The sequence below is a fragment of the Protomyctophum parallelum genome (genome assembly GCF_964188405.1).
Source record: "Protomyctophum parallelum genome assembly, chromosome: 20".
NCBI lineage: Eukaryota > Metazoa > Chordata > Actinopteri > Myctophiformes > Myctophidae > Protomyctophum > Protomyctophum parallelum.
In genome coordinates, this window is record NC_139718.1 from 11,966,656 (window position 1) to 12,038,744 (window position 72,089).

The following is a 72,089-nucleotide window of genomic DNA, read 5'->3' on the forward strand; positions in this document are numbered from 1 at the left end:
GAGTAAAAAATAATCAATTTTGAACAAATAATTAGTCAATTTAAATCAATTTCAAATAAATGATGAGTAAAAAATAATCAATTTCTAACAAATAATTAATAAATGTTAATTAATTTCAATCAAATAATGAGTAAAACTTAATCAATTTCTATCAGAATCCAGTCAAATTATGAGTAGAAAATAATCAATTTCAAAGAAATAGTTAGTAAATATAAATCAATATCTACAAATATCTAGTAAATATAACTCATTTTTCAGAGCTTAAATTCTATTCAATGTTATTAGATGTCACACTGTGACAGCATTTTTATTGAGTAAAACCTAGTCATAGTTTTTACAGTGTACTATGGAGTATATTTGTAGTAATTTATTCATATAGACTATAGATTTAGTTTGTTTGTTTTTGTTTTAATGATGTAGCCCAATAGCGCACGGTTGTAAACTCGAAAGCATGCAACACTCATGACAGAGATGACGACAGGGTTGGAAGATCTGTTCTTTTCGGTAAAAGACACCGCTGTATGTTGGCTCAAATCAAGGCAGAGGCGAGGGTGGGTGTCTAACTGTCTATCCTGTTAAACCTCGTTTCTCTTCACTCATTTGGACTGCAACGACAAGACAAATCGACTACTAGACTCTGATTCCACTATGCGCGTGTAGCCTAGTAACATGTATTTAAAAAATGCTTATTGCATTAAGGATTGAAAAGATTGGCACATGCCTCCCAGACATCCACTATTACACTCTTTTGAACAAATATTATAATGGTTCAGATTCACGCATGATATATGCCCTATAATGTCCTATAGGCTATAGCCATAATTAGCCAATAATAGGCGGCAGGCCGCATACTCAGATTTGATATAGACTGCACATGTATTGCAGTAGGCCTAATAGCCGCCTATATAAAATAGCATATAGTTTGGGATAATAATAATAATAATAGGCTAAATCGAAAGATTATGCATCTGGCCCATACTTCTGAAATATCGCTTTGATTTAATCTGATCTGTCGAGGGATTAGCGGTCTGCAGTGCCAGGGTGTCCCAATATCGTCCAGCTGTCGTTTCCGAGGGCCTTTGATATATGTTATTTCCCCCCCCCCCTCCCATAACATCTGGAGATCAATTATCCATCCGTGGATGGGCAGAGATCATCTGCGACTGCCAGTGATATGCTATATTTATTTGTTCAGTGCAATGGGATACTTTGTGTTTGTGAGCAGTAAGGCTATAGGCTTTCAAAAATATTGAAGTATACAGCCACTTCCCTTCGGGAGTATAGGTATAGGCCTATATATTAAAAATTAAAAAGTATATTAAATGCACTATTGTATTCGGTCTGCAATTTTCAATGCATTTTTTTATTATTCTTTTTATTTTTATTATTATTATTTAGTCATTATGTTATAACTTATCTTCATTTATATCTATAAATACGTTCCCTTTTATCCAAAGCATGTTCGAGAGAGAGAGATGGGAGGGCGTCTGATCTGATGCATCCTGCATCCATGGTGCACAGGAATTCTGCCCAGTAAAATCCAGTGTTCATTTATCTCCGAGTCTGAGAGTGCACAAATTGAACCAAATGGACCCGTTTGGTTCCATTATTATGCACTCTCTGGGTTAAATGAACACTGAGGATTTTACAGTCGGGATCGCTCTCTTGCAGCTGATTGGCTACCGAGTCCCGACTATTGCTGGGATGGACCTGTTGGATAAAAAGGACCATTTGACGAGGGGATCTTGTGTGGAACATGCACTGTCTGGGGACCAGCCTGTGAGAGGAAGGTGAAATAGGGAATAGGCCTATAATAATAGCATCAAAATAGCTACAATATGACAGGGAAACAGGGCGCTGTGTTGTCGGAAAGTTTGAATATATCGAAAACCTCCGTGGGTCCAAATGGAGGAAGCAACATCTACCTCCAGTCGAAGAGCAGCTCAACCCATCCGCCTAGCAGGTGCACGGGCTTCGGCATCCACGAGATTCTGGGGCTGAATAAAGAGCCGTCATCCGCGGCCCCGAAGACTCATCTGGAGTCTCTGCCGGCCGGGGCGCACCTGCTCGCCGCCAGGTCCATGCTCGGCCCCGCCGGCATCGGAGTCGGGATGGGATTTATCGGCCCCGGTGGGATTCCTTCGTTCTACGGTCAACCAGCTTTTTTGGAAGTGTTGTCAGACGCTCAAAATCTTCACCTCCAACCCCATAACAGAACTGTAGGACCGCTGGAGGCCAGCCAGTCTGCCAGCTCTGGTGATCTTTATAGTGAATTTCACTTAACACTGTCTGTCTGGAATATAGCATTATGTGATATTGTATAGGCTAATGGAATTGTCGCGTGTAATATTAGCCTACATATTTTTAGACTGCTGATGTATCTTGGAATAATATGATTACCGGTAATAAAAGTTTGTATAATGTCATTATTATTGTACAATTATAATTATTATTAGCCTATATTCTATTTTCTACAGTGGAATCTTTAACCATTTGTTGACATTGGCCTATAAGAATATCATAATGGACGGGATGATGTTAGCCTCATTTTAAGACCTTTTAATTTTGCTATAGAATAACTGGATAATGAATCAGGGATGCTTTATATTAGTGGGTGACTTCTTAATGTCTTAATGTCTTTTTTTAACAGATTCCGATGATTTGTCTGCAAATGAAAGAAAGCTCTCAAAGTCGTCTTTATGTCAGAGCAAGAAACGCAAGAAAAGACGTCACCGGTTAGCATTTATTTTATATTATTATTATTATTATTATTATTATTATTGAAGGAGTGATTTGTTTTTTATTTTATTTTTTTAATGTAATGTTTGGGGGGGGGGGGGATCTAGCTTCGTTATAAATGTAGGTCTTATTATGCAACATTGTCTTTAATGTAGCAGGCTAATTATTTCTCTCAATTATCACCTATAACAATGTTGAAAGAAAATCCTTGCAAAAATAGCTTGATATTTTGATTTCTCATTCAAATGTGCCCTTGTTGTCTGCATGGGGGAATCAGATAGCAAATAGAATATTTGTAATACGTCTTTTTAACGCAAATATAGCCAACAAGTATAGTTTGTACTTTGTTTTGCAATTTTAGGGTAATCGAAAATTGTTGTTTAGGCCTGAACAACAATTATCTTCTGAGTAGGCTACGTTACATTCTGGTCCACTTTCATACACTCACGGGTTTAAATTAACACGGGTGATTTTTACATTTAGCTAATTATGACCCTTTTTCCAGAACGATATTCACATCTTATCAGTTGGAAGAGTTGGAAAAGGCCTTTAATGAAGCACACTATCCTGATGTATACGCACGAGAGATGTTGGCTATGAAAACAGAACTTCCCGAGGACAGAATACAGGTAGGCCTTATACGACATGCATAATTGTGTATCTCTAATATCTCCATTTATCATTTCATATAGGGGCCTATACATTTGATTGTATAGCCTAATCATTTGGGCCGTGATTAGTTTGTTGAAATTGGAAAGTAAGCTAATATATAGAGCCTGGAATTGTTGGTTTTCTAATTAATGGAATGATAATTGTATAGCAATATAGGCCCAATGAGGGAAAAAACATGCCATGATATATAAATGTTGTATTATTAAAAGATGGCGCTTCTGAATTAGTTGTATATGCATGGGCTTTGCTCATAATACTGGCAGGCCTATACTTGACAAAATAGTTAGCCCTCTAATGTTTGGGGGGGGGGGGGGGGGGGGGGCAAGATAAGTAGGCTAAGCCCACGTCAATCGATCAATGACACTCCATTCCTGTCTGAACAAAGATCCTCGCCAGAACAGATCATCTCTCATCAGGCGCAGTTGGATGTGAAACAATTTGTTCTCGGGGAAGAGCACTAACGACCTAATCAAGCTATCAAGGCGGAGGAAGATTGCAGTGTGACCTGCACCATCCATCTGCCCGAGCGCCTTTTAATTTCGTTCTCATTACGGCGGCTAGCCGCGAATAAATAATAAAGGAAATAAATAAATAAGCCCAGCCAGCCGTGCATGCCGAGCCAGGCCTATTCCAATCCTAAATAAAAATTAACACCCAATTTTCTCATTGAGTGTAATTAGTTAAATCAGACGAGCTTGCCACGTACCGGGGGAGGCAGGCTCGAGACGCGGGGAGTTCAAATGAAATAACTACATTGAATTTATTAGCACGGGTCAATAGCGCCGCTCCCCCGAGTCCTGCTCGTTTAATTTCCCGTGATATTTGCCCGCCTGCCCGCCATCGATTGGGCCTGAAATTAACTTATTTTTCAATCAGCCTCAGAGTGCCCTGGGGTCGCTTCTCCTCACAGCTTCCACACCGGCTTCCCTTTGAGGGCCAGAGAAGCAATTTCTCATAAAAAGTATCTTGTATATATGAAATAAGCGTTATCACGGAATTACCAGAAAATGGGTTTTGATCATTTTCAATTTAATAACCCCCTCACCGAATCTTGTTGATAGCCCCTCCCTTTCCTCTCTCTCTCTCTCTCTCTCTCTCTCTCTCTCTCTCTCACACACACACACACACACACACACACACACACACACACGCGCACGCACAGCCATCAGAGGTGGCCAAGTAGAGTGTTCAACAGCTCTGTGTGTGGTATAAAATCAATTTGGCCTCTCACTGAGCTGACATATAGCCAGGGGCCCCAACCAGTTGTTGGCTGTAGCCGAGTGAAGTGTCTTAATGTGTCAAAGCATCTCTCCGCCACCACAGGTTGCTAGAGATAGGCTCTGACAGGAGGCAGGGATCCCTCACACCTGTAGCCAGTACAGGTATGGGAAATCAATGGACTCGAGTGAATGCACAGTTGCTTTTTACCTCAAGTAACTCCAATCACCCGAGATATCCACAAATAACTCGGAACATCTGAGATAAATATCCACTGAAATACTAATAGAGTTTTCATATGCGAATAAGAAAAGGAACCGTTGAATTGAATCAGCTCCGTCCTCTGTTTTGCTTGTACAGTACGATTCTCAGTGTTAAACTGAAACTCAGTGGTTATTTGTACACTCTCAGAGTCTCAGACCTAAATTAAAGCTGCATTCCGGAAAGTTTTTAGTGTATAAGCCTTATTTTATTATAGTTTCGATGTATAGTAGCTAAAAGTCTTATATCATGCACCAGTATGTTGTGCGAGAGACCTGGGTTTGAATCCCATGTATAATTATTATGTAATTGCAGCTACGGTACCCCTTTTGGGGTTCTTGTTGCCATCTACAATATATAGCAAACATCAGCCTCAGTCCTAAATGGGTTACGGGATTTTACTGTGCTTGAGTTAGTGTAGATGGTGTTTCCTGAACATTGCTATATCATAGGGTTGGACAACATATATATTTATATAATTTATATAATTATTTCGGTATGATGATATGAGGGTGTTGTCCTTTCCTGGTTTGAATCACTTAAGCTTTATTGTATACTTTAACAAATTGTAACAAGTAGCAAAAATAACTGGTCTAGAAGCTCAACAACATGCGCTGTGAGCTTGTAGATCTGCTATTTTTGTTATTTTTAAAGATTAAAAATGTAATTGATATTATCATCACAATATTGCTGTTGAAGTACTTTTTAAATATATCATCCTATTAGATTACTGCATGGACATGTGATTATTAAAAACCCATTTTGGGCGGGAACCCTTTTTGGTGTTAGCATTATGTTATGATCTAGCTATTGAAAAATAGCAGATCTACAAGCTCATATAGCGCGCCACCGAGTGGCACGCTACGAGCTTGTAGGTCTGCTATTTTTGAAAAATCGTAAAAATGCGGCACAACATTTTGAATATATATTATTATATATATATTTTTATTTTTGACGTCAGGCCTAAATGGGTTTGGCAGTATAGCTGATGAATGTGTCCCACTGTGCCAGGTGTGGTTCCAGAACCGCAGAGCCAAGTGGAGGAAGAGGGAGAAGTGTTGGGGCCGCAGCAGTGTGATGGCTGAGTATGGCCTGTATGGGGCCATGGTACGCCACTCCATCCCTCTGCCCGAGTCCATCCTCAAGTCTGCCAAGGACGGCATCATGGACTCCTGTGCTCCTTGGCTGCTTGGTGAGGCTTCTAGCCCATTCTGACCTGAGATCAGATTCTAAAAATGTCTTTTACATCCTGACAGTTTTCTGAAAAAGCTATATGTTTCTATGTCAGTCGTTCTTCGATTTTTCAAAAATAGCAGACCTACAAGCTCGTAGCGCGCCACTCGGTTGCGCGCTATGACCTTGTAGATCTGCTATTTTTCAATAGCTAAAGCATAACATAATGCTAACACCAAAAGGGGTTCCCGCCCCAAAAGATGATTCACAATGTAAAATCCTTAACCCATCAAGACCTGAGGCAGATTCTATACAAATGCCTTCTATACATCGGTAGTTCTCACACTTTCAAGATTATTTAATAAATAATAATAATAAAAAGGTAGTGCAGCTTTTGTATTTTCAAATAACCAACGCTAAAATCTAAAATGACACAAATTATTGGCCGGTTAAAGGGGTTGTAAGTGATTTGTTTTTGTTAAAATAAGTGATAAATAGCTCTAAATTCTCACATAGTAATTATAACTATAGTGTTCCACAGGCGTCTCCCCATCTCTCCAGCTCTTTAGTAAACATGCAGGAGAGGAAGTGATGAAACAAATAAAAATAAAAATTAGTAAAGACAACATTGGAACTGGAACAAATGATCTTTGTGGAGTTCTCACTCCTGATTAAGATTGGTATCCCTATGAACATGCTTCGTTTGCTAAAGAGCTGGAGATCCTTATCACTGAACAAACACTGTACACTAGTAATGCTATTGGAATATAGAACTTTAACTTTTATTACATTTTTATACATTTTTTTTAATTATTATTATAGTTATTATATAGTTTATTTTTTATTTTTTGCAAAAACATCACTTACACATGCAAGCTTTTAACAACTGTAACGTAATGGATCCATAAGTGTGAGTATTGGCCTATTGGGAGTATTTTATGATATGAAGATGTGACAATTGATAATATCAGGAATTCTTTTCAGTTTGAACATTCTGGAAGTATAGGATTATGCCACATTCGCTCTATCTTTGAACAGCTGTTCATAGCATTTGTATAAAAGGCCTATGGATTTCCTCCTGTATTAGCAAAATATACAGGCCTCACTCCTCAATGCCTATTCATATTCCAGGTTTGGTGACCAGTGACCACCGAAAACTACATGATGTCACGCCGCAGTGATAAGAGACTCACCGCTCACCCTAACACATCTCTCTGTTTTTACTAAACACTGTTTCGGTGGTCACCTTATCACTTAAACCTGGAATAGGCCTTTAGTCAGTCCTCACACTAGACAATGCTCCCATGCAAATGTATTATTATTACCGCGTGACGCTTTGAGCATAACCACTTTAACCCTATATACTAGTTAACTGGGGTCCCCCAGGGCTCTATATAGGTCTTCTAGTATTTCCTTCTACACCAAATTGAGAAAATAGCAGATGGATGTACAAGCTCACAAGGTGAGCACAGTGCACACATTGCAATGTGTTGTGAGCTTGTAGATCTGCTATTGCTCCAGAATCTGGTTAAGCTCTTCATATTTCAACAGGCTTTTTTTTGGCTGATGCTATTTTTTCTGTCTAGCACCTAGCATTGGATCTATTATACATGATTATGTAGCCTTATTTAGAACAACATTTCAACAGAAACATTGGGCTTATGGTGAATTCCTTAAAGTAGATAAAATATCTTCACCAACAGATACAGCATGCCGTAATCATGAATTGACACCCCTCAATTTAACATCGGATTCTAAACTAGAACTTTTTTGCTTATTGTTTTCAGTTCAAGATGGCCTGCTGTTTCCAAACAGCAGACGCAATTCTAAATCTGAATACCCGCAATTCTTTGCAGGGATGTGTTGTATCTCAGATTAAACTAGGGGACCAGTGCTTTGGGGATGGCAGCCAGAACGTTTTATTTTTTATTCATAGTATGTAGAATGGGTACATTTCAAACGAAAGCACAAGTCAATACAAAAACTTCTGATGAAACCAGGAAAAGCACCTAGCATTGGATCTAGTATACATGATGCCTTATTTAGAACAACATTTCCAAAGAAAAAAAACAATATTTTATTGGTCTTATGGTGAATTCCTTAAAGTAGATAAAATATCTTCACCAACAAATACAGCATGCCGTAATCATGAATTGACACCCCTCAATTTAACATCGGATTCTAAACTAGAACTTTTTTGCTTACTGTTTTCAGTTCAAGATGGCCTGCTGTTTCCAAACAGCAGACGCAATTCTAAATCTGAATACCCGCAATTCTTTGCAGGGATGCACAAAAAGACCTTGGAGGCAGTGGTCACCCCTCCATCCTCAAAGGCTGACACGCCCCAGCAGCCAGCGTCTCAGAGGGAAGAAGAGGGCGAGGCAGAAGAGAAGAGGGCAGAAGGCAAGTCCTCAATTTCTAAAGAGGAACTGAGAGAAAACAGCATTGCTGCGCTCAGGGCCAAGGCACAGGAGCACAGTGCCAAGGTGTTGGGGACAGTTTCTCATGACAGACTCCTGGAGGGCAACCAGGAGAGACAGGCAGCAGAGGAGAGAGCAAGTGATCCTGTGAGTCCCACAGAGGACACAGAAGGTCCCTAGAGACTCTAATATCTAAGTTACTAAGGACTATTGTTCTCTTGAGGCAATGTAGTGGCCTAACACTGTTTTCAGCCTTTGAGGTCTTGCCTGGGTTTATTCAAATTCATTGTACTCCACAAGGTTTTACACGTTAAACTCATATTAGATCACTACTGTAATTAAAAAGACAACTTAATTGGCCACCTCTTGCTCGCTGCTCTCAACGATTACACCTTTGCACTTTTTCTGTTTAACTTTCAAACTTTCTTAATTATTATTGCTTATGCATTGTAGGCTTTGGTTTGAGAGATCATTTCAGTGTATATAGCATCTACAGCTGTGTATACAACCAGATGAGTGAGGTTTTATCCTACTGTTTAATGTTCATTATAAAGGACTAATATTTACAGGTAGGATTACTGATGACCAATGAGCGGCTAATTTCTCAAAGTTCCATTTTAGTGTCTTTATTGATTGAATAACTTGTATAGTTACTCAACGGTGACATATGAACCATCCCAAGACAAGAAAGTAATTGTTGTCCTGTATTGTTCTGTATATAATGGAAATGATAATGACACAAGACTTCTTGTAGTCTTAAAAATGTTTGTGTTTTCATTTCATAATCCGTATAATACAAAATACAAAAACATGAAATAGAAACCAGATTTTTTTTATGGAATATTGTTTCATTCTTCAAGAGGTCTAAATCAACAAATGAATTAGGATTTAATAATCACACACAGTAGCTCCTGAAAGCAAAAGGCGAACTCCTTCCAAAACATAATACGCTAACCGGATAGTGATACAAAGATATGTTTCTAATCCCATGAGTAGTTTACTTGCCACTTGATGCTCTGCTAGCTAAACTCTACTCATTGAGAACTTGAGAAGTCTGTCCTTGGGTGCACACTTGGACTGTCCCCAATAATGTGTTGTATCTCAGATTAAACTAGGGGACCAGTGCTTTGGGGATGGCAGCCAGAACGTTTTATTTTTTATTCATAGTATGTAGAATGGGTACATTTCAAACGAAAGCACAAGTCAATACAAAAACTTCTGATGAAACCAGGAAAAGCACTAAGACATCAGGATCCTCCATTTTCAATTCATCAGAACATTTAAAGACATACAAATATACACTTCTATAAAAACAGGAAATCATTCAGTTAAAGAAAGTAAACTAGAAAAAGTGCCCTTCCGGGCACAGGTCTCCACCAGGTTATCCACAGATCCGTGCAGTTAGAGGTAAAAACACTTTTCGGCCAGTTATAGCGCCACCTTGAGGCTGAGTTGAAATTGTTCATGTGGCATTTCGTCCTCGGCCTAGTGGGAATGTGGGTGCACAATTTCACGGAAATCACGCGATGTGTTCATGATTTGCAGCATTTTGTTTGAAACTGAGCACTCCTGTGAACTTTGGAAGCCAATCTTAACCAATCAGGATGGAGTGTGATAAATCTGAAAGACCCGTTTCGTTGAATGGCTCTAGAGAGACTGTGTACCAATTTGCGTGATGTTTGGACAAAATCTGTAGGTGTACTGTGCAAAAACTTGTTTTGCACAAAGCGGCCTCTTGGTGGCGCTATAACAGGCCGTTGTGGAAAGTTTGGGGCAGAGGTTCATCGTTGGCATCCAGGGAGTGTGTGTGCAAAATTTGGCATCGACCGGGTTAACGGTGAAGTTTTTGCACAAAGCGGCCTCTTGGTGGCGCTATAACAGGCCGTTCTGGAAAGTTTGGGGCAGAGGTTCATCGTTGGCATCCAGGGAGTGTGTGTGCAAAATTTGGCATCGACCGGGTTAACGGTGGCCGAGATTAGCCTGTCACGGACACACACACGGACGGACGGACGGACGGACGGACACACAAACGGACGGACGGAGTGCAAAACATACTCTCCCCACATGCCTTCGGCCTGGTGGAGACAAAAAGGGAAAAACATGTACAGTATGGGGCGGATTTGAGTGTGGATTTGAAGGAGTCTATAGGGATTCACATTTCGAAATTAATTTAATCCCTTATTTGAGCCAAATCTGGGTTGCACGTGGTTTGTTGAACTCCTTCTGGTGTTGTGTTTGTGGACTTTGTTGACATTAAGGAAGGATGACAGGTACATGGTTCTTCTTTATGGTGTAGAGAATCTTGTAGACCAGGCCCATTGCAAATTGCTGCAAGTTGTTTTGTCAACCCAAAGCCATTCCAGCCTATTAAAATGGGCTGTATGAGGAGGGTTCCTGTTGGGTCTTCAAGGTGGTTTTGTTGACCAGTGAGGAGATCCTGTACAGGAATCTTGTTCTTTGGTTGACTTTTTTTTATTACATTGGTGGCCATTTTATCACAGGAAAGATTTGCCTTCATGGAACCTAGGTAGGTAATTTCATCTTTTCATTTGATAATATCGTCTTTATTTTGATTGTTGGGCTTAGTACAGTATCTACAGACAGTATACTCAAAACGTAATTGCAGGTGGCTTGGGGGTTTTAACACTTTAAATTAAAAAAGATCACACTTGTGTGAAGTCAGGGGCACTCTTATCATCATCATACATTCCGGCCAATCACTTTTGGCGTTTTTCTGTCCTCACTTTTTTATATTTTTTATCCCACGATTTTGTAACCCATTTTTCACCCCTGTGTCAATTATCTAATGTGATCCTGGGCTCTGCACACCCTCCGCCAACCTAGTCCCCATATATGGGGGACATGGGGAGAGCAACAGACTTGAACTCATGCTTCCTTAATGCCTGAGTGTCCAAGTTGCTCCTCCTGACAGGGGGGGGGGGGTTTCCCTGGTTGGATTTAGCGCGTGGAAGGAACACGTTATTCCAACCAGTTCCTTTCCCCTCCATCAGGCGCCCCGGCTGGCCAGGGGGAGGCAGGTCAGAGATTACTGCATGTTTTTTGTGAGGGTACACGGGGAGAACATGCAAACTCCACACAGAAAGGCCCTTTCACCAACCCCGCCTCGGGTATGGGCACTGATGACGCGGAGGAGGAAGCACGCCGCCAGCACCCACAGCATGCTGAGCGGGAATCGAACCCAGGACCTTCTAGCTGTGAGGCGACAGACACTAGACACTACTAACTGCCACCGTGCCCCTGTCCTCACTTTTTATCCTCACATTTTCGCTATGGGGTGCACACAAACACACAAAGCTGGGCATAGGAGAAAAAAACTGAATATGTCAAAACTACACATTTTAATTTATAACAATTGCAAAAATAACTTATATCTACTGTACAAGCTCACAACACATCGCAGCGCATTGTAGGCTTACACTTCAGCTATTTTCACTTCTCAGTGTTAATCTATCTCTTTGTACTCTCTCTGAGTAAAACTGACATTGAGGATTTTATGTGTACACGACACATCTGCACGAATTGGAATGCCTCACAAAATGGAATCATAATGCCATTAGTGGGGGGAAAGGTTGCCTATATCAATATTGACAGAGATAAGTATGCACTTAGTAATTAATAGGAAATTAACTTGAAAGTGTCAGAGTAAAATACATGTTTTGATTGAATACTTTATTAGACAGAAATTGCAAACAGCAAAAGTACAGTCATACACCTGGTATAAGGATAACCCAGAGGACTTGTTTTCATTGAGGAGGCACCAAAAGAACTATGTTTGAAGAGCTAAATCCACCCTGCCCCAACATTCAGGTGTTCAATATCCGAGACTCCTAGGGGGGTCCTTAGAGTTACTTGTCTCTCACCACTTTACCTATCAATAAAGGCTCAGAGAAACCAAACACAAACTAAAAAAACATAGTACAATCTGGAAATTTGGGGCTTGGTGTTCAGGGTCTTGCATTCAGAAGCTGGCTTGTATTTACAAATCTGTTTTGACACATGCACTTTATAAGTGACATTCAGTCATGCAGACACAAGCATAATATGAGGTTAACTGACTGACAATTTGAGAATAGAATGAGTCCTCTATTCCACAAACCCTATATGTCCAATGGAATTATTGAGACAAAGACATGTAGAGTGAGGATTATTCCTCCCTTAAGTGATATTTAATCCTCTGAAAGTGGAATTGATGCTCCTGATAGATCAGATTTGTTGAAGATCATGGCGTTTACATTGGATATGCAGAGGTAATTCAGAATATCCCTCATGATGGAGTCAGAGTGCAGTGCTTGATGAAGACATAAGAACACCTCAATCCATGCAAAGTGAGATCAGACAGGGTTCATTATTCTGACTAATCTAACGTTAACATTCAGTTTATTTTGAGGGGAATTACATGCATTATGCCTTCAGATAATTTTGTCAAGGCTCTGTGCTAGAACTGCTATGCATGACTTGAAACATTGACTCATGTTGAAATATGGAGCTATTCTGCCCTCTGCTGCATGTACTGTAGTAATGAATAGATATACAGTATCCTCTATTTGGCTTGTGTTACATTACAAAGTGTTATTGTCTCCGAAACTATGTTTTGCACCCTGTCGGTCCATATCTGTGTCCGTCTGTGAATAGCTATTCTCCGGCACTGTTGGCACAAAACCCGACAAATTGAGGAGGACACAGTGATAGTGCAAAAGTAACAATTTATGAACATAAGTAACTTAAATAATTCTACAAAAGGATTTGAGATGTAATTCTCAGTAATGTCAGTGGCGATGTGTGATCAATAGTGTGGGGTGTTGCAGATTGTCTAAACTCAGGAACTAAATAGAAACAAGCAAAAATAGTGTAGTCATTGTGTACTTAAGTGAACGTTTCGTGAAGATGGGCTACTCTGTGGATTTCTATGGATTCTTCCTTAGATGCCATCTCTGAATGTTCGGTTTATAAACCCCAGGTTTATCTCCTGAGCCACACTGGCATAGGTGATGAAGTTGAGAACGTCTCATAATGAACATGGACTCTGGAGCTGAGGTTCTGCTCATAGATATATGGTTCTGCTAACAGGTGGACTGATAAATACCCCCAAAAGTGATTACAAGTGATATGCTTGTCTGGTGGCAAATGCACTTCTTTCACAGTGTTAAATAAATAATCATAGAGTTCCTCTTCCATAGACAGATGAAGCAATGTGAAATAATTCTCACTCAGTAAACTGAAACAAATCAACTCCATCTTGTACAACAAAGTAGTTTATAATTACATCAGAACAATCTGGCACTCCATCCTGCAACCACATGACATCCATCAATTTGTAAACATTGACGTCAAAAGCACTTGCAGCTGAGGCAAATAGTTTGTTTTAGTTGTTATATATTTGTCTCACCTTTTTCTTCAACAGTGACCTCATTGCAGTCGATGCCATTGTGAAACTCTTGTGAATTGAATTACTATGAATTATTATTGTACAAAAAATTGACCCCCTGACCTGACGCACAGGTAGGAGGACAGTGAAGTGGCAATTTTGACAGGGGACTCACACACAATCCTTCACTACTTGGGTCCAAAACGTAAAAAATTAACCATCTTGGCTTGGGTTCACTCAAATGGGCGGGCACGAAAGAAAAACATGACCTGCTATTGGCTCTTATAAAGTACGCTTATGAGCTGAGCCATTTTATTGGTTCAGCCTGCGTTGCCCACGATTTAACATAATTAGTCCGGAACGATACAATTTTTTATCGGTGTTGACAATGTTGTCCAGCAGGGGGAGGTGTTTTACCAGGCTAGGATCCATACGCATGTGCATGTATTTAAGTCATCAAGACGCCCAGCGCCAGCTTTTGGCAACACGCCAACACCCAACATGCTGCTATGTGTTTGTTCCAACAGGCCGGGCCGTTTGTTTTCCTAAATAACTCGTAATGTTAACATTTAATTGACATGGACAAATTGGACATCAAGTAGAGTCGTCAGTGTTTTTACCAGGTTGGTGAAAAACAAAAAAAAGCTTCTACTTCTACAATAAGAAGCTGTAGAAACCGAGGTCTTCACTCTGCACTGCAGCCTAGCCCTCCAAGCAGAACCCAAATGCTACTGAAGTTTTATGTAGGGTCCCGAAAGGGGCTACACTGCAGCCTATCAAACTCAGGCGAGTGTTTGCAGGTGTTAGCTTATTTAGCTCAGTGTTTTTCAACATTTTTCATATCAAGGTTCATTTATTCGGCATTTGAACACCACCATTTGATGAGAATTATAGCCTCTCAGACCCAAAACTATTAGAATATGCCTATTTTGTTGTCGTTGAATAAGATTGATTGAAGTATTTATTAACAGTTTGCAGAATGGCTATATTTCACATGAAATCACAACTCAATACAAAGACTGTTACTATGGAAGACACACTCACTGATAAAGAATTACACTTGTTTACAACACGGTCCACCATGTTCAATTCATCACAACATTTAGAGACATACAAATATTCTTCTAAAAGATTTTGTCCACAATTCCATTCTGTATTGATGTTGGTACCATTAGGATAGATAACAGGCAAACGGTGTTCAAAATTACAATTATTTATTAAGCCTAATGCAGATATTTTACAATAATGTTACTCTTGACGGGTCTATTTGGTTTAATTCTATATCTCAAGAGTTATACCAACTCTCATGGGGACCTGTCCTGGAACTTTGGAAGGACCACTGGTGCACTGGCTTAGCTAATCAACTGCTTATCATTAAAGGAATTGATGAAAGTGCCTGCGTGTAATTTCACTTTGATGTTCCTTGATAAAGCAGCAACAGTTAGTTGGTTAGTAGAAGCATTGATAAAGCAGCAACTATATAGTTAGTTAGTTAGTTGGAAGCATTGTTGTTTTGTGTGATGTGATGAAGCTTTTATTTGCTGGAGTATTTCCAATTTGACATACATGTGGTGTGTGTGTGTGTGTGTGTGTGTGTGTGTGTGGGGGGGGGGGGGGGGCGCTATTTGGACACGTGAGCTTGTAGATGTGCTATTTGTATACATTTCATACAAATCTTCCCCCTGGGTCCACAGTTGATATTGTTTAATGTGCAACATTGTGATTTGGTGCCAAAGCACTGTAGAGGTGTTCATATTCTGTATGGCGTTTTGTCTTTTTGAGTAATGCATTGCAACCACTCCTATAGACAGCTATGTGTGTGACTGTGTGTCCCTGTGTCCGAGCACGGACAGTACAGTACAGTACACTACAGTACAGTACACTACAGTTTTATTTTTATAATTCATTTCTGAATTAATTGGGCCTTTTGAAATATAGTGGAATACATTTATGATCTGCTTGTATTAAAGGACAACTTTAGTTTTTATCAACCAAGGTTCATGTTTTAGGTTATTAGAGAAGGTAAAAGATGAATGTGTTTTTTTTCTTTCGTTTTAGCTTTTTTAGCTATTGTTTTTACAATATGTATTTTTTTTACAAAATGTTATAGCAATTTATTTATTTTATTTACTATTTTTTGTTTTATCGCGTTTGTTCACCACCAAGTGTCACTGTTGCACAGCCTAACACAGACACACACAGGCCAGGGAGGAGGGCTTGTACAGTACAGTACAGTACAGTACAGTACAGTACAGTACAGTACAGTACAGTACAGTACAGTACAGTACAGTACAGTACAGTACAGTACAGTACAATACAGTACAGTACAGTACAGTACAGTACCAGAGATTAAAATAGGGTGCACTTTGCATCCCAAAATGCATTTTATAGTTAAGGGACAATAAAACGACAACCTCTGCATCCACGGGATGCATTACTGTACTGTTTTTTTCTCTAGTTTTTTTTGTTAGCTTTAGTTATAATAATCATTTCTTCTTCTGTTTTCTACATGAGTATAACCACATTATAACCATATAAAATGAAATGGGAGTTAAATGCTGCAATTTGTAAAAATGGCAAAATATTACTCCTAACATAGTTGTCCCTGGGACTCATCTAAAAGACCATCCCGGGACTCATTACATTGAAAACCTATTTACTACAGTACAGTACAGTACAGTACAGTACAGTACAGCACTCACGTCAGAGGGGTCTGATTTCTTATTCTTTTTACCAGCTTCTATGCAGCTGAGTCTATAATCGATGTGCAAGCTAGTCCAGTAGTCCTGTAGTCAGTTATAGCGGACCCCCGCAGAAAATAATGCAGCTGGTAATTAATTGATTTAATCAATTTGGGCTTGTTTTTATATATACTTTTTTTTAAAGGAAAAATTATGCCTGCTGCCCTTGTCTGGAATCCTCGTCAGAACAGATTTGTCTCCCTGCCTCTCTCCCGGACAACGACGTGGTGTGTAGGGTGAGTACTTATTCCAACACAGCATATAAATACTTTTAAATAGTATTTATTGCTATTATTTATTGCTGTTAGAAAGATTTTCTTTTTTGTATGAGCTACAGCATAGCGGTGGCAATACCTCAGTGGCAATAGCTCACACTGTGAGGTAGTGTGAGCTTGTAGATCGGCTATTTTCAGAAATCTTTGTTTTTCTGAGGTAATTGACAATTTGGCTGATGTTTGACCATTTTTGGTAAAGTTGGTTACTTTTGACGCAGCAATGGTCTTATTGATTTATTATTAGTTGTCATTTTACAGATATTAAAGAAAGGTCTTGCAAGTCCCTAAATTAATACATTTAGTGGGGGTAAAAGCATAATATGTAGTCGTGTAGAAGTAAAATTAGTTGTAAAATACGCAAGTAAAATAAAATACCCATTTTAAGTACCAGTAAGATGATCCCTGATGTCTCATGGCTGGGGGTGACTGACTGACTGACTGGAAATGCACTTTGATTGAGGGGCGCCAGCACCTCCTATATGCCCAGCTTTGTGTGTTTGTGTGAACACAAACATTGGCTTGTGACTGATTGGCTGATGATCACCCCATAGTGATGATTTAAAAGTGAGGGCAGAAAAGATGCCAAAAGTGATTGGCCGGAATGACTTTTGTGATGATTTGATTGGCTGAGCACGGAATGTGATGTGGTGATAAGAGCGCTCCTCACTTCACACGGGTGTGATTGTTTTTTTTGTTTGTTTTTACTTTACTGGAGTATTTACAATTTGCAATACTTTCACCCTCTACTGTACTACATCTCAGAGGCAAATATTGTACATTTACTCCTCTACAATTATTAGAAATCTTTAGTTACTAGTTACTTTGTAGATTTAGATTATTATTACAAACATACAAAAACCAATTCAGTCCTGTATACATTTTAGCCATTTGAAATAGCCGATGAAAATTGCCGTTGATGAAATCTCTTGAAATATATCGAATATCGCAATAATCACAATATATTTTGAATATGGTGATATCATTACCGAGGGCCTAATATCGCCACATATGGTATCGTGAGGTACCCATATCGTCCCAGCCCTAGAAGCTATGCCTGATGTTGGTCTGAAATCATTTCTACAGTAGTACTGGACGGGAACCAGTTATGTACGTACATGTAATCATTATGTACTTTAGCTATTGAAAAATAGCAAATCTACAAACTTGTAGCACGGCACTCGGTGCTGCGCTACTAGCTTGTAGATCTGCTATTTTTGAAATATCGTGAAAATGTGGTGCAAATCTTTGAATATATATTCTTTCAGAGCGAACATATTTTGAGATGGGGGTCGTGACCAATTACATATCATTTCTGGGGGTCCTTGACATGAAATAGTTTGAGAAGAACCACTGACATAGAAACACAGGTTTTTCAGAAAACTGTCATGATTTAGAAGGCATTTGTAGAATCGTCCTCAGGTCTAAATGGGTTAATTTCCCCCATATTACAGCCTCCAACCTGTCTGTATACTGAATGGTATACCTCTGCTTTAAAGGAGCATTTTTTTCCCCCAGAGGGTGGAGCTGTAACAGTCATGTAATGCCAGAATGGTTGCTTTTAAGGTTATCCCCCCCCCCCCCCCCCCCCAGAGGCAACACTATGCCTGATTTTGCTCCCAAATCATTCTTAACACTTCAAATAACCTGTTAACTTTTTTTTTACTCTTTGTTTTTAATTTTTAAAAGGAATATGATGCCTGGTATCCTTGTCTGGAATCCTCCTTGTAGTGTTGGCGGAGAGGTACAGATTTGACTCCCTGCCTCTCTCCCTGGCCTCATCCTGTGGATCGTCCTTGGAGTGTTGGGGGAGAGGTACAGATTTGGCTCCCTGCCTCTCCCCGGCTTGTGGATCCCTGGCAGACTGGTGAGTGTTTCTGTTATTACAATGTTACAATTATGTAATTATGTTGTTACACACGCGTCCCACAGGGAGTGCAGTTCCCGGCCTTGAGTCGGTGTCCAGAAAGACCACAAAAGGTTCTGCCAGTGGACCTAATGAGCCCAAATCCCTCACCTGTGCAATTTCCAGTCTCTGCCTCATCCAATTGCTTGCCATGGCAACCCCACACCTGCCAATTGATTACTTAACCAGTCCACTTTTCACAGTCCGTTTGCACTCTTCAGGCACAGGCAGGCAGACAGACAGATACAGAGATCTCCATATACAGTATGGGCACAAAAGGGACACAGACAGATAGTTAAAACGGGTGCTATGACAAGTTGACAACGGGTATTATTAGGTTCCCAAGTTGCATCGTTATAAAGTAGGCCGGTGGCCGACGGGCACGTACAGGTGTAGTTATTTCTAACACTTAAAAAAACACATTGTTTACTTGTTTTTTACCTCTTTTTTTCCACTTTCTTTTAAAGGAAAATTATGCCTTCCACCCTTGATGTCTGGAATGCTCCTTGGGAACGCCGGGGGTAGAGTCGAGGGTCTCCCCGCCAGGACAGTGATCTCAGAACGTCGGCGGTAGGGTCGAGGGTCTCCTCGCCCGGGCAATGATAGTGGGCGCGCTATGTTGTCTGGAATCCCCAAATGTACCTCTGGAGCCTGGGTACATTGAGGTACATTAGGCCCGTCACAAGTATTAATAAATTATTTAAATTACAATAACAATACACAAATCTGTTTTGAGCTCCTAGATCTGCCACTTCCACTACTTTCCAACATGGGAATGATTATGACTATTATCCCAAAAGTTTTGCGATTATCACAAATACTTATGTAGTAATTGTGATGGGCCTAAGGGTGGGCTGTGTGTGTGTGTGTGTGTGTGTGTGTGTGTGTGTGGTATGTGGTATGTGTGTTGAATCTGTTTTTAATTGGCCCAACGTGTAATCTATGTTGAATTTGGGCTCGACGTTGAGCTGGACGACGCTGGATCTACGTCAGCTATAGTGTAGTTCTCCCCGGGGTATGGGTTGAATCTGGGATCAATAATCGGGCCAGTGTGCTCGGTTACCCGGCCTCCCATACCTCGGTTTTCAGTCTAGTTTTCTCTCTTCTCTAGTTTTCGGTTTCAGCTTCACATCTCTTCACATCACTTCAAAGTACCAACTGTTGAATATATTGTGTTTCCTACCCAAGGTAAGGTTGTGTTTCCTTCCCGCCAGGGTGGCCAAATGTTTTCCCTATCTTGTTGTTTCCTTCCCGCCATGTTGGCCACATTGATTAACCCCCTTTTGTAGTACTTTCCAGGTGGCAAACGTTGAATTTGTGTCACTCTTCTAGTGACCCAAATTAACAGATATTAATTAGTGCAGCTCCGTACCGTATTACCCTACATAGCTATTAGGACCTTGTGGTGGTGTGGATGTTAATGCACGCGTGCGTGCGTGTATGCGTGCGTGTGTGTGTGTGTTTCATTCAATGAAACAATTGACGAATTTCATTTCTTCAAGACAATCTACGAATTTCATTTCATTTCCCATCATCCATTGGAGTCCCATCATGGCAAGGTAACTATATTAATATTACCTATACTATATTGATTAAGGGCATCTGCTAAATGCCTACATTGTACATTGTTGATAAAATAATATTAAATATATACACAGAAAGGTGAGTTTGTATTTTTATTATTTTATCAACAATTTGCAATTTAGGCATTTAACAGATGCCCTTAATCCAGAACAATTTACAGTAGGCAAGAACAACAACTTGCCAATAATGAGCATTTTTCTTTTGTTTTGTTCTCTCTTTCTCTAGCCTATAGGTTGACGTTATATATTAAGTGACAGATCACATACTATTTCAACAGAAGATGATGCTACAGATCTTGACTTCTAACCACTTTTGCTAATGAAGAACCGTACAGTCCACAGTAAGAGAGGGAAAAAGTGCTGGGCTGGATGGCATTCCCCCGATGGTCTTAAAGAACTGATCTCGACCCGTTGCCTAAAGCTGGAGACCTCTCAAAAGCAGACGACTACTGAGGCACCAGACTGACACGTACCACCACAAAGGTCCGTCCATCCATCTTCAACAGCTTCTCTGTAGTCGGGTCGTGGGGCAACAGCTCCACCAGAGAGCTCCAGACCTCCCTCTCCAAAGCAACATTAGTAACTTGATTCTGGGGGATCCCGAGGCGTTCCCGGAAGATTTTGGAGATACTGTATAATTCCTCTTGCCAGTCCTTGCGGGAATGGCACCGGCCGGCCTCCAACAGGAGGCTGCCACCCTAGTCCTGGCCAGGAAAGCTCAAAAGCACGACTGGCACATCCTGCATAACACCACAACTCCATCGCCTCCAAGCAGACTCAAGTCCCGCCACCTCTACAATAAGGCAGCACAAGAGATGCTCAACTCCACCTCTGAGGACATCTCCAGAGATGCTCGGTTGGCAGCCACGTGGAAGCAGGAGTGGGAGTCAGCCAGGCCCTCCTGCATGCATCGCTACATCTGGGAACCAGGAGATGGCACCATAGGAGGAGATGACCTACCTCGCCAACAATGGACTACACTGAATCGCTTACGAACTGGGGTTGGGCGCTTCAATGCAGAAGTGGGGGATTGGCGGACATGCACTGCCAGTGCGGTGAACCTGAGCAGACCACCGACCATATCATCAACACCTGCCCCTTATAGAGACTACCATCGGAAGCCAGCCTCTTTGACCTGGGACCATATATGCTGGCATGGCTCCACGACACCGAGTTGGACCTCTGACTGAGAAGAAGTCATACCCAGCATGCACTCCAAGAGATGACCAACAATCTACAGGAGCATGAAGAAAAGGTTGCTTTACGGATAAGCTAAGAACACCAACACCTTCCACCACTCACCCTAGGCCAACACGACATAGAATTGACAACTTCACTATCTTGGAAGTAACATCTCAAGTACAGGAGACGTGGAGAAAGACGTCAAAATCGGAATCTGCAAAGCTGCAGGAGTGTTCCAACGGCTCTGCAAACATTTGCATGTCAGTGGTCATCCCAACAGCGACCTACGCCTGTGAAATGTGGATGAAGACAGCCAGCATCAACCAACAAGTTGGATGTCTTCCACTGACGATGCCTCAGATCTATCCTGAGGATCTCATGGAGAGACCATATCCTCATCGAGGAGGTGATGAGAAGTGCAGTGGTAGCATACTGTCTGACGTTGTCGCTGAAAGGAGAAGGAGAATGGCTGGGCACGACGACTGCCTCTTAAGAGAGAGACCGGCAAGTGTGGCAATGGACTGGGTGCCAGAAGGTGGAAAGAGGAAGAGAGGGAGGCCAAAGAAGACACGCAGACAGACAGCCAAGGAAGACCTAAGCCAGATGGGTGTCAGCAGGCACGTAGCAAGAAGGGTCGCCAGCGACCGGAGCTAATTGAGGGAACTCGTCGCCCAATGTTCCAATAGGAACGGGAGGAACTAAGTCTTAAGTAAGCCGTGTGCATGGTGATAATGTACTATGTGACCCTGCATTCAGGCTTACATACAGATTCATAACCCTCCAACTCGATTTTGTACAGATTTTACCCATTCATTTCTGCAGAATGTCGATGATGTGATGTCATATTGATGGTCATCTCCAAATTTGGGCACGACTTCAGTCTTAAAAAAAGTATAAACATATAAACATGTAAAAATGTAAAAATGTGTGGAGGTACCAAGTTGGCTTTCTAGTGTTCTAGAAGTGTTCACAAGGGCGCTGATCAGTCTAGTGGGTTGTGAGATTAGCATCCGGACAAACAGACATGATACACAGACAGACAGACAGACAGACAGACAATCTCTTATAAACTAAGTAGCTCTTACAGAGCCATGAGTAAAAAAAAATGAATATATATGCAAGAAAAAGTAAAGCAGTTCTACAAATATAGTTAATAACATTCATTGTTATTGCAGTGTGATTTTTATGTGTGCATGTGCAGACTGCAGACCATTTACCATTTGAAGATTTCTTTTTCAAAAAGTCTGGTGGTGCAATTCATTCTTTTGGCCATAAGGTGGTAATCTTGAGCTTTATTAAAAAGGAGAAAACATGATCAACAGTATAGGCTTAGTGCTATCCTCTTTTCAAAGTGAAATTTAATAATAAAATCACACACTTGATGTATGTATGAACCTTATGAAAGGATATCCCCTTGAGATGTATCATCTCGTATCATCGAGGGGGTCCAAAATCCCAATCCTGACAAAATAAGTGGTTCTGATAGCAATAGTTATGGTGTTTGTGTATATATATGGAGAAAATGTCTCATATCTTTCAAAGCGAGAGACAGGGTACATGACAAGTGTTTGACACACTATGATGCAATCACTTGGTCAATATTTGTAATTTCTTTGTAGTCATTCTTGGATTGCAGTAGTCAGTGATGAGGCTTTCTGTGTGGGGATTGAGAGAGGGGATTGATTGATACACCAAATGGTCTGTCGTGGCCCAGGAGCTGATTTCATCTCCAGGGTTCATTTGACCAGAGCTCCCTTGGGTTTATCACACCTGATTTAGGCCTACTGGTTACACCAATACAGTACACAACCTTACCCAACCCCACTTGAATGTTGCTTCTACAGTCAAATTCTACTCTTTACCTTCACTTTATGATGAAAGTGACACTGAAAATCATATAGTCTATACGTTTTCTCTCTACACCAATTATATTTTGCCAAGAATAGCAGATCTACAAGCTCTCTGTCTCTCTCTCTCTCTCTCTCTCTCTCTCTCTCTCTCACACACACACACACACACACACACACACACACACACACACACACACACACACACACACACACACACACACACACACACACACACACACAGTCAAAACAGGCGTTACTAAATTACTGTGCCTGTTTCCTCCAAGCTGCCAATAGGCAAAGGAAGACACTGCATTTCCTTTAAAACACACATTGGTCCTACATTTACAGATTTTGTCCACAAATCACTACATGGAGTAAAGTGATAATCAGTACAACTACATGCATCATTCAGATTTGTCATTTCGTTTTGATTGGCTATAACTGCCTAAGTAGCCTAACCACATAGGCTGAGTGCGCTTGGCAGAATTTTGCCTCTGTCGGTGACACTTTACAGTACACTACACTGTTTACCCACCACTTATTATCTATACGCTCTGTCCTATCCTGTGCAAAATCTGCAAAAATCAGCTGTTGGACCAACAGCTAGGCATTTAGCGGACACTCTTAATCCAGAGCGATTAAGCAAGAACATTAAGCAAGAACAAAAAAAAGCATGGCAATACATCACATACATAACGTATTAGTTATCATGAAACATGTGTAAGCTAAGAACGTAACAGTGGAATATCTGTATAATGAAACTGTACATATATACTATAAAGTGCTTTGTCTACATAAAATGCTATTGTAGTGCTGTCTACATAAAATGCTATAATTCTGTATAAAATGCTATCTAAGTCTACATAAAGTGCTATCTAAGTTACATAAATTGAGCCTTTGCATATGCCTGTAAGGCATATGCCAACCAGGCCATAGTTGGACTGCATCTGGATTGGTTCACCAATTATAATCCACCACAGCTCCACGTCTGCACTCAATTGTTGTCAATGACACACACACAATACATATTGCATACATATAGCCACTGAAGCATTTGGACACATCATCAGTCAGTGATGTTCCTTGAATCATAACGTTTTGTGTCTTTCAACATCATACGTCCAAATGGTTTTGGATCCTTAAACATGGTAAATGTGCATGGCCGTTATGTTGACTCATTGTCACACATGTGACAGATGTGATTGCTGTGACTGTCCCTGGGTAACCTTGGCTGCCAGCATGCCACCCAGGCCAAACTCTGCAGACAGACCTCAGCTCACTGGCACTCTGTTGCCTGGCTGCTCTGGTCTCGTTCTGGTCTCGTTCTGGATATTGGTATGTCTTGATTTGAAGTTGGACTTGACTGTCTGTCCTAGAAAGATTTGAGGTTTGGCGCGGCTCGCCAGCAGCCTTTCCTTTCACCCCGAAAAAACCTCAGAGCTAAGTATTATCAGCAGGCCATTTGTGAGCAGTTATGGATGTCAGGCAGGAAGACTTTGGACCAAAAAGTGAATTGATCCTAGTATCCATCAATATTACCTTAATGGTCTTTATTACCCAGCCTACATTAAGTTCAGTCGGATAACTCACAAATATATTTAACCAATATTTATTATAGAATGAGAATGAGAAGTGTGCATAGATAATAATATTTGATCTTGGCGTTTAGCTCTGCTACATTTTTCTCCCTGCTTGGCACAATTAAACAGCATCATTAAACATTAAGAGCAAGGAGATAGATTTACAATAACAACCCTCCATGTGGAACAGAAGTAACATAGCCCACCGGTGGCGGTGGGAGCAAACATCACATAACAACCAGGAACCATTATGCAGGAAGGCAGGAAGAAGCAAGCAGTCTAGGTGAGCTTAACATCAGCTTAACATCAGCGAATGACTGTAATGACATGTGGGTCTTGCACACACTGAATACACCCACATAGTAATGCAGCATATTAACCCCTTGAGTATATGTATGCGCCTTTGAGCACAGCAAGAAACCCCTGGAGTATATCTGACTGAACTAACTCCGCAAGCTACGTATCGTTTATAGCCTACCCAAACCAGCTTCCCCATCCACTCCCTCCCCCTCTATGAAGTGTCCTACTGTAATTCAGAAACTGATGTAGCAATTAGAGCCCATTTCACATCTCTTTATAGCCTTATCTGAGAGAGCCACATTAGACGCTACGGCTGTAACATGGCAAACGTTTTGGGGAACGCTCAGAGCACAAATGTGTCCGGTCTGTGCTTATCATGACACATGGTCAAAGCGAGGAGGACTGATGGACAACAATGCTTCCTTGTTGCTCCAGAGAGATAAAGTCAAAGCCCAAGAGATGCGTCAGGGAGGCTCTTATCAGTCCAGAGTGTGTCCGTGGCTAATGCTGTTGCCACAGTGAGAGGCATGCGTTGCTGAGCGACAAAGGTGTGGCGGGGCGATAAGCGTTACATAGGCAAAATGCTTCAAAAGATGAGTTGTACTTTTAAGTGATGTTGTGGCTTGGGAAACAGGGTTTATAAATGGATGCTGACCTGATGCTAACACCTGGAAAACTAAACAGCGCTTTGAGAAAATGTCTTCCCTCTCCATGCCTTGGTTGCTTGCCAGTGACGTGCATCCAAATAGTGATATAGGCCTAGTAGATTATCTATTTTCTGTGCGATACGTGCCAGTGTGCAACTAAGTATAAATCAGGCTTCAGAGTTCACAGACACGTTGGTGAATGCTAAGGGGAATCCTTCAGTGGAGATTATGTTTTCACCCCTGCCTTTGTGTCTATCTGTGTGCCTATGCACAGCTTATCTCAGCATTAAATGTTTCCTGCAAGCTGCCAATATGCCTGGAAGACACTGCATTTCCTTTCGATTCATAGGACTCGACAAAAGTCATGAACTCATTATCCGATCAATCACATATTGGGGGCTATGCAACGCAGAGACAAATGCTGACAAACTGTGGAGATATCAAACAAAGTGGGGTATATATAAGTGGGGGCCTACATGTTAACCATAAACGGCTGTCAGATTTGTCAGGTAGTTTTGAACTAACTATGCTAGGAAATTATTATAATTCAATTACTACATTATCAACACATTGATGGGTGCCGGGCAGATATGGAGATATGGCAGCTTTTACTCTGAACACTCAAGACATTTATATTTAAAATGACAGTAAAGTGTTCCTTTGAACAAAACAATGGCTTCACCTCTTTTATTGCCCCCCCCCCCCAAAAAAAAGACAGAATAGATGTCATGAAATATTGAAGGTTCATCTTCATACTACAGCCACTTATTTAAAAGCCCAAATAGAGAAAATTGCAGAGAAGCTCTCAATTATTGTAGATGTGCTAGTTTTTATTTATTTGTATTATTAAATACAATGTTTGTGTAATTTTCACCCATAATGACATGCCAAAAATAGGGACACCTTTATTTATTTTTGCATAAGACTTTTATGACTAATAGAAAGTGTGGGTGTTGTGTCCTCCTACTGAGGGATAGAAAACAGCTCTCACTCAGTGAGCCCTCTTCAGCACCCTTACAGTTCCCATTGATGAGAGCACACTTTGCCCCCACAACCCCAACCCCCCATCACAGCCCAACTGAGCCATTTCATGCATTAGTTTGATTGTTCTCTGCTAGAGAAACAGACAGATATACTGTAGGAAGCCAGGCCGTTCCTGCTGTCCTGTAAGAGTTGCTTACCTAACCACCTTCTCAATTAGGCTTGGTGCAGTGGCGTTTTTCCCGCATTACAGTCCTGTTACGGTCTCCAAACAAATATGTAAATGTGGCTCAAATTGGAGACCTCAACATAAGGAAGGACATCACAGAATGAACAGAATGAAGTTAACAGTTTTTATTAACCAACTGTTCCCCACAGGAGTATTGAATCATTGCAAGTTTAATTTAATTAGCAGACAAATAATATCAATAGTACTTTACCAAACCAAGAACTCAGGAAACAACCTGGAGATGCCGGACAAAACAAGAGAATGAGGGGGGGGGCAGCTCTATGCGTTGCATTTAGAGCTATGTTACTCTCAATTTCTGCCTCTCACATGAATGCAGACCAGCCTCTCCTCTTTAGCGTAAATAAAAATAACGTTTTTCCTACTCACCAAAACAAAGGCGGGTCGTGTCATTAGAAAGCCTACTTTCCTTAGTGGACGCACTCTGAGCCACACGTATAAACTGTACTTTTTGGCCAAAAGGGGATTTTGTTTCCACCGGGAAAAAAATACTTTGTTACTCCACTGCGCCTTCTACCGATATTTCCCAGAGAATTGCCTCATAGAAAATATTTTTCCTCCGGTGAAAAAAAATCCCTTTCTGGCCAAAAAGCACCGTTTATACGTGTGGTGGGGGCTCAGAGTGCGTCCACTAAGGAAAGTAGGCTTTCTAATGACACAACCCACCTTTGTTTTGGTAAGTAGCTAAAACGTTATTTTTATTTACGCTGGTGAGAGGCTGGTCTGCATTCATGCGAGCAGTGAAAGATGCGCGTAACATAGCTCTTAAATGAAACACATTAGAGCTATGGATCAGAGCTAGTGTCTGCCTTTACACTGAGCTGGCTGGCTTTTATAGCAGAGGGCTGCATCAATTGGGGAATCTGCTGCAGGTGTGCCAGCCTGGGTGTGTCAGTCTGAGTGGGGAGGAGAGACAGAGGGGATTAGGCACAGACAATGATTGAATGATTGAGTGACTGAGTGTGTGTGAGTGAGTGCAGGGTGATGTCATGGGCATGGCCACACACAACAGTCCTATCGTATTAACGTGCTTCCTGCAGTTCAATGTGGGGGTTAGTTGTTGTAATACTAGTATCCTTGTAAAAACGGTTTGCCCATTCCAGGCTTCTAATTTTGTGCAGTTAACAATACGTGCTGATGAGATGCTGGGCGCGGCAGTGAAGGAGAATGATTCCTTGAGAAGAATGAAGGGCTGCCCTCATTTTGTTTCCGATGTCCTGATTTCAGAGTAACAGGCTTTGTCTTCCTAAGGATGCCGGCAACATGGCAGCTAAAGTCACCTCAAGGCAAGACATTGAGTGATTCTGGAGAGAGAGAGGAGAAAGGACCTGTGCCGATCTCAGTAGAGGCCCCCCATCTGCAATAGCAAATAGTCAATATAACTCACAGCTACCAACAATACATTGTGACAGCAACACTATGAGCACACAATCAACCCCACCACCACACACACACACACACACACACACACACACACACACACACACACACACACACACACACACACACACACACACACACACACACACACATTGTCTCTGACAGTGAATAACAAGTAGTGAGACATGACATGAGTTAATTCATGCCAAATATATTTGACAAGATTTACAGTATAGGCCTACAATAAACATTAACTGTTATTTTGACCACTGCTCAGCAGCCTACACTCTGTGACAATTCCCTTTGTTCTGCGTAAGTGGATTCGATCCACTCATTGTCCCAATCTGTTCACCAAATATATGGTTCAATCTCCTGGACATTTTTAGGGTAAACGATCATGAATGCCAAATATGTTTTCCCCCATTGAGCTCATTTACAACTTAAACACTTATACATCTCTGTAATCGTAATGACGAAGATCACATACAGAGTACTGAAAATGGCAGAGTACACTGCAATAACAGTAAGCCCAACCAATTTGACACAGAGATAAATGAACACTCAGGATTTTGCAGTGTTGAGGTGCGTAAGCGGTACTATACAGTTGGTACTGTAGGTAGTTTCAGAACTCTTCGTGAAAGACCAGTCTCCATTTCAACATCGTCTTTCCGTCAGCATTCTTCTCTAACTGTGATGGAACACCTTGATGGGATCATCGAGTCCTGAAATAATGATACAGTCCCGAATCCCGATCAATGTGAATGCAGTCCAACTATTCAGTTCACCAAACAATTGTGGCTCCTGGATATCTTATGCATGGACATCTGTCTTAATTGCGACTTCCCTGGTTCTCTCTCTCTCTCTCTCTCTTTGATCCGCACTAAGCCACCTAGTCCCACTGCTATACAGGCCCAGGCTTGGACAGATAGGCTATAAGTGCCACTACCACGCCCACGTACATCCCTGCCCCGATGGTGATGGAGAGAGCAGACAGGAACAGGGCTCGTCTGGAGCTCATGCCAGCTCTGGAGAAATCTCCTTTAGCGATAGCCTTGCCAGTCTGAGGGGAGGGGAAAGGAAGCAGTGAGTGAAATTATTTAAATGTTACCCATCAGTGCCAACTAAAAGTGAACATGAGTACGTATGTGTTAAGCCACAAACGCTCTGAGGGAGCCATTAGTTGCCATGGCAATTAGGTCATTATCCCTTAGACAGAGACAAATGTGTTGTTTGGCCATTTTGGATTCCTCCAAATATAAATAAACAAACAGGTCTTGCCCTTAATCTGTTTATCGTTTTCACACATTTATTTATTTCAGTGTAATTGTCTCTGCAATTAGTATGGAAGATGTGGCAAATTGCTGAGATAAATGATGCTCCAGGGTGCCGTTAGACCTGATTCTTTCAGCTAGTGATGTTAGGGAAGGAAAAGCTATTAGCGCAGTAAGAAGCGAGGGCTCAGATCAGCCGTGTGTATATTTTTCTGATAGGGACACACGGGACAAGACAGTGGTCAGTTTTGAACCCGGGTCCTCGTGGTGCTAAGCCACCAGGCACCTTGAATAAACATAATCTGAATATTAATGACAAGTTACAATTCTTTGTTCTCACCTTTAATTATTTGAGAAACAATAAGCCGTGTGTCTGCAGGGGTTGTAACAAGAGCAAAACCTGCAGTTTATGTAGCCAATGGTCTGAAAACAATTTGCTGCGTAGTCACAGGTGTGGAAAATGTATAGTCTCGACCAAGCACTCAGGTTTATACTGACCTTGAACAGTGTGCAGTGTAATTAGCATTTCTAACACAGGGCAGGACAAAGTAGCTGTGAGAACCTTTATTTATTTTTATTATTTACCTTATGAGAATAGTAGAAGGCAACAATGCCCAGGGGCCAGAAGCAGCAGAGCATTGAGAAGATAGCCAGGCCAAGGTGATCCCTGGGGGGCAGAAGAATGAAGTTGTCCTCACTCTCACTATCAGTGGAGCTGTCACTCTAGCAAAGAAGGTGAAAAAGTAGAGCAAATCACACAGACATAGTTGCCACACTGCCTTTTTGAAATTTGAATTGCTCTGCCGAAGACAGTGGGTTTGACGCAGGACGCTAGGCCCTGCCAAAGCTCATTAGGAGAAAAACGGAGAGAAAGAGTATAATAAGCCTCAGACAGGAACAGGCCATTGAAAATGGCAGGCCTCAGTCTTGGATGTAATAGTTTGTAACTATCGTTGCCAAATTCAGATGGAGACTACAGTATAATTTTGAGGCTTACATGTTACAATTAAAGTAAACTACAGTATCTAATCTATAGGGAAGGCAACTCAAGGCAAGGCATGTTTCCAGTATAGTATCCAGTATAGTATAGTAATTCAGTATTTTATATTCCAAAAGAAATATATTATAAAATGACATTAAAAAAAAACAGTTCAGAAGAAATTAAAAAGGAAACCTCAGTAAAAGGCAGTGGCAAAAAGAAAGGTATTTTGCTTTGAAGAATGTTGCTTAAAAGAACAGAGTTGGTAGCACACTTGTACTTTTCTGGGAGATTGTATTTTATATTGTATGCACCATAATATACAGTATGGTGCATAAAACGCTGCTTCTGCACATTTTGTTCTGACTCTGGGTTCAGAAAACAGACCCTGTTCACAGAACAGGTATTCAAATGCTACTAAGGTGTTTTTTGTTCCAGTGACTGCACGGTTCATTCACACTCCTGCAGCAACACTACACTGACACGGTCGGCGGAGAGGTTGCTGTCTGTGTGCCGTTGGCCTGTCTGTAAAGAGCCATGAGCCGGGAGGGAGGGGAGGGGCAGCAACACAAATCTTTATCAACACATTTATTTTGCGGAATGGTGTCTTGAATAATTTAATTGTTGACTGAAGGAGTATAATCATGTTACAAAGATTGTCTTGCATTGGATGTTCAAATGGACCAATTTATATGAGATTATGTTTTTTATAATGAATGTCATAATTTGAAAGCTGAGAATAACCTTGGTGATTCAGATACTAAGTCTGTTATTTAGATAGATACTCGGTTTGACATTTCCCTGCTATCAAAGTTACTCTGTAGCACTTGTTTTCTTGGTACTCTATTTACCGTTGATGGTTGACTAGTGTTCATGCCACTTATACTCCAATTTTGGATTTTGTAAGTCACCCTGGATAAGAGTCCAGCTGAGCATATCACACATAACAGTTTAGATTTGAGTTAATTGCCTATAGTAAAATGTACTAATATTGACACATACCGGAAACATTTTTACTGTTTCAAATCCTACGATCATAAATCAACCATACACCAGGAGAGTGAAACGTGCATTACAGTAGATCTGGAGTCCTTTGTAAACCTAAAGAGTGGTGCAGTTTCACAGCTCGTACCCCCGGACAAGCCTATCTGCCCTTGTTCTGCTACCACCCAGCACATGATGTACTCAGCCAGTCACAGAGGATTTGGTACCTCTGTCAACACCCACGAGCGACCCGACAGATAACGTAGGATGAACGGATTGTTCCATCATCGCGGCGTGACAGCACAAAGACAGTGTCATTTATGTGCTAAACTGCCTCTGCAGCATTATAGACCCTTTCCATCTCCTCAAGATCTCTCCTCATTTCAGCCGATTTCACAGGATCATAGGATGTCTCCCTATGATGTCTTGTATTGGTCCTCCATTTGAGGCTAATGAATTGTAATGCTACTCTGGCTGCACCGGCACAACTTATCATTAAGGTGATTGACCTTTAAGAGAGGAAGGTCTTACCTCTCTCAATTGTCCCACAGTGTTTGTTTAAATAAATTACCCCCCATAAGGAATAGGCTTAATTTGTTAGAGTTGCCGTTACCTGTGGGGATCAAACTGGCTGCATTCAAAGTGTGTATGTATCGCACTAATCTCCACTGCAGGGATTCAAAGTGTGCTTGTATATCACACTCACTCGTCTCCAAAGCAAGATATCTGACTTCCAAGGAAGCTATTAATTGAATTGATTACTTTGGCATTAGGCTCAGACATAACTATACTGAGACAATGTGCTTTCATTTCACCCTGATTAAGGCATTGCTTTGGTTATTGAAGTGGTCACCATTATCTCATTTATAAAATTGGGAAAAGGTCTCGTGTAACAGGGCTGGACTGAGACAAAAATGTGTCCCTGACATTTTTGCGGAATTTGGCCCAGACTGGGCCACCACAACCAGCTCGCAGATATTCTAGTATTCTACCGACTTTTTGGGTCGAGGCACATACAAAGCCACATATAAATACTTGAAATACACTTTTACAGAACAACATAAATGTGATACACAACCAACAGTGTAAGGAAAAGCTGATCAAGACAAGTGCGGCGCCGTTGTATTTTGTCTTGAGTTATTTGGGCATGTAATCGATTTTGTCTGATTCCTTTAGCATTAACTGTGTGTGTCTGAATATGAAGAAGACATACAGTGAGCACTTCACCAGATAGTAAGTATTTTACAAGTTTATTTTTACACATATCATATATTTACATTATGGATTCATATTTCTTATATTGTATTTATGTTATATTCTCTAGTTTCATAATTTTCCATATTGTAAACACCTAAATCAGATTACTGCAATAAACTGTTGTTCCCAGTATTTTGGGTGTGCATGCTAAGTCAACTGTAGTCTGCTGACAAACCTCCCCTGACACAGATCCAAGCCATGTTTTGACACTGACATTGATTGATTGATTGATTGATTGATTGATGGGACTCACTCCACCTTGGGCATAGTGCATTTAAGGACCCTCCAACAGCTCTCCCAGAGGTAGGCTATCGTTAAAGTCAGCAGAGAATAGTGGGCAGAACCTGGGGCTACACAGACAGCCCTGGACCTTGTCACCAGAGACCAGTGGCATCACACTGGCATCCTTCACCCAGATCCAGACCTATAGCTGGCACTGGCACTAACACATTTCACAATTTCTATCAAAATATTTGAAGATTTGTCAGCATTTTGTCTTACAATTACAGACAGAAGATGCTCACAAAGAGGGTTTAAGTGGTCAGTGTATGATTTATAATAGTAATCTAAATATGCAGTAACTAATAGCCTATTTGTTTTTTTATAATAATTGTAGTGAAGTAAAAAGTACAATACTTTCCTCCGATATGTAGTGGAGTAAAAGTAAAAATCATCAGAAAAAGGGAAATACTCAAGTAAAGTCAACATTGTACGTGAGTAAATATACCTTTCACGGTGGAGTATATTTACTTAATTGGTGGACGTTCCACCACTGGCTGGCATCTCTAAACACCAGCAATATCCTTTATGCTCCATCATTGTCACATGCTAAAAAAACACACACATGCATGCACGCACGCACGCATGCACGCACGCACGCACGTGCTGAAAAGCGAGGGTAAATCATGTGCAGAAATGTCCAGAAATCCCTATGGACTGAGTGGCAGGACTTTAGTATACGTGAGAAGCAGCTAATAATGAAGATCGTCTCACTCTCCCTTTCCAGGTCATGTTCTATATAGCAGTAAAAGCCCTTGAAATGTTTGATCTAATGCCGTGGGGAGTTGTTTCCAGCACAGCTAGTATTCTACCCCTGTCCAGAGAACCTTACCACTTGCAAATACGTATTATACAGAGGCACAGAATGTGTATGTTGACACACAAACTAAGACTGCAACGATTAATCGATTAATCATTATCGAATCGATTATTAACTGCCAACTACTTTAGTAATCGTAATGGAACCCGCAACTAATTGCAGGAGGTTTTTTTTTAACTTCAACATAGATTTTTCCAGTGTTAAATGCCATCCCTCTTCCCTTACAATCTGCTGATAGTTGCACATGCCACATGCATATTCATCATCATGTATTTTTTGTTAGTTAGAAAATGTCTAAAAGGACCAAAAATCGTATGGAAATTATTGAAGAAATATATCTCATGGAGGAAATAACTCATAATCTGAGGACCAAGGCGGAGCTATTTGAAAAACGTTGGGAAAAATAGCATTTATACAAGAGTGAATAGTGTGTGACACAGAGGAGGAAACACGCCGCCAGCACCCACAGCGTCCCGAGCGGGAATCGAACCCAGGACCTTCTAGCTGTGAGGCGACAGCACTACCAACTGTGCCACCATGCCCCTTGCACACAATACATTTGAAGCGCATATGCATGGAGGAGGGGCCCGAGGGGAGGAGGGGACCGAGAAACACAGGTGCAGAGTAGAAAGTCTCCAACCGGAAATCTTACTTTCATCAGGAGCGTTAATCATATTAATTTGATCCACGTAATTGAAACAGAAATAACTTTAGCTCCCAGCTCACCTGCTCAGAGGGCCATGCATCAGAGGAGTCCCTGCTTAATACACTCAAAGGGCAGCATTAGTTATGGCATACATGGCAGGCAGTACCTCTATCCATCTGCCAGCCCTCCGAGTGACAGGAGCTGGACTGATGGGCAGTCCAGTTAGGGACTAGGGAGCGATAGTTCTCCCAACTTAGAGCAGTGGGGCCTTTTCACAACTCACCCGGCATGAAATTAGATTTTCTTTTTTATCACTTCTGAAAAGCTCCTACCCCGCCTTTCTTCTGCTGTCAGAGTTTTCTTTGCAAAGGGTAGTCAAAGCCACAGTGGTGTAATAGTGTGGATTAGATACTATCAGATGATGTAACTTTTGCAATGCAATTATATGCAACACACAAACACAAACAGTGTCATATATAAGTTGCCTTTACACTACACCACAACTCAATATTATTGAATCATGGCTCTGACAGTTCTGAATAAATTATGAAACGTATTTCACTCAAGATAGCCTTGGTAGTCTAATTGCCTCACACAGTATTGCAAAGCAGCTCCCACCTGTGCAAATTGCCTCTTTTCAATTAATACGTTGGTTGGTTGCAGTTAGTTTTCTTTTCCTATACAGCTGGTACTGTAGCCGAGGATAATTATGCAGGTGCACATAGTGTTGGCTCCTTTCATGTGCAGATAGCGTAAACTCGCCCAGCATCTTAATATTGAAATATTCTGAAGGATCCCAGGACCACAGCACACTCAGTTCCACTCAGCATCATAACCACTTCCTCAACTCCCTTTGTACCTGCATGTTTCTCATTGGAGAGTGACCTCTCTGTGACCTCTCACCTCATATTGGTGACCCTGCTCCTCTTCCACGTCGTAGGACACCGTCTGTATCTTCACGTCCTTGTCTCCTGGTGCATTATCCTGCAGACCCTCGGTGGAAACACCCACGTCCAACACAGTGTCCTTGCTCTCCGTGAAGGTCGTCTCAAAACTGTCGCTCTTGGACTCCTTGCTCAGAAGGCTGACATCGTCCTTGCACAGGATGAAGCTGGGTCGGTAGAAGGCCTCCACTGCAAGGTGCAAGGAAGTGGCATCCAGGAATTGATGAGTCTTATGCTGGCCATCGGTCCCTGTGTAGAAGTAGCCAATGAGGTTTTCCTGGTATGGGTGGCTGGGGTAGTCACACTGGTAGCCCTGGCAGTCATTAGCGACCACATGTCTGCTGGTCTTTTCCAGCAAAGGGTCCTGGAGCTCACTGATGCTCTCCATGGTGGTTGGCAGGTAGAAATGTCCAGCAGATCACAAAGGGTAGAGCCCAGCTGGAGGAACACAAGGAGTACATGAATGGAAGAAATCAGCTCAACAACATGCAATTAAATATCAGAAAAGTAAAAATATCAGTATAGTGGCTCAGGAGATAAAACAGTTGTCTGGAATGGCAAATTTCTCAGTTTGATGCTGCTCCGCCTAGTATCCTGTTTGAGTGTCCTCAAGCAAGCCCCTAAAACCATAACATAGCGGTACCTTGCATCGGTCTGTGTGTGAATGGGAGCAATATAAATGAAGACCTTCTACTATGCAGCTAATTGTGTGAACCAATTTGGTCTAATGTGGATAGACACTAAACAGGAATGAAGGTACAAGACATGGAAACATGCTGTCATGCAGTCAGGAACAGTTCACCCTGTCTTCATATCAGCATTCGTCTCACAACCATTCACTGGCATCGTCGTTCTATCTAAACCATCTGCTGAATGTTCAATTCTTACATCCCTGGACTCGCATTAAAAGTGGTGAAAAAGCAATCTTGACCATATGCCCAGACTGCCTATATGAAATCAGAGAACACATGGCAGATGTTGCTGTAATGAATACTGATAACTTAAGAATTGGCTGGCTGGCCCCCATGGCATGGCACTGCAATGAAGAACCATTTTCCCCCTTTTTAATCAGGGAATAAGCATAAATAGCACACATTGTAAATAGGCTGTAGTTATGTAATTTATTACTATTATTATTATTTTCATATTGGGTCAGAAAACATTTTAAGTGCCTATTTCCATAATTGCATTGAAAATGTCAGGCAAGCTCATCGCTAAGGCAACACATCCTCCAATTAGATGCTGTGCGTCATAATCATGTCCAAAGGTGCAGCAAGCAAGTATCCTCTCTCACACAATGAAACAAGAACATTTACTAAGAAGTAGCAGCCAATAGAGACTCACTTAAGAGTCCCTATAGAGACAACAGAGTTATCCTGTTGTCTCTATTTGATCTCATGCAAGCTTGACAAGAGCTTGACAGAACCAAGAAAGGTTCTCACAGCAGGCACAAAATCTTTTCACACAGTTACAGTAAACTAACAGCTATCAGAGAAGTAATTTGATATGTTTGTGTTAAATGCAATACAGAGAAATATCCATCCAAAAATGTGAAAATCTATTTAGTGATCACGCACGCACACGCGCGCGCGCACACACGCACACACAAACACGCACGTTTATAGTCAATTGTATTGTGCTTCCACATTTATTGGAACATATTTATACACATGACATTTTCTTCCTGGAAATAAAAACGTCAGTGTTTCCATGCAAGGCGAATCTGACATTAATTCAGTAAAAGCCAATGCAAACATGAAGTTATCTAGACCTAGATCAACAAGACTTGTAGCCTATAGAACATATGGATCTGTCCCATCTGTCCCATGATCTCCCATCATAGCCTACTGCAGCATTCATGAGCAGCAGCATGCATGCATGCATGCGACACTGGCACTGCAGGTCATTATCATTGCTTTTCTTTTTCTGTCATTGTGGTCGGCATACTCGCATATATGCTTTTGAGGCTGTGTGCTGCTTTCTAGATAAAATGGAATTCCATTACACATGCAGTAGACCAGAAGAACCACATCCCATGTCCACAAATAATTCATCTGACACGTCGCAAAATGCATTAAGCTCGTGGGAATGTTGGATGGATGTACTGCACTATATTATTATCCGAGACCAATAGGCAGTGCACACACATACCCCCCCAACTTAACTTAGGCTATCAATTTATCTCACGCACGCGCGCGCACACGCACATATATTTTTTCAACCGCAATTAGGCTAATTGACTTTAATATCTTATTCTTCACTAGTTAGAAAATACACCCATTTCGTTTCCCTGATTATGAAGGATAGCCTATAGCCATATATAGGCACTATAGGCACCTGTTAAAGCTGCCGATCCATATGAATGTCCAAATATCCTACACCTTAAAATATGATATTTGTAAACACGCTCTTATCTTACCTGTCAAAAAATGTCCGGTCGCGAATTTCTTAAACATAATTCCTTGGCGCTTGCGGCTGAGTCGATCCATTCCAGACACAGGGACCCACCTCTAATAGTTCACATGATCAAATTTTGGGAGAAATTAATTTTTCACTAAAACTAGTACGAATTTATATGACAAAGTTATTTGGTCTGAACAATCATAAGTCTTCGAATCGTTGGAATTGTCCGCGAAATTAAACAAGCGCAAAATCAGTAGACCTATATTATAAGATTTACGCGCACATATATTGATCTCCGTCCAAAAAATCCCGGTGTTGGCACAACTGAGTTTAACTCAAGTGATTGGCTGCAGCTGCAGGGAACACGCTGTAAACTCCACAACCGACCACATCTGATCATACTTCAGACTTCACAGTCACTCTCCGACTCCAACCGGTCTTGTGCGTCTTCAGTTCACGCTCATTGCATTGCTTTCTGGTGCGTCCAGTGTGGCTTCCTGGCTGCGTTGGTTTTACGCCTCCCGTCCGGGTTTGTGTGATTGCGCGTCATTCTAAAACAAAATCCATGGTTCCACTTCCTTTCCTTAGAAAGAGACAAAAATAAACACACCCTTATCCAAGACTATTTTGTGACTTGTGCTGTGCGGTTCCATGTTATAATGATGACAATAATTATGCATTTTATAGAAATAGGCTACCAGCAACACTTATATTGCAGTTCTTTGTAGTGTAATCTTAGCTCTGATCCATAGCTCTAATGCTGTTGCATTAGTGACTAATGCAACAGCATTAGAGCTATGGAACAGAGCTAGTGTAATCTCCAATTCCATCATCAAATGTCCAAAGGAATGGGTAAGACCTGTGGGCCAGGTGCACCACCCATGGGGGCCGGATTAGCTACAAATCAATCTGGGAATCCAGATTAACCCTAACCCTTGGTTAAAAAATAAATACAAATCTTAGAAAATCTATCTTGAGAGATTAGCTAGAAATATAATTAACCAATATCATTAGCATATTATATTAACGGCACATTTTATTACAATATGAGCCTACCAATTTTGCCAGCCCTTTTTTACCCTACCCTGCAAACTGCTTAAAGATTAAGCCTTTTATGCTAAAGTATTTGTGTCATCACTTCCAATTTAACTTGTTAAACCTTTAGCCATGAGTTCTCCTTCCTGATTGGATGAAATTGTTATCCAGAGTCCAGACCGACCTGGAAATTTACTACAGAGCTGTAGTAAATTTAGTAAATGTTAGAGAACAAGCAATCAGGATATATTTTAACAAATCAATTTCACTTACCCTACCTTACCTTTCCTGCAAGTAGGCTGACATGACATGATAAGAATCAACCCCTAAAACTGCTGCTGAATTGATGTCAACCACATAAGCCCTATTTTATTCTTTGTCACAGTGGCCAATAGGTTGTGCAAAATTAGCAGATGTCCTCGTTGAGCATAGATCTGCTATTTTCTTTAAATTCCCATTTACGTATAAGACGCCCTGAGGGACAGAAGCGACCTTGCCCTTAACACCATGTGTGGGAATTCCCATATATGGATCTTTTCTTTTATTTTTTATTTTTTCGTTTTTATGGGCCAGGTAGGGTGTAAAATGTGTGCTAATTAGTAAGGGCAGGCGGGGCCTCTGGCCAGCCCAGTTAGGGCCGGGCCTTCATTTCCGGGTCTGTTGAGAACTCTAGTTTTTGCCGGCTGCTTGGTGCGGCTGCGCTAATGACTTTGGGGCGGGCCCGTCTATAGAGTTTGAATGGTATCAGTCAAAAGGGGCTTAATATTGACGACATCAGGGATCTCCATATATGGACATAACAGGGATTGTAGGCGTGAGGCGAGGTGTGACGTCAGTCACGTCACGAGGCGTAATGGACTGGCTACCATATATGGAGGCGTGTCCGACCGAACGACTGCCGGGTTTTGCAAGTTTTCATAGTAATCTGCGACCTTCGGTCGCAAATTACTGTATAGAAAATGTTTGAAAACAGGGATGCCTTGCTGAAAGTTGTTTACAGGATGCAAGCCCATAACCAAATGTGAGCACAGTGTGGTACTGTATAATGTCCACAGATCCTCATGATTTCACATTCCCAAACAACACATGCTGCTGCGGGGCAAATCCCTTATTCTGAGAGAGCAAATTTGTGCTCCATTGTCTCAATGCACTGTTAATGATGTGCAGATGGTGCCTCTGAGAGATACATTACAGTACTGATGGAGACTTTATGGTAGATACATGGGGCTGCATTTTGAAGACTAGGGCCTCATGAGCCGTGTCTGTCCTCCTGGTGTCACCTTGTGCTCAAATGGACAAAGCAATGTGGTGGAACAATGCTCACCTCTTTGTGATGGACATTTCTCCTTCTTGAGGGGGAGGGGAAGTATATTAGAGAAGAGCGTAGAGCAGAGGAACGGTTCACATATTAGTTCATCTGCCGCTCCCCTTGTCTCTCTCTCTCTCTCTCTCTCTCTCTTTCGATTTAGAAGACATCCACAATCACGCTGAAACGGGATACCTCTGCTGTGCCAAATTAAACGTACTTTAGGAGAGCAACACGATTTCTCCTTGGAGCGGTCTTTTGACAGCACCGCTGGAGCTGGACTGTGAATATTTATGGCCCTCGCTGTTCCACTGTTCTTCTGCTCTACTTTCCACTCTATATTTAGGCACTGTTTGTGCCACTACACAGCACTGTTGGTCAGGTGAATAGTAGTCATTTCACCGCCAAAGGCTTTCTGGAATTGAACAATGTGCCAGATTGCATCCGGGCACATCTATCATTTTCATGGTTACGGACAGCGACATAAAGGAAAGCATAAAGCCTCTGCCCTCTTTGTTTGTTGCAGTCATCTCCCATACTGACATTCGCCTCACTATCGCAGTCAACTTTGACACCCTCAAACAACTTTACTCGTTTAAACATTTTTTGGGGAATTTTATTCATTCCAATTTAGAAAAAGTATCAAATCACTTAATTGATCTGTCCTTCTTGTCAGGTTTTGTCAAGACAGGAGAGATCTAAGCAGATTTTCTCACAGGTTCCGCCAAGCCAACACATGGGAAAAATGATGAGAGATCCACAAAACTGTCTGAGTTTAGTCAGTGAGTTTAGTCAGTATTTGCAGCAAGTCTGGTTCAGACATGCTTGTCTAATTATAAGATCCTTTTGGGCCTGATCTGCTCATCTCCTCACATCCATAGCAGACCATGAATCTTTCAAAGCTACCCAGAATCAGCATACCGGTATTATAAACAAAAACAAAAATATTGACTGTATAACATAATAACAAGATTTTAAAGATGAGCTTTTTTGCTGTAGTAGTAGATTTTCTGTAGATCTTGTGCATGTGACAAGCTCATCCATCTGGCACAAGGTTTTGTATAAGACCAGTGCAGTGGTTCAACTGCTATGGCTTATGTTATGGTAAGAAGACGTTTCACTTAGAGAGTAGTCTTCCCGCATACACGCTATTGCCAGGCTCCTTCATTTCACCTGACAGTGATGGTATTGGTAACTCATGTGGAGGAACATGTTATTGCTCCCAGTTACATTGGCTGCTAAACTGGCCAATCAAACCTCAATCCCCGCGGTGGTCAGACATGGGCATGTATTTGAAATGAATACTGGACAACTCACCCCGGTACATGTCCGTTTTTCCTCCCGGAATTTTCCCCAGTGAGGGAGATAACTTTGTAATATGCTATTGGCTGTTTGTATTCTTTTTGGAAAAATATAAAAAGATACCCCTGTGGAAAGGCTATATTATTTTACAATAATATAGCAATATTAATATTAATTAATAATAATAATATAAACAATTTAGTATTATTTAGTATATGTAAGATTTTGCCCACTCAAATGGTACCTCGTCAGATAATCCCCAGTTGTCTTGTTACCTTTGAAATACATGTATTTGAAATACTTTTTTTCCTATTGTAAATACATTGTAAATGTATTTTCTGTATTTTAAAATACTGAAATATTAAAATAATAAATTACATGCCCATCTCTGACGGTGGTGGGGCAGGACCTTTACCCTGTACCACCTAAACCTACTTTGTAATATCCTACTGTTATATTTGTATACTTATTTTTCTTCTCTTATCTCGCTCACTGAATATAATTGTAATGCACCAGGTCAAATTCCTTGTGTGTGAATATTCTTGGCTATAAGAGATTATGATGCTGGATCTTCTTCCATACCTGGGGCCATACTGCAAGCCCTTATTGTCCACTCGCAAACAGTGCTTTGCATTTCCACAGTTACTGAGGTACAGATAAGATAACTGCAGGAAATTAAATATGAACGTGGACAGCAGGGAAGAAAGAGAACGAGAGAGTGGGAGAGGGAACAGTCAGATTAGAGAGTGACTGTAGAAGCTAAATAAGAGGATATTAGAGGGTGAAAATGAGGCGCAACAGCTGCTTGCATCTATTGGTCAGCAGTGACTCTTTCCTGTAATGGAGAAAATTAAGCTTAACCTATTTGATGTAGAGGGGGAACAGACCTCCCTGGGGGACTGGTCAACTAAGTATACAACTATACATGTAATAGGGTTTAAGTGGTTAAAAGCTGAGAAACATCTCTAATATTGATTAAAGAAGTTCTGATTTATTGTATTGTAACCTTGGCTGCATTGAAAATGAAGGCCTGCCCTCAATTGTACTCCCGAGTATAAATAAAGGTGATGATGAATGCCCGATTAAGGAGCCGTATTTTAGTTATTTGTTAAGAGTTTAATAGAAAAACTCAGTGATCTCAGGGGCATCCGAGGAAATTTGATTTCCATCTCTTGCAAGTAAATAAGCATCAGAGAATGCCAACATTATGAGAAGCAATTTCATTAATGTGTTGAATAGTGTTTGACTCTTAAAGGTCCTCCTACAACTGTTCAATCATCACAGTATTAAGCTGTAGGTTTTTGGAAGCTGGCCAGAGCAGTTTGTGGGTTCTAAGGGAACAGAAATTGCAGAGTGGAGCCAAATGGACCCGTTTTTTACTTTTTACACTCTGAAGTTAAATGAACACTGCAAATGATTTTGCAACTTGGTTATGCAACAAATAAGACATGAGACTTGAACCCACACAATATTAAAACTGCGCATGTTATCTCGAATTTCAGAAAATCACCAGTCTGTACTCTAGGCCCTAACTAAGGCAAACAACTTTAGCAGTAGATAAATCACCAGTCTGTACTCTAGGCCCTAACTAAGGCAAACAACTTTAGCAGTAGATACAGTAAATGACCAGTCTGTACTCTAGGCCCTAAGGCAAACAACTTTAGCAGATAAATCACCAGTCTGTACTCTAGGCCCGAAGGCAAACATCTTTAGCAGTAGATAAATCACCAGTCTGTACTCTAGGCCCTATTAAAGGCAAACATCTTTAGCAGTAGATAAATCACCAGTCTGTACTCTAGGCCCGAAGGCAAACATCTTTAGCAGTAGATAAATCACCAGTCTGTACTCTAGGCCCTATTAAAGGCAAACATCTTTAGCAGTAGATAAATCACCAGTCTGTACTCTAGGCCCTAAGGCAAACATCTTTAGCAGTAGATAAATCACCAGTCTGTACTCTAGGCCCTAAGGCAAACATCTTTAGCAGTAGATAAATCACCAGTCTGTACTCTAGGCCCTAAGGCAAACATCTTTAGCAGTAGATAAATCACCAGTCTGTACTCTAGGCCCTATTAAAGGCAAACATCTTTAGCAGTAGATAAATCACCAGTCTGTACTCTAGGCCCTAAGGCAAACATCTTTAGCAGTAGATAAATCCAGGCTCCAGCCATAAAAAAGTTATGTTGTGCTGCTGTGCATCCTGGGATTTCTCCAGGCTGCTCCTACAGTAGCTACTTAACGTCAGTCATAATTGGAGTTTACAAACTTTGCGTATCTTTGGCAGTGGTACAGTAACTGGACACTCCTCTCCAGAGAGTGGCTGAGTGTAGATTAATGGCATCCTCCATGCTGAGATTTGAAAAGTTCCATTAATGGAACACCAATGATAATTTATTTGGACAGCCAAGCTGTTTCTCTGTGAATAATGAAGTGGCCTCGGGATCATTACTATGATGGATTCCTTCCAACACAGTGGTGCTGCACCAGTAGTCTTCCCTGCAGAGAAAATAAAGAATAGCTAAACACAGATCCATACGCAATGTTTGCATTATTGATTATCACAATGAAAACACCATGATTCAAGATCATCCCATTTTTTTGTATTAAGCACATTTCTGAGTAATACGGCTGAGGATTATCGCTCAGCGCTAATGAACAAAATCCATGCTCATCCTGCTATCAGACAATCCCACATGGGGTACGCAGAGGCTCGTGCTTAATTTAGCCTTTACTCTGTCGTATGACAGTGTCGCTCACCGGAAACATCAGATCTATAAGCTCACAATGCTCCACACCATGATGCACTGTGAGCTTGTAGATCTGATATTTTCGGCAAGCAATACTGTCATGCGGCCAAATAAAAATCAGGCTTTAGGTGATGGTGAGTCAGCCAGGCAAAGCAGTCTCATCTGTATCGCTTGGGCTGTAGTTTTATTCAGTCCACCCCCATCAACCTAATAATAAAACAATTTAAACTGGTATCCAACCTTGTGTCTGCCTTGTGTCTGCATTGTGGGAACTTGAACAGTATTGTGTAATGTATAGCCAATGTCTAACGCTACTACGGCATCTGATATTACTTTGTGAATAGCGTTCTTCTGAGCAATATTTAGTCCTGACTCCTGAATGAAGAACCCTGAAATAGCCCTGTCTGTCGAAAGCTGCATTATTTGCGTTCATGGTATAAAATCATAAGGAATAGTTATATCATATTTTAGGAGACACTTAGGGTTAAAAAAGGAGCCTCCTTCTGGGCTGAGGGGACTGGTTGAGCTGTCTCTTTACATTATGTCAATAGTCTGGATTGCTAAATCTTCTCTGCCTCTGTGTTCTGTAGACACGCACGCACGTGCACGCACGTGCACACACACACACACACACACACACACACACACACACACACACACACACACACACACACACACACACACACACACACACACACACACACACACACAGTTCACTCATACTCACATTATATGGACATGCACGCACATGTAGCCTGCACACTATCTACATCCATAAAAGCAAGTTTACCTGTAAGGTCCAGAATTAAAATAACAATATGCGCAGTGTGATGTTCAGACGGACTGTCTCTTCCTACCACCATGGTGCACTGGTGTTAAACCTAGAGGCAAAACACAGTACCAGTATGATGGATGCGTTATTGGTATACTGTAGATGTTCAGTTCAGTTCCGTTTTATTTTCGGAATGTTGGACATACAGTACATACATTTTCTTTTGTGTGTTTCTTGTCCAAATGTCAGAAAAAGGGCTAGGGAGAAGCCATAGGCTTGTCGGGCACCAGCACCCCTACTTCCCTCAACCATGTCCTCCTCTCACTCGTGAACAAGACCCCTTCACCTGGGGTAATGCCTCATTCCCCAGCATTTTCAGCTGAAACTGAGCTGTTTCAACAGCCGATTTGGCATGCTCAGTCTGCCCGAGCCCTATTGCAATGCTGGCATTGGTGAACCTCGATAACATTTTTTATAAACCAGGATTCATTAATTCAGGATTAAGCCAGGATTTCCCCCCGTTCAACCCTTAATTTGAAGAGACAAAACCTGCGACCGGATGTTACGAATACTACTGTGTGTGTTGTCTGTTGTCGCATCCACTCCCGATCTGATCGGGGCAGAGACAGCCTCATCGCGACCATCACAGGCTATGGGCCGTGGAATATAGCCTACATTGACTAGAAATCCATCTGGGACAAGGAATTGGAGATAAAGGCGGGTGCGGGCGCGGGTCCACGAGAAATTCAACATGGCACGCACCAGTCTTGTTGACATCATCAGCTAGCAACCCGACTCGATCTTTCAAAAGCACTATAAAAGACCAATTGGCGTGAATCTACGCTAATGGCGGTGTGCCAGATTAACCGCACAAATGACACGAATTCACACTAATTGCGGGCTCTGAGTGAATGCAGTCTAATGCCTTCCTGCATTCTGTAGCTGTGGAAATTAGGCTGCCCCTGTAATGATCCTAGTGTCTGTCATGAATCCTACCGTGGTACACATGGTGCACAACGCTACAAAACTGCTGATGTGAAGACCTCAGTGATTGCACATCTCCAGCAGCACTACAGTGTATGATGACTGTAATATATTGCAAAGCCAATTATTACCTTATAACTGCAATGCAAAGCATTATGCTCTTTTCCTTGAGTTTGAATCAATATAGTCTCTCAGCTCCCCACTATCTCTGAAGTTCTTGGTGTCTCCGATGTCTGAAAGTTCTTATCCCTCCTCCGGTAACACGTAATGGTCAGTTGTCCATCCATGACGTACCAGAGCCGTAGAAGGAGAGTTCCCTAATGACATGGCAGAAAACAGCACAGTGCTCGAGAGTGACAAGCGGGAGTTTTAAATACATTTTTTTCAATGAGAGCGGCACAATTTGGTCAAATATCGGCAATTTTATTTGTGTGCAACATGACAACTAAAATCTCTAATGTATATTTTATACTATTACTAAAAAAATCAGACCCGTCTGAAGTGAGTGGTGCTGTACTGTACTTGTGCTGTATGTACTGCACTGCACTGCACTAGCCTGTGTGTGACTGTATGTGTTAGACTGTGCAACAGTGACACTTGGTGGTGAACAAACGCTATAACGCTTTTTGTGCTCAGACACAGGGACCCAGGGACAGACCCAGCCACACAGACACACATAGCTGTCTATAGGAGTGGTTGCACCACTCAAAAACTAAAATAAAGTAATTTAAGATGTGATATGTCTTCTTTCTTCTTTCGTTTGTTCATGCCTTGTCTACTCGGCTCTCATAGATTCCAGTCAATTACGCAAACTTCCGGTTTAGGGCTTTGTCACTATTCGGCCACTCCTAGCCCCCCCGAGCAGCCACTGGACTGGCCTGATGAAGTGAACAGAGGTGGCACAACTCTCTCTCTACAGCCCTGTTACATACGTACGTACCTTCCAATGTTGTGAATGTGATCTCTAAAGGAGCGCCTTGAGTGAATTTATTCTGATTTTGCACAAATATCCACTTGGACTGAAGGATGAAATGATTAGAATTTGGTGGCCAAAGGTCGAATGTCACTGTGACCGTCACAACATAATATTAGCCTCGCATAGCGATACTAATATCACAGCGTGGATATTAGTCTCGTCCCTCTCAGTATTAGATTTTATTTTTTTATTAATATATTTTTTTATCCCACGATTTTATAACCCATTTTTCACCCCTGTGTCAATCATCTAATGTGATCCTGGGCTCTACACACCCTCCTCCAACCTAGTCCCCATATATGGGGGACAAGGGGAGAGCAACGGACTTGAACTCATGCTTCCTTCATGCCTGAGTGTCCAAGTTGCTCCTTTACACCTGACAGGGGGGAGTTATTCCAACCAGTTCCTTTCCCCTCCATCAGGCGACCCGGCTGGCTAGGGGGAGGCAGTTTTCAGGGGGAGGCAGTTTTAGATTTCTTTTGTGTAATGTCCTGCCCCATATTTGCATACTGGGCCCTGGTTGGTTATACTGGTACCTGCAGGTTCCAGACGAAAACAATTGGCTCGTCATCACTTCCTTCCTTCCTTCCACACCCTTCCTTCAAAACCTTTTTTCAATGCACATTCACTGTGACTTGTGCTGCCCGCCACTAATCAACAATAAAAGAGGGTATTATTATGAATTCTGTACTATAGTTAGAGAGCGTTTGTAGCCTACCATTACATCTCAGCTCGCTGCATGTCTTTAAAAGCCTGTAATTGGTCCACACAGGAGATGTGTGCAGTATTCATAGCGAAGCATAATTGCACTCAGCAAAAAATCCATGACTTTCTGTCACAAAATCTTTGTGTCAATACCAGCCCTGTATTGCTCAACGGGACATCTGTGTGCAGTCAATGCTCACATGTGTAAAATTGAACCACAGGGACCGGGGTGATGATCGGAGTCTCAGATGAAGAGAGATGAATTATTTTAACTGCTCATATGTTGCAGCAAGCCCTTCTGGTCCACACATTAAATGACCGCTGTGCTCCACAGCATGCTCCTCATCCGTCTCCAGGTCGCCGTCTGCTCCGCTAGATTGATCCGGAGAGAAAAATGCAACACTAATGGATGGAGGAAGGACCTTGGAGATTGTACATGCTGGCATGGTCATGTTATCCTCAGTAGGGAACCCATAATGCTTAATTTATGCTCCGTCGCATGACGCCATTGCGTGTGTCGGAAATGGTAACCTAGTCCTAGAAGGTCACAGCGTATAGTAGACGCAATGCCTTGCGGGCTTGGAGGTCTGGTATTTTTGGCGAGTGATGCCGTCGTGCAACAAAGTATACACCCCACTTGAGGTTCCATTTGGTTCTATTTGTATGTACTTGGAATTTTATTGTGTAGGATATTCTGACTCAGGTGAATGTTGATAGGTTATTTGTATAGCGGTTATACAAATAACCTATCAACATTCATATACTATACTATAGCCTATCTGCGTAATGCATCACTGTGAGATAGCCAGAGGCATCATCACATGCTTGCTGGGAAATATAAATGCTATCTATCTATAAAAAAATTAATCATAGGTGTTCACGTGTGTACTGAATGTTACCAACCCTTGTGAGAGTTGGTTACTGGAGGCTTTTATAGCCAGTGTAAGCAGAATGGATGCTTGAAAACATGTCAATGCCACTTGTAAATCTGAATAATATATGTTTTGTCATGCATAATACATTAGCTGCAACTGTATTTGCAAATAAATGAATGTTTTATCTCTCAACATCATAGACTTTCTTTGCTGATGATACAAGCATGTACTTCCCTGAGTGTATTGCAAGAGTCGGCTCTGTCAGTTGCGATTGCTTCATCTGTACATCAGGAGAGAGTCTGTGGTGTGGCTTTAAATTGAGTTTAATGAGAACATTACAGCCGCTATTGAAGCAATGACGTAGCCTAACAAACCATACAAGCAGAGTTACTTTTTTCCTTCATCTGTGCATTAGTAGACACATTGAACATTCAGGCATGTGACAGGAATCAGGCCTCTGTCCACTGTGCTGAGCATGGGTTTATTAGGGTAATCTTAAATCGTTAATGACTGAAAAGAGCCATATACTACATACTGTATATTATAAACTGGGCACCGAATTTAGGTCCGTTTCCATAACACTGAGGTCTGCATAGTATACATATTTTATTGGCATATCCATATTTTATTGAAGTGCTCATTAGGTTGAGTGATGGCTCGGTTGAAGATTTAATCAGGTCTTTTTTAATCTCTAACTCAACGCATAATGACCTATTTCTCACTTGACATTGACTCAGAGCAGGTGGGGCGATTAACCAAGAGATTTCCATATTGATGTCCTATTTGCGCACTGGAGACAAAAATCCAACACAGCTTGAACATTTTCTCCCCTTGCCGTATACTACAGCATTTCTCTGGACTGCAGAAAACCTGCAGCTTCTCATCTTACTTCAAGGCCTGAATAAGATTTTCTCTAAATTGGATAAAAAGGATTTATGTTATATGATAATTAACTAAGCTTTGAAGAGAGGATCTGTTGCATATTTCTGTGTTGGTCTTTGTGAACCTTAATATGGCTTGTCACTGTGTTTACAAGGCCCCTTTTCCACCGGTTGGGAACCGGTTCAGTTCTTTTTGTTCTTAGTCGATACACTGACACCACCACGTATTCAGAGCGTCAAGCTGTGACTCCGCCCACCCCCGGGGGAAGTTGTGATTTGCTCTCGTTCACTTTTTCCAAAACAATATTGCGCAGAGTAGCGATTATCAAACGTATTTGCAATGCCATACGTTGAAAGATCTGTTGCCCGTGGACAAGGCACGCTACCTCCGCAAGTTAGATATTATCGGCATAGATGTTTGTCCGTATGTGATTAAGGATTGGACCAAGTTGCATTGGCAGCCATAGAAAATTCTTACCCCGGGCTAAAACCGGATGTGACATTTGTGGGCGTTCCTGTCTTGCTTGGTGTCGATGTATGAGCCAGAGCTCCAAAATTAGATTGTTAATTATGAATTGAGTGCAACACCATACCTATATTAAATTGTTATCACCATGAAATTTCCCCAGTTGATTACCCACACAAAGATGATTATTGTTTTACAAATTAAATTAATTAATTAAATATGCAAATTAGGCATTATATACTGTAGGAAAATATGTAAAATAAATCTAATATGAAAAAGCTACTACTGTGGAAGGTTTATCATATTTTAATTTACTTATATTGATCCTGTAAACAATAATATAGGTATGGTTTTGCCCACTCAATTCATAATTAACGTTCCAATTTTGGAGGTCTTGCTCATGAACAAAAAACTTCTTCTGAACTGAACCGGTTCCCAACCGGTGGAAAGGGGGTCTCAATGGCATAAACAGATTAGCACGTGTATAAAACATTACATAACTGAGCAGACAGAGTAGCAGTATAGGTGCCTCCTCCAAGTTGTGTGTGTGGTACTACATACAGTGTATGAGAGATGATGGATGATAGTTTTTTTAAATAGAAAAAGTGACACCTAAGGTAACCATGGTTACTCAATCTCGGAGAGCTACTGGAGGGTGGAGGTATGACGGAGAGAGAGAAAGAGAGAGAGACACAGCCTACTGCTGATGAAGATAAACATATGGGCCACCTTGCTGCACGGTAAAATCCTCAGCGTTAATTTAACTCAGAGAGAGTAAAAATGTGCCTTTGAGTTTATGGGTCAATCTTTGGTCAGATAACGGTATGCAACAATATGATACGTTGGAGAAGAAACATTGGTTTAAAAAATACTTGAAAAATACTATATTTAGATTATTCTGCCGTGGGCAGTTTGTTATTTTCAAGGACATACAGTAATGAATCTGTAATGATGTTCTTTAGAAAACCTACTTAGATGGTAAGTTAATTGAACATCATTCCGTTGTTATGGAACCATCTTTGAAATTTGATGCCACTGCTCATCAGATGGTGTTTTTAACGGTTAGCTATTTTTTTTAACTGCCCCTTGAGTCCTCATCCCAAACTAACAATAATATTATAATTATGCTGTGTACACTACTTGCTAGGTATAACTATGCACTCTTACCATTTTACAATCAGTGGGGGATGGGTTTGTTGTGCCTGGGTGCTACCTACACGTAAAGTGAGATAAACGTACATTAATTTAGCTGAAGTTGACAAGCATACAAACAGGATAGACAGAAGAAAAGAAAATATGTAAGAAACTAGAACTGCACTCTGTCGAGTGCATAAGCAGAGCGCGCAAGTACTTTCGACCGCTGTAAACTGTGGAATCTCAGTATCTCTGTGAAGGAACGTTTGAAATGTCTAATTATTAGGTGTAACTATTTGCTACCTACCTACTTTATGCATGTAAACACCTAGTATTATTAAGTATGGTTCAAGTTTCTATCTATATAAGAAATACAGTTTTATCAATTTAGAAATATTCTGGATCCCTTTTTAGTTTTTCAAAGAAAAATAAATCATTGATATGTGATGAAAAAAAAGGTATATAAACTGAATTAAAATAATTATGTTATACAGTATAATTATTGTATTATTTATTGTAAGTTGTCAATTGTTTAAAATGTATTTTATCTTGGACTATAGTGATATTAATACTAAATCATGATCAGAGTAATATGTGTCTCTAACTTAAATTTCTGTAATAATACTTTCACATTTGTTAAAATATACATGATCTAAAATACTTCCGTAATCTGTAGTTGGATTACACTAAAACAACACTAAAACATATCGTCATTACGTCACCATCGAAAACCAATTACACTCTGGCATTGGGTCCTTTAATCCACATATTTCTTCCGTCATCATTGAGAACTAATATATGTAATTTGTAAGTTGATTAGCGGTATACTGTGGTTACTTTGCGCCAAAAACCGTCCCAGCCAACCCGCCACTTTTGATGCGTATGCAAATAAAACAGCAAATTTGTGCCTGATTTGCTGGGACCAGATTACATACATGATCATATTTCTTACGTCATCACTGAGAGCTAGTCATACATATACTATATATATAATTTGTAAGTTGATTAGCGGTATACTGTGGTTACTTTGCGCCAAAACCCGTCCCAGCCAACCCGCCACTTTTGATGCGTATGCAAATAAAACAGCAAATTTGTGCCTGATTTGCTGGGACCAGATTACATACATGACCATATTTCTTACGTCATCATTGAGAGCTAGTCATACATATACTATATATATAATTTGTAAGTTGATTAGCGGTATACTGTGGTTAACCGTCCCAGCCAACCCGCCACTTTTCTTCTTTTTTTTTTTTTTTGTCATCAAAGTTTTTTAAAGATTTTAAATAAAGCATACAAAATCCACATGACTTACACAAAAGAAAAATACAAGAAAAAACAAACAAAACACACCTAGCAGTCAAAAAAAAGAAAACCCCTGGACAACACCCCTCCACACTCGTGGTCACTTTTGATACGTATGCAAATAAAACAGCAAATTTGTGCCTGATTTGCTGGGACCAGATTACATACATGACCATATTTCTTACGTCATCATTGAGAGCTAGTCATACATATACACACCATGTACTCTGGTCCCAGCAAATCAGGCACAATTTGCTATTTTATTTTACAGATTATATATATAGTATATGTATGACTAGCTCTCAATGATGACGTAAGAAATATGGTCATGTATGTAATCTGGTCCCAGCAAATCAGGCACAAATTTGCTGTTTTATTTGCATACGCATCAAAAGTGGCGGGTTGGCTGAGACGGTGCATACGGACCGGGCGAAAATATTACTTTGCGCAAGTAAATACAGTAGATGATTACACAAAAATATTTACAGGTAACTTCTACATGCAAGTCCAAAATGAGCTATTTCACGTGTTCAATAGGTAGAGTAGCACGTAGCAGCATGGATAGAGCTACAGTTTCCTAACAAGGCAAGCAGTACAGTGGAAAACTTGTTACAGCACTGACATCTTGATAACCAGTTGAGCTAATAGAAATTAGTTTGTTTAGATAGAGTGGAAACTGAAGTTCCTTCCTCAGTGATGGCTACCTTGTTTTCCAAGACTGACTGAATTCACAGCCATCCAAAAGATCCAATTCTCGATTCTTTTAAATCAAAGCCTAAAACGTTTCCGTTTGTTGCCGCCTTTTTTGAGATGTTTGATGAATTTCTTGCACTGCACTGTAATACAGTTTGAGCATATAGATTGGCAATTTCCGGCAAAATAATTTGGTGTAGACTCTACACCAAATTAGACTACGTTTAAAACCTAAATACGTTTAGGTTTAAAACAAGATATGTGGAAAAACATCGGCATGAATTGACAGTACTATCCATGGACCATGAGTAGAAGAGTTCTTGTAGAGGACATTGAGGAAAAACTGGACTGGAACTACTTACAAAGAATATATAGTTACCTAAAATAACACTGTAACACTATATACATTTTGAGAAGGGCTTATTTTTCTAAAATTACCTCTAAGAAAATTCTTAGCCAAGCCTCTTCCCCTAAATGTAGGGATGCAAAATTATCATTATCAAAATCATGAAATTAAAACGATTAATTAACGAATTAATTAGCATAATAGCATCTCAAACCTTCCAGCACTGTACTGTATCTACCAGAAAAGCTTCCGAATATACTCATTATTAAGAGGGTCTTCAGTTGCACTCCAAACACATAAATATTAAAACTCCATTGTGGAGTTCTAAACAATTACAGATATCAAATGTAGGATAAAGTAAGATACTCACCAAATAAACATTCAAAATGAGGACAATATCTGTTGTGTCAGAGCTAAATCATATCAGAAACTGCTCTCACTAATATTAGTGAGAGCTATTATCTGATATCAATTTGATTCTTCCTGATTTTAAGTGCAGCATTCAGTGAAATTGACAATCCTCATTAATCCTCACAAATTATGTTATAACCTGGTCCCAAACATACAGGAATTAAGTGTTGCATTGGTCATGAAGAACAAATATCAGAGAAATATGGCATAACTTTGGTGTTGTGCAAGGGAGTTGCGTTGGGCCTTTGCTGTTCTCATGCACTACTGTAATGCCTTCTGCTAGTCTAAGTGATGTCTAAATTATCTGCAATTTGGCTAAATCACCCTTTAGCCAAAATAAGCTGCACATGGCACCAGGGGTAGGCCTACTACCCCCTTGGCATTTTTTCACTTCAAAACGTAGGTTATCCCTGCTGAATAAAATACACATGACCCTGGCTGGCTTCAAACCAGCCTCAATCCTGTGTCACAAACAACTTGTTGGAACTACTCCCGGCCCTCACTCACTAGCTCCTCTGAGTTGTGGAGAGAGGGAGCATTTTTAACATGCTAGGCAAAAGGTTCTCAGATAACTTCATGCATAAATGAAGAGCTCTGACTCCACTGGCCAGGGCTGTCAATTCATATTACTTGCCTGATGTGAAGACCTGGTTAACACACTGCTCCGGGCAGCGCATCCCCCGCACCTGTACTGATAAGGTCAGAAGTCAGTCATATTCCTGCAAAACTTGCAGTCTAACTTCTGAGTAGCCTGGCCTATAGGCCAGCATGCTTTCTGGTCTAGAGGGGCAGGTGCGCTTTCATTTTTTAAGCCGAACGGGGAAAGAAAGCCTGGGTACCGTTAACTTCTGAGTAACTCCCTGTGGGTTCACTTTCAGACAAACAGGCACACTCGTGTGTTGCTGTTTACACTCACTGAGTGCAACAATGCCGTAGTATGTCCAATTTTTGCATTATCTATATTGCTAATTGGTCTGTGAAATATATGATACATAACATGCCTTATCCCATCATAGGGTATACTATATTCACACTACGTATGCTCACACTTGTTGGTCTGACCCTTCACTCCTTACATACGTTTTACTAGTATGTATTTTATACTTTTTTATATCCTTGTATTCTTCTCTCATCTCGCTTTATATCGTGTTTTCACCAATGCACCATATCCAAGTCCTTGTATTGTGAACACACAATACTTGATCTGATTCTACCTTATGATCAGATATGATTACATTTTGGACCTCTGGAAAACAAAACAGAACCTTACCACCCATCATTCCCTATTAGGCGGTTCTGAATAAATTTGAATACAATGCCGGTGGTCAATCTACAGGGACGTTTTCTGAGAAGAAGATTTCATATCACATTAAGCGGAACAGTTGGGCTGAGTTGGCCTCTCCCTGTGGGTTGGCTGTTCACAGATGGTAGAGTGTTGTGTCTATGTGATGTGTTTAACTCCTGAGGTTGACCCAAATTAACTTATGCCCATCGCACTAGGCTCCAGGGATCAGCAAAATGAGCCTTAAAGATATTGGATTGGAAAACAAAGGGATGGGAAATAAGCCCAAACAACCATGCTATTTCTGTGGTGACTTTTAAGTGCCTATAATACTGTCAAATATCTACATAAAGGTTAGAGGTTCACAGTTAAAGGCTTAACAATTTAGATATTAAAATAATATCACTCCTTCTATAGCTAGCTTAGTCTATTGTGACATAATTCTCTTATGAATAGTGACACATTAGTTTGATAGTATGTCAAAGAAACTCAATGCTGTAGACTAATATTTGTCGTAGTGTGCTCATCAGCTCATCTTACACAGTCCTGCACTGTAAGGGTGCATTTGGTTCCATTTGTAGACTGACTACTACTGTATATGACACTGTACGTGAACTATCTCCCTGGTGAATGATGGAGCGTTGGAATGAATTAGGAAACTGCTCTCTGACTCATTCAGTCTGTTTATTTTCATTATATGAGGCAACACGTTTTCACTTAATGCTTGTTTCTACTAAATATCTGACCTTCAAAGAAGGATGTGGCCAATGGAGTCATCGCCTAAACATCTGTCTTGCCTTGAAGCTACGTATTGGACAGTAAGTGACAGATGTAGTCATGACTCGTGGTCAATGAAGTACAGTATACTATCATTTCCATAATCGATTAAAGGTTATTAACTCCTGTGGCGTTATGGTGGTATTATCATCACATATTTAACACTCCATTTTCATCGGCTCTGAGCTGACCTTTAATTGGTGGCTAACCTTTAGTCACCTTCTGTGGCTGATCTTTAATTAATTTAAAGTGCCGTTCCAGGGCAGCAGTGTTGAGATCAAAAGGCTGCACACACTGTCACTATGGCCCACTCTGATCCATGGCCTCATCAAACAGTCTCATCATAATCTAGAATACATTATTATTATTTTTACAATTATTCTGCTATAGATACCACTGTGCAAAGCTTTTCTAACCACGTATAATTGTGTCAAATTACTATCTTTTTTCCCCCCTGTTCTTTTCTTGGGATGAATTTGGTAGACAATGAACCGTTGTTGCACATAATTGTATATTTTTATATGGGAGTATATTATGCACAAATTGAAAACACACAGCTTAATTTTTTATTCATTTTGTCTCTCCACTTCTAAGTGATCTTTAAGCTTTGACAGTTATAAATCTCTTGTTCCTGAATGAACATGCATATTTCAGCAAACTATGATCATATAGAAGTACATCTAAGCTAATCTGTCTGGCATGCAAATTCAGGTGCTGCACCCAGGAAGGTCTTGGCTGGGTGAAGATAATGACACTGTCTGAATATATAATAGAAAATACAGAATATCTGAATGTGATTAAGACAATGATTGTAAATATTCTGTTACTGTAATTCAAAAATGATTAACTGTCTGCATATTCCCTTTATGAATGCATTATCAAGTATAATAAAGCATAATTACAGTATGTCAAAACCTGGGGTTGAGTCTCCATTTACCCATTGAGAGCTGTTCATGAGGTGGACATCCTACACAATGGGGCTCAAGAAGAGGCTTAGAGGATGACATGTCAATGATATACAAACATTATTAAGACTAACTGAATTCTTCTTTCTGGCTACGAGGATGTTTTCTGAATTTGTTTATTAATTTCTAATGTGCAAATATAATATTAGTTACAAGGCATAATTAATTGTATGTTACATAATTCTCTTGCATTAGTTGATGCTCTCTTGTTTACAAATGTGAATATACAGTAGACTGAATAAATCATAGATACAGAGGGTGTGTGTAATGAAGTGTGTGTATGAGCACGTACATGCACATAGTGCATTCGTGCTGTACATGTTGGGAAACGTGCATGCGTGTTGTTGAGCTTGCTGTACAGTGTGCATAGCTTTCAATATATTTTGTGTTCTGCTTCATTTAGAGATTATTTTTTCACTCTGATGCCCTGAAGTTGATAACGAAGGATATTTTGATCATAAATCCTGAGATATCATTAAGAGATATCCTGACTTAGCCCCTGCAAGCCCAGCCAGACTAATAGCTGTGCTGTTCCTGGTGATTGCTAGCCTGGCAGCATTGCTTTATCGATTGCTATAAGGCCATTGCAACTTCAGCCACTTACTGTTGACAGCTGCACTGATTATGTGGCTTTACCGTACATTTATCTCACATCATCTCTACAATATGAAATACCCAACTGTGTGCCCTTTTCCATCTCATGATATGTAGTGTAAGTATCAGTTAACAGGCCCCATAAAGAAAGAAGAATACTGGCTCAGTCATAAATGAGGTTATAACTTAAAATCATGACTTTCAGAAAGTAGTTTGGAGCACGCTTTATAAATTTTGATTCTGATATGATCTGACCTTGGCTTGTATCCAGCATTATTGCCATTTCAATAGTCTATGGCACTTTATCAGTTTTCACAGAAATTATATACCGGTATGCAACACATACAGACATTACAAAAAAGAACAAATTAACTACATACATACAAAAAAATTAAAAGGGGCACTAGCATTTTTTTTCATGCATAGCAAGACAGATTTCCTGGCAGAAGAAGATAGAAGACAGAAGAATGGCAAATACAAGATGGATTGACAACAGAGCTGCCTAATAAAATTAATCTGATTCAGATTTAAATTAGCCACTTTCACTCTGGCGTCCCTATTTTGGGCATGACATTATAGGGGTGTGTGTGTACGCACATGCACACGGTGCACACACACAAAAAAACCCTAAAACAAACAGGTTAGTTAGCAACTGGGAAGGTGTGAGGTCTAAGTCTATTATTCACCACACCGCACCTCATGAACCAAGCTAGCTACCATTGGGAACTGACATCTTCCTCACTGCTGGCTGAATCTGTCTACAATGAAAAGATAGGGAAGATATCAATGACTAATACCTCGTATGGACATACGCACGCAGATGTACAGCAAATATCAACTATTTCAATTTCCAAATTGAAAGAGTGTTTTTGTGCCAATTTTGCCAATAAATCAAGCTGCACATTTGGGGTGTTATGGTAAAATCCCAAATTATGTATGGTAAAATCCCAAGTTATGTTAAAATCCCAAATTATGGTAAAATCCCAAATTATCCCTAGTTATGGTAAAATCCCAAGTTATGGTAAAATCCCAAGTTATGGTAAAATCCCTAATTATGGTAAAATCCCAAATGATGGTAAAATCCCAACATATGGTAAAATCCCAACATATGGTAAAATCCCAAATTATGGTAAAATCCCAAGTTATGGTAAAATCCCAAATTATGGTAAAATCCCAAATTATGGTCAAATCCCAAATTATGATAAAATCCCAAATTATGATAAAATCCCAAGGTATGGTAAAATCCCAAGGTATGGTAAAATCCCAAGGTATGGTAAGATCCCAAATTATCTTGCCATTTTGCCAGTCGCTGTGATGGTGTGGTTATAAGCGCAACCCGTGTAGGAATTAGTATGTAGCGACACAGATAGACACTGTACAGAGATCCTCATATATGGGAATAAATGGGACAGAGATTTGAGGATTTATAGATATTTCTGGACAACAGCCAATCTGACACACTTCTCATTCGGCATTCAGCATCACTCCCGCAGGTCCTCTTTGACACACATGCAGATATTTTGTGCATTTAAACTGTCTACAGATAGATTTGTGCTCTGCGAACAAGCACAATTAACAGGGAGGGAACACATGCAGGGATCACCCATCTCCCTTTCAGAGCTGAATAAGTGGTGCGAGGCATTTAACAAATACATTTGTACAAATAAAAGTGTTCCAGTAAAAAGGCATTGTCACCACTTCCTTTGGTGATCATAAGCCCATATATTTGAGAACTAATGTTCACAGTTCTCGTCTTATTCCCGTCAGACAATAACCATGTGATGCCTAACTTATCCATTATCTATGACAAAGTATAACGCTTAGTTTACGATCCATTTATGGTATAGAAAATAGCAGATCAACAAGCTCAAACGTTAACAACCTGATGCACTGTGAATTTTTAGATCGGCTATTTCCATCACCGTCGTACAACTACTGTAGATATAAATCAGGCTTAAATTGGGCTTAAAGCCTGCCAGTGTGACATGGAGACATGTGTGAGTAATGGATCAGTGAAGCCTACACAGGCGCAAACGAGGGCGTCTATACGAGCCCCTCGCTGTGCTCTCGTCTCCTAGTAAATACCATATCACATTCACACATAATATTGGTTTCACTCTGTGCTGAATACTATCTAGGAAGGGAAAATGTAAGATGATTTAAAAATGTTAAAGATAAATTAAGACAGTAATAAGAGATTAGACAAGGCTTGGCACCATAATTTATAGCCTATCAGAACCCAGAAGAATTTAAGAACCTTGGGCCTCCTCCCCACGCCACAGATATCATCCTACAGCGACTGTGAACTTGTTGCACTTTTCTACCAACATCTCACAATAATTGCACCATGTCTCTGTGTGTGTGTACGTATGTACATCTGTAATCCACATAACTCGAGAACAGACTTCAAATTTCACACATTTTCACACACACGCGCGTTCCACACCACCACACGGAGCGCAGTGCCCGGCCTTCAGTTGGTCGGATACATGGTTGTCCAGAACCACCCCAAAATACTCTGGTCAGGCTGCCTACTATATGTCCCATCATCTGTAGAGTTCCCAGCCTCTGCCTCAGCCAATTGAGTGCCATGGCAACCCCACACCTGCCATTTGATTACTTAACCAGTCCACTTTTCACAGTCAGTTTGCACTCTTCAGACACAACCTCACGTCACCAGGCTTTCCGCCTCGGAGAAAAGCCTGGTCTGTGTTACCAAAGGAAGCGGATGATATGTTACGTGTTGTAGTCATTGTTTTGTAGTCATCAGGCCGGAACCCTCAAACCAGAACTTCCTTTCCTTCAAACCAGAAGAATACTACATTCCCAATAAAAGCCTTGATGCGGCATAGTTTAGCTGATTTCTAAAATATGAATGTGATTATGTGAGTGTACTTTCCAGAGACTATTTAGCGTCTGTATACCATTGTTATCCCACGGGGAAATTCGATTCTCATCGCAGGCTACGAGAGAGTCACGCTTTTATTGGGAAGGTATTGAGGGCTTCGGCCTGATGACTACATCATGACGCAAGATATCATCCGCTCCCGACTGGATCATAAACCCTAAAAGGAATGCTGCCCAGGCTACTTCAGACACAGGCAGACAGACAGATAAAGATATCTCCATATGGGCACAAAAGAGACACAGACAGACGGTTAAAACGGATGCTATGACAACGGGTATTGCATACACAAGTCTAGTCAAGATTACCGTAATTTCCGGACTATAAAGCACACCTGAATATAAGCCGCACCAGCTAAATTTAGGGGAAAAACCAAATGTGTACATATACAAGCAGCACTGGACTATAAGCCGCATAGAGGCCATAGAGATAGATTTAGAAGGTCCCCTAGTGGCCGTTAGCTGTAAGAATCCATAGATCAGCCACACCGTTGTATAGGCCGCAGGGTTCAAAGCATGGGAAAAAAGTAGCGGCGTATAGTCCGGAAATTACGGTAATAGAATAAAATAAAAAAAGTTCATGAGGGCATCGCATACGTTTTAAACCACATGAATCAATACATGTTTCAAGTAGCACTGCAGACGTGGTTGTTTTATTCTTTCATTCACATTTTAAATGAGTATTGCCTTGGTGTTTAATGTGTAGTGTTCTGATTGTGCTCCAGTTTGTAGATCTCTCCGCTACCGAATAAGCCATAACGGGATGTTCTCATGTCTACCACTAATTAGTTTTGGATAGTGTTCATTACACTGAGCAGAGTTAGTTAAAATGTGGCTGTCTCACAATGACCCAATTCCCTGCAGTGCCGTGCCGTGTGCGTGATAAATCATCATTGTGCCTGGCATAATTTCACTTTAAAAGTGGCTATGTTTGGGGGTTTTCTTATCCCGTATCGACATATGCATGAAAGATGGCGCGGTGTCATGTGTACAATATCTCTTATAACGTTGCTCATTTCTGCTTGCACGCACCAATCATTATTAATCATAATTGCATTCACTGATGGATAATTACATGTATTTGCAATTCATATATTTACACCCACTCATACACCGATGCCGGAGGAAACCATGCAAGGCACTAACCTACACTTCGGGAGCAATTAGGGGTTCAGAGACTTGCTCAAGGACACTTCGACACTACCTCTGGGGGAGCCCGGGATCCAACTGGGAACCTCACGGTTCCCAGGCTCTTCCCAGCCAGTCCAATAATTAAATGGCAGAGGTTGGACTAAATTGCTTTATTTTGTTTCTCAACTGATTAGGTCTACTAGACAGGAGAAAATAATCTACCCTAATCTGCTCACTGCAAATACCCTAAATTTGCCTTAATCCAAGATGCCACCATTGACAACCTATTATAAGGCAATATTTTCTAAATTTCATTATGCTTTAAGTAGCATGTGACGTGTCAAACTAGGGCTAAAATCGGCCATAGCCGTCATTGTCTCCACCAGGCCGAAGGCATGTGGGGAGAGTATGTTTTGCACTCCGTCCGTCCGCGTGTCCGTCCATCCGTGTGTCCGTCCGTGTGTCCGTGTGTCCGTGTGTCCGTGAACAGCTAATCTCGGCCACCGTTAACCCGGTCGATGCCATATTTTGCACACCTGGATGCCAACGATGAACCTCTGCCCCAAACTTTCCAGAACGGCCTGTTATAGCGCCACCAGGAGGCCGCTTTGTGCAAAACAAGTTTTTGCACAGTACACCTACAGATTTTGTCCAAACATCACGCAAATTGGTACACAGTCTCTCTAGAGCCATTCAACGAAACGGGTCTTTCAGATTTCTCAGACTCCATCCTGATTGGTTAAGATTGGCTTCCAAAGTTCACAGGAGTGCTCAGTTTCAAACAAAATGCTGCAAATCATGAACACATCGCGTGATTTCCGTGAAATTGTGCACCCACATTCCCACTAGGCCGACGAAATGCCACATGAACAATTTCAACTCAGCCTCAAGGTGGCGCTATAACTGGCCGAAAAGTGTTTTTACCTCTAACTGCACGGATCTGTGGATAACCTGGTGGAGACCTGTGCCCGGAAGGGCACTTTTTCTAGTTACAAATGTGATGAGGTCAGCACATTTTGGGGACATGTGTCTACAGTGTTTTTCATGCCAAACTAATGCTTGGAATGGATTAAGATCCATGAAAACCCTCTAGTTTGACACGTCACACTCACATACTACTTAAAGCATAATGAAATTTAGAAAATATTGCCTTATAATAGGTTGTAAATGGTGGCATCTTGGATTAAGGCAAATTTAGGGTATTTGCAGTGAGCAGATTAGGGTAGATTTTTTTTACAGTACAGTAATGTCCTGTCAGAATCAGTTGAGAAATGAAATAAAGCAATTTAGTCCAACCTAAGAGGATTTTTTTCCTTTACACTGCCGGTACTATTTTCCTGTGGCGGGCCATCCAATTCAAATAGAGGTAAATTACCTGTCACCAAGGAAAAGCATAGAAGCCAATGTGATATGCTGTTCCTTTCTCTTTGGGACTCTGCACAATAAAATCTTGAGTGTTCATTTAAAGAGTTGTGTACAAACCAAATCGGCCCTAAGAGTTAAATGAATACTCATAAGGTGTGCTAGGTTTTCTTTCTCCACCACCAGCCAATACCATAAACTGCAATGTTGCAGATAGCCAACATGTGTGCAGAAACTGCAGAAACGTGGTAACATCTGTGTTGTCTCTCACCTGCTCAAGACTGATTCTATGTGTGCTATTTATATCTGCTGCAAATTAAACATTTTAGTTTCTTGCACAATAGCAATGCATGTATTTTACTGTGATGTAAAACATCTACAAGTTGTGTAGCTCAGTCTCTAGTGCTACAGGAAACAAGATGATCATTATCTACCTCCAATCTCTGCCCATCCCACAGCAGACGGATGCACTCTCGTTATCTACAGGAAAACAGTCATTGTGGATCTGGATTCTGCAGTCTTTTGACGGGGTGGCACAACCTGGAATAATGCCCAAGAGATGTAGGCGTTTGGCAAGAGGACTTGAGATTTCATACTGTTGCATAATGAAAACTTGTGTTGTTAGATGCAGACTTCACATGCTTTTAGAGGTATTGGCAGTATGTTTGTTTGTTTGTTGAAAATTTTAAGCCAAAAATAATTAGACAGAAAAAGTTGGTCTAGCCATTAAACAACACTGTTCTCTAACTCAAAATATAATTATTTTAAATAGCCACTTTGACAAACACATGGTAAACACATTTGAAAATGGAAGCAGAAATTAAGCATCCAAAACTGAGATAATGGAGAAGGGAGCTTCTGAGGCTTGAAGGACCCCTGTTGGATATGTACAGTATTACAGGTGGCTATTAGATTAGTTTATTGTAACAAACAATACTGAGAGAAAGAATGCTCTAAGTAACTGTATGGCACAACAATATAGGCTACTGGCGTATAGTATACTCTGTCACACACACGCACACGCACACACACACACACACACACGCACACGCACACACACACAGTACATTAATGTTAGGTTTGCTTACCACAGTTATCAAAAAGGCATAGCTTTAAAAAAAAAAGAAGAGGAAAATGGCAAGAACTACACATAGGCATAAATAATCGGATGCAAGTACCAGTATATAAAATGAACTATTTCATTATTTCTTATATCAAATAAAAATGTGTAGTGTTTAGACAATAAATATTAACATAATTTATCTTTCACATTGGTGTAAATGTCACATGTTACTGTGATAGAGTAACACTGTTCACCTCTCATTCTGGTGGTATACAAATTTGAGTGCTTGTCACCCTAAAAATAATAAAACAAGGAGTTTTTTCAGAAATTTGTACTCTGCTGCAGTACTCTACTGTGTGCATATTAATGTCAAATGCTATACTTCTGATGTTGACATTTCTGTTTTTAGTCCTTGACAGATTGATTTGTACAACCAATTTTCATGTTAGGATGTGGAAAATCTAGTTTAGAGCAAATGCATTAATCCATTTAGACCCGAGTTAAAAACATTCACTTTGAAAGAATATATATTAAAAGATTTGCACCACATTTTAACGATTTTTCAAAAATGGCAGACTTACAAGATCATAGCGCGCCACTGAATCTGCTATTTTTCAATAGCTAAATTATAACAATGTTTAAAACACCAAAAGGGGTTCCCGACCAAAATGGGTTAATTGTAGCAGTTAACATGAAAATAATTAACTTTAAATTGCAGCGATTCAATACTTTAAGAGGGATCAAGTGCTACAGTAGCACATTCTACTAAAAGACTAGGGGTGTACGATTATGAAATTATGACCGATATCCGATCTCCGATTATTTGCAGGGTCACATCTGCCGATACCGATTCTGACATTATACGGATTATGCTGCCTTCAAACATTAGAAATACACAAAACAAAAGCGACAGAGCCATTGACGGTCACATTATTATTGCGTCATCAATATCCGTGAAAATAGTCAGGATTATTTTCAGACCGATCCGATACGGCATTTTTATGGCCGATTTCAATATGCTAACGATTATATGGTGCATCATTATAAAATACTATAACCAGCATAGTTCACATACTTCCGAGTTGATTACACACGAGTCTCTGTTCTACTACTGTATGAAAAGCTAGGTACTAAATTTGTAATTCGTACATTGATGACATTTTCATTGACTGTACTATACTGTGTATACAATAGAAAGAAGTTAATTGCCATTATAGACAATCACTCTACATAGAATTATGTACTTCACATACCATATTTTACTTCAATGTGTAGGCTTGTTTCACATTTGACTTTCACACTAACATTTTATACTTTTCTTTTTTACTTAAAATAGTATCCATCTGGATTAATAGCCAACTGACTATTTGGGACACAGAATACATTTTTGATGCAACCTCTAGTTACTCTCAAGAAGCCCACACACACACACCCTAGAAAAGCTACTTCACAGAGTTTCTTATGAATGCCTTATTGATAGAATACTGATTGTCTTTCTGATTAGCTGTAGGCATTCTTCCCACGTTATATGCAAGGTGTCTGTAATGTTGGGGCGCCCCGATGGACCACCTGGTATAAGAGCATATACCACATAAATAAGGTTATAGACCTTAACTGCAGCAGGACTGGGATTGAATCTGACCTGATGCCGTTTGCTGCATGTTATCCTCTCCCACCTTTCCTCATCTCTCTCACTATCAGAAATAAAGCAGACATTCTGATTTAAAAAATGAATCATGAAAAGGAACTGGAACGCACATGGGATCCACAATCACCTAGGATTCCGCCACATACGGTCTGTCTCTTCTGTGGCTAAGAGGACGAGTCTTCCTCAACAGGGTGGAGCGCGTGTCTCTTCAGAAGAGTCTTTAGAATCTCAACCTCTCGATCTGCTTCCTTCAGTTTCCGGCGCAGCATCTCATTAGCTTTCTCGAGCTTCTGGACATCCTGAAGAAATGACAGGTTTCATCTTTCATCAGTGTTCTATATCTTTATCACATACTGTACCCAGCCTTAATTTGCTCTGTCTGAGGGGAATAATAAAATCACTTGTGATCTGTATGTCGGCATGGCTGTGATTAAGACCACAGGCCTTTTACAGAATTTACAATGATATACAGTATAACAGCAGTCCAGTCGCCAGTCCCACTCATGTGCTATTGCTTAAATCTATGTTAAACATACTGTATAACATTGCCATTTATGCTACAGCAGATAATGAAAACTATAAAACACATTAAACATACATAAAACAAGAACATAGACATACTGTAGACATCGTCACAAGATCCAGATAATAAGTTTAAGTGTTGCCAGCAGTAAGACCACGACAAAACATCAGCTCATCATTACCATCCTCCCAGATGGTGTTCACTGTCTCTTACAACTGAACAACCACTCCAACTGAACTCCAACTGTCCCCTACAACTGAACAACAGCTACTTCATCCTGCTTCCATCATTGATGGCATGAATGGAAGTACTGTAGGTATAAATGAGAATTTGGTTCTAGTTGCAGGGGCCTCTAACCGTCTAGCCTGTATTCAAGATTTAGGGGATGAGAGCCGTCTGCTCTAATGGATGACACTTTGTTAAGCACCTGCTTGTCATATACAGTATATGACTCAGACCGCTGAATTGTACCCCCACAATCTTGCTAGCCCCATTCACAACCCTGTAGTAGGAAATAACAGATTCTATGAAAGCCCTGTAGAACAAAATCAATGACTTATCCACCTGAAAGGTGTGATGGAATGTCGACCCAAAATGTTGTGATCCTCACCATCTCCAGAGCTTCGTAGCTGGGCTTGTTCTCCTCCTCTGCTCCCTTGGGATTTTGCACAGTGGAGGCTCGGTTCTCCCACTTGGCACAGTGACGCTGCTTTCGTTGTGGCACCGGACTAGGGCATGGGGTGAGGGTGGGAGTTGCAGGTGGGACCAGGAGAGAAGGCTGTGGGCGACTGGAGTCGGGGGTTGTGTTGGGCATATAGGGTCCATCAGTCTGCGTGCCACTGTGGACCCTCAGGGCCCTTTGCAGCTGAGGTGGCTGCTTCAGATGGGAGGGAGCAGGGGACTCTGGGCTCCAGTCCTTGCATTCTTGTGGTGGGTAGGTGAAAGGACCTTCCTCTGAACCTGGAAAACCAACAGGAAGTCACATACTGTATGGGTAGCTATTTAGCTTTATTCTTTAGGATCCCCATATTAGCAGCCACCAAAGTAACAGCTACTCTTCCTGGGGTCCACAACATACAGTACATACATAACAATACATATATAACACAACACAATAAAACATTCAAGACATTAAGTTAATCATGATTTAGCTATTCCTACTTCTTTTTTTAGGGTCGCTAGCCCCTCCTATGCACAGCTTTGTGTAGGTGTGTTTGAGCAGGGAATGTGTTTGTAGCACGGAATGTGATGATTTGATTGGCTGAATCACACAAGTGTGATTTTTACATATATCATCCCGCCAGTAAGTAACAGAAGGAAGGTGAACCTAGTCGAGCCAACTTCCTTCAGTTCTGTTGCATTTACACCTCTTGTGATTGGCAAATTCAAAGAATCAAAGAGGCCAAAGTCGAGTTGAGACAATGGAATTGCCTCAAAGATGGACATTTGTCTGTGCATACATGTCCTGACCATACTATACAATTAAAGAGTCGTAAGCAGCAAATGTACAACAGTAGTTATATTCTTTACCAGTGAGACTACCATGTAGTTACTGAAAGCACTTTCAAAGTCAGTACTGTTAAGTGAAAAGGTTCCTTATGACAGCTGGAGAGGAATCGTCATTGAGCCCCATGCTCTCTGTAGTTTTCCTCTTGCAATCTGTTGTGATTTTTGTGTGTTTGTGCACATTGTGTAAGACTGGTGATTGCATGCAATGGCATTGTGGCAGCACGAAGGGCAGAGTGCAAACACATTGTCTTACTCTTCTTGAGTCACAAGATGGCACTGTTACTTAGACAGACTCAATCCAAATTAGTGGTTATATTTCCGGTCAACAAAGGTGTGTGCTGTTGTTATTACACATCATTGTATGCAAGTGTGTACATTCAACAGTGTGCACGCATATGTGGATATGTGTGTTTTGGGTACTCTACTCCACCAACCTTCCGAGATTCCCATGTTGACAGGTGTAGAGTTTGGGGTTGGACTGTCGGTGAGGCCTGTCCCTTTGCTGTTCTTCTTACATTCAAATGCAACCTGATCCTTGCACAGCTTGTGGCAGTTCATTCCACAGTCTAAACAGGCCCAAACAATGCAAACATGTTAGAGCAGGAACTAGTCATTTAGTTCAGTTCCACCACAGTTAACACTCAATGCCATACAAGTCTACATGACGTAAGCCTTCCTTTCTTTAATGCTGTGCATTCTGCAAGTGCAATGCCACGCTCATTGACATATAAACTATGTGTTGCTCTCTTTGAGTTAATAGACAAGGCAAGGGGAAAAGTGGTTTTGTGGTTCTGACTGCACACTCCACATTCGTTGTGAGTGCTGCAGAGTACAGGTAACAGTCTGCAACAGAAAACCTCAAACTACACCTTTTTAAGATTGCTCCACTGTAGCTGCTCTCAGCAAATAGCTGTGACTCTGTCAGCAGCGTTCCTGAAAATACTCTTAACACTACTAAAGCCCTATTTTATACTTTCAAACATGTTCTGTAATAGCGCAAATAGAGGATCTATAAGCTTCATGGAACTTTGTGAGCTTGTAGATCAAATTCATTCATTTTTTAAATGTCTATAATAACAGCTAGGCCAGCGACGCCAGGTTAAAAGTGGTGGCTAGACTGTGAAGGCTACTAACCAACTTTCAACCAATATTCATCGAGCCAAATGTGTTTAAAACATGCCAAGTACCAGTACAACGATGTAAGTCTCTCTATTAACAAACTAGACAGCAACGAGAACATCACCTTTGCACCTGTAGCCTTGTTTAATGACACCCCATAACTGTGAAGGAAAAGAGGAAGAAAAACATTTGTATGAAGATAACACAGAACAATGTACAATAGACATGTGATGAGCTGGCGTTCGAAATTTGAATGCCAGCTCATCATGTCTATCTAAATTTATTCCATGTATGATTTACAGCTTAAGAGTGCATTGAAAACAAAGTGGGTTCAATATACTGTAAATGAAAGCAAGAGTATCTCTGACTGCAGGTACAGTATGTGGTTCAGTGTGGTACAGAAACAGGAAATATATTATATTCAAGCCAATTTCTTATGTTCTTTGCCATTGTTTTACTGTTTTAATTGCTGCTTGTGTTTTATTGCTATTTTTATGTTCTGCCCTGTAAAGCACTTTGAGCTGCATTTATGTATGAAAAGTTTACCATTATTATTATTATTATTATTATTATTATGGTGAGTCTCCCACAGCGTTTATGAATATCATACTTTGGACCCAGATTGAACAGGCATGTAGCTTCTTTAATTTGGTTACTGGAAAGTGGTGTTAAACAGACAGTTTAATCACACCACCAATAGAGTAGAGCCTCCACTCCAGTAGAGCCTACATTAATCCGGTGTAGGTTCGCTGAGCACTCAGCAACACACTTGTATAGTTACTGTACACACATTCACACCTGGGAGCTGTCCATTGTAACAGTCTAAAGGTGCGATCACACCGGACGAGATCAACATGAGCATGTTGCTTGAATAATGAGATCAACATGAGCATGTTGCTTGAATAATGAGATCAACATGAGCATGTTGCTTGAATAATTCAGTGTAGTTATTTCAGTGAAACATCGGCCCGTTGCATTGACACCGGATGAAACCTTTTCACTCGAAGCGATATTCCCCCCCCCCCAGCCCACACACTGGCTGTCTGTCACTCTGTTCCCTTAAGCAAAAATTGCTTGAGTTGAGCTCTGGGAGAAAAAAAACGAAAATAAAATTATGTCGCATCTTTAGATTGATTGAATCACTTCGCTCCAAACAATTGCATCACGACTAGCGTCAAAGCAGCTCCAATAGATTCAAATTAGTAACACATTTTTTATGACCGAGCTACCCCATATAAGTACGAAAAGCATTTACAGGTATATTTCTTTTACATTATCACTATGGATTCTGTATAAAAACTTACAAATCCGGAACAGTTGTCGCAGAAGGTGGGCTTCATGTAAGTGGTCTCTTGGAAGTTGTGGACAAAGCCCACACCTAACTTGGAGCAGATGATGCTCACCCGCATGAAATAGGCTGTGATCTCATTTCTACTGATGAGACCTTCCCTGTACAAACACAGTACATACATCAGTCAGCAATTTACTATTAATCTGACTTTGAGAGTGATACCATGTTATTTGAAATCCATTCTATGCTCTACTTCTGTCAATTCACAGTATAATATACATACCTCTTTAACATGAGCTGCACTGTAGCTCTGATATTAAATGTTCATTTAGACATAATCTTCACTTAATTCAATCCATGATTGCATTTCAGACGGGGCTTTCAAGAGAGAATAATTGATGATGCAGTGACAGGGACGAGCGTGATGATTGACCACTGCGAGTTCTGCTCTATTTTTGTTTCCTGCTGCTAAAGATTCCACTTTTGTTCCCTTTCGACAAGTTTTTGAAGAAAGCCTGGTTTATACTTTGTTGCACGGCGGTGTCGCTCCTACAATCCACGTGATGTGGTCTATTTTCTTCTGTGCGACATGTCATACAACAAAGTATAATCGCGTGGTACATGACCTGTCAAATAACAAACCGAAATTAATAGCAGACTCTCCACTCACCTTTCTTTGTCCATGACACAGGAAGAGAAAGGAAAGCTAGCAGCAATTTTCTCAAAGTCCTCTTGAGAAATGAATCCATTTTCATCATGGTCATAGTTCTTGAACACAGACTGTGAATTACAATGGGAGAAGAAAATGCATCAGACTTTTATAATAGTTGAAAAACATGATGACACCAGTTACAGTTTATGAGCAACACTTAGCTACATGTACGGTAATAATGTGACACTCACGCACTCAGTTACATATTATGAGCAACACTAAGCTACATGTACGGTAATAATGTGACACTCACGTCCACCATTCTTTGCACATGCTTGCTGATAGTTCTGGGGTCTGGTTTGGGGGCCACTCCAGATGCCCAGTCCACAACCACTGGAGGTCTAGAGGGTGTAGCTGGCTGATAGAAAATCAAACAATCACTAAAGCAGCCTCAAGACGATAAAATGTGACATTAGATAAGCTCCCAAGATTCTATTAGACTAGATCCATTCATAAGTTACTACATTAATAATGCAGTCTGCACTTAAATGTAAAAGACCTGTGAGGAATTACCATTCCATTCTTTTAAAGTCTTTTAAATGCCAAATAGAATCCATATTCACATATTTCAGTTTTGTAAACCACCATGTGAGAATGAAATATACAACAACAATCATCACATCTCAGAGAAAATTATGATCAATGCTTAAAGGTATGGTAGAATGAAAAATCAGACCCGCCTGAAGTGAGTGGTGCTGTACTGTATTGTACTTGTGCTGTACTGTACTAGCCCTCCTCCCTGGCCTGTCTGTGTCTGTGTGTTAGGCTGTGCAACAGTGACACTTGGTGGTGAACAAACGCTATTTTCGTGCTCGGACACAGCCAGGGACATAGGGACACAGGGACAGACCCAGTGACACAGCCACACACATAGCTGTCTATATTTGCACCACTCAAAAATATGTGATAGTCAGCTCTGTCACTCACAGGTGCTTTGGAGTTCTTGGGCTCCCTGGTATAAGACAGCTCATAAATCTCATCCTCCGTATAGTATAGGTCCAACGAGAGCTGCGGGGAAGGGTACAGACAGTTTAATATGTAAAGCCTACAGTAGTTCACACCAGTGATTTGCAACGTGAAGAAACCGTTGCAGAACGATTCAGACAAAACACAGTGGTCTGAATTGCCGCATTGCAGGTTGGTGCATGCAGGC

The 72,089-nt window shown here is 40.8% G+C and overlaps 3 protein-coding genes across 6 annotated transcripts in view; 1 reads left to right on the plus strand and 2 right to left on the minus strand.

Annotated features, from left to right (window-relative positions):
- Nucleotides 1-1,838: 1,838 nt before the first annotated feature.
- Nucleotides 1,839-9,148, plus strand: vsx2 (visual system homeobox 2; the record flags this gene model as incomplete). Its single annotated transcript, XM_083791562.1, has 5 exons — nt 1,839-2,256; nt 2,651-2,735; nt 3,245-3,368; nt 5,902-6,082; nt 8,347-9,148. 5 exons carry the CDS (start codon nt 1,839-1,841, stop codon nt 8,661-8,663), a joined length of 1,125 nt encoding a protein of 374 aa, XP_083647688.1. The 3' UTR covers nt 8,664-9,148.
- Nucleotides 9,149-29,337: 20,189 nt separating this feature from the next.
- LOC310878408 (synapse differentiation-inducing gene protein 1-like) lies at nt 29,338-36,106 on the minus strand (the record flags this gene model as incomplete). The annotated part of the gene is made up of 3 exons (XM_083792740.1): nt 29,338-29,598; nt 30,395-30,532; nt 35,678-36,106. The coding sequence occupies 3 exons, from the start codon at nt 36,104-36,106 to the stop codon at nt 29,440-29,442; spliced, it is 726 nt and encodes a 241-aa protein (XP_083648866.1). The 3' UTR covers nt 29,338-29,439.
- Nucleotides 36,107-63,415: 27,309 nt separating this feature from the next.
- The window catches only part of LOC310877432 (RAS guanyl-releasing protein 1-like), a 30,417-nt gene continuing 21,743 nt past the window's right edge, over nt 63,416-72,089 (minus strand). The window contains exons 6-15 of one of the 4 annotated variants that reach the window (XR_014570808.1): nt 71,864-71,944; nt 71,190-71,294; nt 70,895-71,004; nt 70,238-70,382; nt 69,058-69,094; nt 68,249-68,380; nt 66,916-67,265; nt 65,904-66,081; nt 65,777-65,828; nt 63,416-64,074 (exon numbers count right to left, since the gene is read on the minus strand). Coding sequence is in view for 3 of the 4 variants with exons in the window: in XM_083791279.1 (XP_083647405.1) it covers nt 65,947-66,081; nt 66,916-67,265; nt 68,249-68,380; nt 69,058-69,094; nt 70,238-70,382; nt 70,895-71,004; nt 71,190-71,294; nt 71,864-71,944 (1,095 nt within the window). In the remaining variant the exon portion in view is untranslated. Of the gene's footprint in view, nt 66,082-66,915; nt 67,266-68,248; nt 68,381-69,057; nt 69,095-70,237; nt 70,383-70,894; nt 71,005-71,189; nt 71,295-71,863; nt 71,945-72,089 lie in introns of all 4 variants that reach the window. The other 3 variants (XM_083791279.1, XM_083791281.1, XM_083791280.1) reach the window with 3 other exon arrangements.